Here is a 72,089-nt window from a genome sequence, read left to right as displayed (position 1 = left end):
ATTCTGTCTTCCTACTCTGTCTCTGTCTCTGTCTATCTCTGTGACATTCTGTCTTCCTACTCTGTCTTTGTCTGTCTATCTCTGTGACATTCTGTCTTCCTACTCTGTCCCTGTCTGTCTATCTCTGTGACATTCTGTCTTCCTACTCTGTCTCTGTCTGTCTATCTCTGTGACATTCTGTCTTCCTACTCTGTCCCTGTCTGTCTATCTCTGTGACATTCTGTCTTCCTACTCTGTCTGTCTATCTCTGTGACATTCTGTCTTCCTACTCTGTCTCTGTCTGTCTATCTCTGTGACATTCTGTCTTCCTGCTCTGTCTCTGTCTGTCTATCTCTGTGACATTCTGTCTTCCTACTCTGTCTGTCTATCTCTGTGACATTCTGTCTTCCTACTCTGTCTGTCTATCTCTGTGACATTCTGTCTTCCTACTCTGTCTGTCTATCTCTGTGACATTCTGTCTTCCTACTCTGTCTTTGTCTGTCTATCTCTGTGACATTCTGTCTTCCTACTCTGTCTTTGTCTGTCTATCTCTGTGACATTCTGTCTTCCTACTCTGTCTTTGTCTGTCTATCTCTGTGACATTCTGTCTTCCTACTCTGTCTCTGTCTATCTCTGTGACATTCTGTCTTCCTACTCTGTCTCTGTCTGTCTATCTCTGTGACATTCTGTCTTCCTGCTCTGTCTCTGTCTGTCTATCTCTGTGACATTCTGTCTTCCTACTCTGTCTGTCTATCTCTGTGACATTCTGTCTTCCTGCTCTGTCTCTGTCTGTCTATCTCTGTGACATTCTGTCTTCCTACTCTGTCTCTGTCTGTCTATCTCTGTGACATTCTGTCTTCCTACTCTGTCTCTGTCTGTCTATCTCTGTGACATTCTGTCTTCCTGCTCTGTCTGTCTATCTCTGTGACATTCTGTCTTCCTACTCTGTCTCTGTCTGTCTATCTCTGTGACATTCTGTCTTCCTGCTCTGTCTGTCTATCTCTGTGACATTCTGTCTTCCTACTCTGTCTGTCTATCTCTGTGACATTCTGTCTTCCTACTCTGTCTTTGTCTCTGTCTATCTCTGTGACATTCTGTCTTCCTACTCTGTCTCTGTCTCTGTCTATCTCTGTGACATTCTGTCTTCCTACTCTGTCTCTGTCTCTGTCTATCTCTGTGACATTCTGTCTTCCTACTCTGTCTTTGTCTGTCTATCTCTGTGACATTCTGTCTTCCTACTCTGTCTCTGTCTGTCTATCTCTGTGACATTCTGTCTTCCTACTCTGTCTCTGTCTGTCTATCTCTGTGACATTCTGTCTTCCTACTCTGTCTCTGTCTGTCTATCTCTGTGACATTCTGTCTTCCTACTCTGTCCCTGTCTGTCTATCTCTGTGACATTCTGTCTTCCTACTCTGTCTGTCTATCTCTGTGACATTCTGTCTTCCTGCTCTGTCTCTGTCTGTCTATCTCTGTGACATTCTGTCTTCCTACTCTGTCTCTGTCTGTCTATCTCTGTGACATTCTGTCTTCCTACTCTGTCTCTGTCTGTCTATCTCTGTGACATTCTGTCTTCCTGATCTGTCTCTGTCTGTCTATCTCTGTGACATTCTGTCTTCCTGATCTGTCTGTCTGTCTATCTCTGTGACATTCTGTCTTCCTACTCTGTCTCTGTCTGTCTATCTCTGTGACATTCTGTCTTCCTACTCTGTCTCTGTCTGTCTATCTCTGTGACATTCTGTCTTCCTACTCTGTCTCTGTCTGTCTATCTCTGTGACATTCTGTCTTCCTACTCTGTCTGTCTATCTCTGTGACATTCTGTCTTCCTACTCTGTCTGTCTATCTCTGTGACATTCTGTCTTCCTACTCTGTCTGTCTATCTCTGTGACATTCTGTCTTCCTACTCTGTCTCTGTCTATCTCTGTGACATTCTGTCTTCCTAATCTGTCTCTGTCTGTCTATCTCTGTGATAACTCCCAACACCATCTCTGTGATAACCCCCACACCATCTCTGTGATAACTCCCAACACCATCTCTGTGATAACCCCCACACCATCTCTGTGATAACTCCCACACCATCTCTGTGATAACCCCCACACCATCTCTGTGATAACCCCCACACCATCTCTGTGATAACCCCCACACCATCTCTGTGATAACTCCCAACACCATCTCTGTGATAACCCCCACACCATCTCTGTGATAACTCCCAACACCATCTCTGTGATAACCCCCACACCATCTCTGTGATAACTCCCAACACCATCTCTGTGATAACCCCCACACCATCTCTGTGATAACTCCCAACACCATCTCTGTGATAACCCCCACACCATCTCTGTGATAACCCCCACACCATCTCTGTGATAACTCCCAACACCATCTCTGTGATAACTCCCAACACCATCTCTGTGATAACTCCCAACACCATCTCTGTGATAACTCCCAACACCATCTCTGTGATAACTCCCAACACCATCTCTGTGATAACGCCCACACCATCTCTGTGATAACGCCCAACACCATCTCTGTGATAACTCCCAACACCATCTCTGTGATAACGCCCACACCATCTCTGTGATAACTCCCACACCATCTCTGTGATAACTCCCAACACCATCTCTGTGATAACTCCCCACACCATTTATTTTCCAACATGTCTATTTATCTCCCCCTCCTCCCCTGTCTCTGTTGACTTACCGTCAGTATTAACCCTCTATCTGTCAGTATTATTTGATGTTGTATTTATCAACAGAACTCGCTGTTCCCATGGTCTCACTGTCATCATTCTGTTTTTTGTTGTGTTCATAGATTTTTTTTTCATGTGTTTGCTGTAACTGTATCGAAGTTGAAATAAATGATTTGAATTATCATATTGCCCGTTTGTGTGGTAGTTTTCACTCAACACGCCGGAGCGCTCTCTCTCTCTCTCTCTCTCTCTCTCTCTCTCTCATTTAAATTTAGAGATATTGTATTGTCTTGATAATTTGATTCAAAATCAGTTTCGTTTGACGTGACCGTTGATATGTATTTATAATTATAACATTTTGGTATGGCTGTGATGTGCTTGTTTGTATGTACACCCCTTCATGAGGGGCTATGGCTTATAATGAATAAAGTATTCGCATTCGCATTCACATTCTCTCTCTCTCTCTCTCTCTCTCTCTCTCTCTCTCTCACACTCTCTCACACACACACACACACACACACACACGAGTGATTGAGACAGACAAACAGGTCTTAAAGACAAGGGAGATAATCACACAATCAAAACCACCACGAAAAGTCATGATAATGTCACATTTATTCATTTTTCAAGAAACAAGTTACACAGAAAATACGATTACACATAAACACAGCGCAAGAGTAATACTAAAAGACAAAAGAAACACGAAACATCTGTCGAAAAGTTATACAGAGAACGCTAAACAAAATTCAACAAGAGGTTGACAACAAATAGACGAAACGAAGAAACGGATTTTTGTTCGTCTGATTTTGTTCCTTTTTTTGTTTCAAAACAAGAGGCGAGGGGGAGCGGGAGGGTACAGGGGAGGGAGGCGTCTAGGATGATCCCTCGCTGTTCTCGCTGTTCCCCCATGGACTCTCGCTCTGGGAGCTTTCAGAGGAGGACCGCCCGCCCCGGGACCCCTCACTCTGGTCTGAGGACCACAATCCGTCCGTGGGCAGGGTCACCGCCAGATCGCCGAACGACCCGTTACTGGACGTCGACGAGTGACGTTGCTGGTCCACGGCATCCTGGAGATCATGGTCGAGGGCACTGAGCTCGGAGGTGGTGAGGAAGTCGTAGCCGTTTCCCCGATACGTGTCCTGGACCATGTCCTGGCACGTGGAAGGAGGGTCATCAAACACCTCGGAAGAGTTGTCCCTCTCGTAGCCGTCCCTCGGGGAAGCCTCGCTGTCTGAGGAGGAAGACCTGTTCCACCCCCCTCCCCATCCACCGGACCCGCCGCTACCCCAGGGGTTGGAGTCTGCAGTCCGGGTGTTGTCACGGCGGTCACGGTTACGGCTGCTGGTCCAGATGAACACATCGTCTGGCTCAGACCTCCCTGATCCCCACGAGGAGGGGGTGTGATCCCAGTCGCTGCCTCCTGAGCTGCCCCAAGTGCTGCCCCAGGACATTGTGCTGACAGACGTTGTGGTGCTCAGGTGGGTGGGGTGGGCGCGTCCTGTGCAGGAGGTTAGTCAGTGGGGGCCGGGTCCTTCAGGAGTCCGTGGACACGCCTGACAAGCTGGGGAAGCCTGAAAACAGTGGTGATGAGGTGGTGAGTTCTAGGCATCAATATGGAATGTTAGTGAGCTGCAGTAGAATAGAATGGAATAGAATCGGAGAACTGAACGATGGAATAAAATTTGTTTTAGATTGCAGACTTTATCATGTTCTTATAAAAGAAGGACAGTTTCCTTGCAAGGGCGTAAAACACACACACACACACACACACACACACATAATGAAACCAAAAGGTTTATACGATACGATGCACACACATCCAAATAAATAAGTATATCTATCGTCATGCCGTTGGTGAAGCATTAAATTTACTCAATACATTGAAAACAACAAACAACAACAACAACAAACAACAACAAAACAACAACAACTGCCATTTCTTGATATCGTCCAAAGCCTTTGTGAAACACGGACGTTGTCAACTATGACCCGGTAGCAGTGTGTGTAAGTGGAGTGATGGCCTAGAGGTAACGCGTCCGCCTAGGAAGCCGGCGAGAGAATCTGAGCGCGCTGGTTCGAATCACGGTTCAGCCGCCGATATTTTCTCGCCCTCCACTAGACCTTGGGTGGTGGTCTGGACGCTAGTCATTCGGATGAGACGATAAACCGAGATCCCGTGTGCAGCATGCACTTTGCGCACGTAAAAGAACCCACGGCAACAAAAGGGTTGTTCCTGGCAAAATTCTGTAGAAAAATCCGCATCGATAGGAAAAACAAATAAAACTGCATGCAGGAAAAAAATACCAAAAAATGGGTGGCGCTGTAGTGTAGCGACGCGCTCTCCCTGGGGAGAGCAGCCCGAATTTCACACAGAGAAATCTGTTGTGATAAAAAGAAATACAAATACAAATATCATAAGGGAGGTAATTCAGCCAGTCTGACTGAGTTCGTGTGAGGAGCAGACGACACGGACACAGCAACCACCAGCGGAAAGCGCAAGACGAACTGCATGAAGTCCTGCAAACACCGCCCAGCTGGGAAGCACTCGTGACTCAGAAGCGAGTGAAAATGGTTTGATGACGACTATTTCTACAACTTTTGGGAATAAGAGAGTATTGTCTCTTCGTGTTGTGAGAATGACTGTGCAAGGGAAGTAATTTATATCAGCATTCGCCTAAAATTTAGTCCGAACAAAACACGTTGGAGCCGTTGAAAATTATGCAAACGTCAAAACTGGTATCATATTCGCTTTTGTTCATATTCTAATTTGTAACCGAATCCTATATTTGTGATTGTAAACCGGAAAGTAAGCAGACTGGTTTAATCACATTTAAAGCATTTCTATTCCATAAAAACAGAAGAGAAAAAAACAGACGAACAGATCCACACACACACACACACACACACACACACACACACACCCCTCCCCAAACCCCAGGTATTATTACAAAAATCCGCTCGCAGAAAAAGCCTCCCGCTTTCGCATCCTTTTGTATCATTGTTTTTAGTTGACAAAAGCAACACATCTCTTCAAATGTTTCAGTTAACAAAAGCAACACATTTCAACAAATGTTTCAGTTAACAAATGCAACACATTTCAACAAATAACTTTTTGTGTGTGTGTGTGCTATTCATGTTGGCATTACATATTTATCTTGCTTGTGGGTTTTGACACAAAAACGGAAAAACCAAGGTTGTTAATATCATGTATCACCTTGTGAATAATCAGGTTGTTGTTTGTGTATTTATTACCCTCTAGTTTATATAACAAAAAGGTTTTCGGGAACTAGGTGATATATTTCTTTTGATAAATAGATACACAAAACGAAGTACCTCTTAATGATAACGTTCAGAGAATGAATATCTGAATATAAACACGCTGTTCATTTTTTTTCTTTAAAGGAAGGAAGAAAAATTAACAAGATTTTTCACAAAAATGAAATAGCTTAAAAAAAAATTTCACAAGGGAAAAAAGAAGAAGAAAGAGAGAGAGAGAGAGGAAAGAGAAAGGAGGAAAGAGAGGAAAGACGTACCTTCAGAATGTTTCTTCACGAACAGAGCACCACGTGTGTTTCAGTGGGTGAAGTCAAACACCTCTGTTTCTTCTCTCTGCACGCTCACGTTCCGAGGAAGGTAAGACAGTGAAGTTGGAAGCGGCAGGAGAGTTGATGTATCGGCCTGTTGGCTGACGGCCTCAAGGTTCAGTTGTTCAGGGCTGGGTATGTCTTGGTTCGGCGAAGGTTCCGTTGTTGGAGTGGCTGAGTTCTGAGGGGTTGCAGATTGGGGGCTCACTTTTATAGAAGGTCCAGGGCCTTTGTGAGCGGAGTCAGGTGTATCGGGGACTGTCACAAAGACTGGCTCTTGTTTGTGTGTGAAACGTTTTAGAGCCGGGCTGTTTAAACGAATGAACAGGCGTCTCCTACTTCAGGACCAGTCCGATGACTGGGCACACCACTTCACCACGCATTCACAAGGGACAGGAAAACAGTTTAGCAGAGACCCAGGTTTTGACGACACAACCGACAGACCTGGAGGAAACTGATGAACAGTTCTTTTGTGCGGCGCTCCGTTGACTCTTCACAGAGTGGAGAGAGGAGAGACTGCTGGAGTTCAACACCAGGTGGAATCAGAGCTCTGTTTGCATCAACGTGAGGACCGCCTTCATGAAGCACACCCAAGGCTTTCAGTGCAGTGTGAATGAACCAGTTCAATACCTTCACCTACCGACACCCAACAACCCTTTACCGACAGTTCTTCACTTCACTGACCACCCAGCCCCTTTACGTAAAGCCCCGAGTGACGTCACCCAGTCTGTTTGTCAAACCTTCACAGCGACCTCGCTCCAAGCAGTTGACACGCTGCAGGACAATGGTCACCCTCACTCGTGTGGTCAGCAAGTGCTGTCCAGCCTCAAGCTTCACCGGACACGCCAGTTTCCGCGAAGGAAGGAGAACCACGGAGTAGATCTTTAACCTGCGTAACCCAGTGAAGTGTTGCTGAGTGTAGAGAGAGGTGAAGGACTATACTGGTTCATTCACACTGCTCTGAGAGACTTGTGTCTGCTTCATCAAGGCGGTTCCCGGACTGCAGTGAAACCACAGCTCTGAATCAAACTGGTACTGGACTCAATGAGACAATTCTTCGTTTGTTCAAACATCTCTTTTTTTGGGGGGGAGGGGGAGGGCGCGGGGGAAGGGGGTGGAAGGGAAAGGGCGCGGGGGGGAGGAGAGAGACAGACAGACAGACAGACAGACGGAGGCAGAGAGAGAGAGAGAACTCAGAACTTTACTGCAAGGCCACCGGCCTGTTTAGAAAGGAGGTACTTCAAAATACAATTGAGACACACAAAATACAGAAAATAGAGGGGGGAAGGGGCCAACATCATTGGCGCAACATTTCTTGACTGAAAAAGTAGACAATATAGATTTCAGGGTGAGAGAGGCAGACTGACAGAGAGACAAGCCAAGGAATTTTTTTTTATTTCGAGAATAATAAATAAGCACTGGTGCGCTTTTTATGGCATTCAGTCCCCGCCGTGAAAAGGGTCTACACTACACAATACAAATTGAAAATTAAAGCATGGTGTAGTTGAAATACATAAGAGAGGGGGAAAAAAAAGTTAAACACACACACACTCACACACACACATACAAACACACACATGTACATACAGGCACAAGCATGGTGTTAGTAAAATGCATAGGATAAAATGAACAAAAAGAAACACACACACACACACACACACACACACACACACACACACACACACACACACACACACACACACATACAGCATACAGCACACCACAGACCAGAATGGGAGACGGAAGGTGAGGGAGGTTCTCAGCCAACCGTACACAGTGACAAACAGTATCACTAAAACGAGCAATTTGCATAACACTTTCTGGCATCAGGTGGGAAGGGTCATGGTTTTTTGTGTTTTTTAAAGGTTGTTGGGCACTGGTGTTGTTTGTTTCTGGGAGTGAGTTCCAGAGTGGCGTTTGAGTAAACCAGACTGGATTTGAACAAGTCTATTCTTGGGATATAGATATGGACTTTGGGAGAGTTCCTTGATGAATTTACAGAAAATTTGTTTATTGATGTTGGTGGTGCATTACCTGTCATAATCATGTGCATTGTTATTTCTTTGTTGTACTTTAATCTGCGGATTAGTGGGAGAATATTTGCTTGTTTGTTGTCTGAGTCCAAAAGGGAAGTATTTTTAAGGAGTACCAGCTTGAGCCCCCGTTTATGAAGATTCAGTTATGGCTTCATGGTGTTTGTGGAGTCTCATAGTGTTGATGTATAATCTATTGTAGACTGGATATATGCTTGAAAAAAACAATTTTCGTGAGTGAAGGACAAGGAAATGCTTGATTTGGGATAGTTGATGGGTTTTCTGGGTTGTCGTTTTGCAAAGGGAATTTATGTGAGGATTCCAAGTGAGATTGTTGTCGATTATGATTCCCAGAACTATATGATAACTGACCTGTTCAATAGGTTCACCTTTACGTTGGATGGAAGGAAAGTTATCTATAGTGTTTTTGCCTCTTTTGTCTAGTTGTGATCAACATGCATTTTGTTTTTTGTGGGTGAAGAGGCATGTGGTTTAGTTCTGTCTATCTATTGAGTTCATCAGTACTTTCTTGTAAGTCTTTTGCAAGAGCGTCAATATCAGTATGAGAAGTGTGGATTGTTGTATCACCCGCAAAAAGTTCGCAGACGGATTTCATATGGAGCAGCAGGTCGTTTATGAATATTGAGAATAGTAAAGGGCCTAGAATATACCCCTGAGGAATGCCATAATCAAGTGTTGTTAGTGCGGAGACTGATGTACTCATTGACACGCATTCTTGCCTGTTTGTGATTATATGATTTAAGTAAACTAAGACTATTGATTGACAGACCATATAGTTCAAGTTTTCTAAGTTGAAGGATGTGATCCATTACATCGAATGTTTTGGGGTTTTTTTAATCAACGAAATAAAACACCACAGTATTTATTGCCATTGATGTAGGTAAGTCCGACATCGATAAGGTTGACTAATGTTGTGTGGCAGGAATGTTTTTGTCTGAAACCAGACTGAGCTGGATGAAAAAGCTCATTGACATCAAAGTGATGTGAAATATGTTTGTTTGTGTGTTTTTCTTGTGGTTTTGAAAGAATAGAAATAATGGAAATTGGCCTGTAGTTTGAAGGATAGAAAGTGTTCCCTGATTTACGCTGCTGGTCAGGCATCTGCTTGGCAGATGTGGTGTAGCGTATATGGATTTGTCCGAACGCAGTGACGCCTCCTTGAGCTACTGAACTGATACTGATACTGATACTGCTGTCGATGCCATCCAGTCCGCGTGTTCCTGTCTGTTTTCAGTTGGATAAGGTAGTTATAGACTTCAAATACTGTTATGAGTGGAATATTTACTTTAACTTAGGTGTTTTTATCATGACAATACAAATTTAATTTTTCAAGGTCATGTAATTTTGTGTAATCTGTGGTGATAATTTTCTTGGCTATTGTGGAAAAGTGTGTATTTAGTTGATTCGCAGAAATGATCACAGATATTGATCACGGTTGATTTTGAGGGAGAGAGAGAGAGAGAGAGAGAGAGAGAGAGAGAGAGAGAGAAAGAACGAAGAGAGTAAGAGGGGGGTAGTAATGAAGAAACAAGAGGAAAGGGAGTATAATGAATCAAAACACTCCACAGGGGAATACGGTCGCGCAACTCTGTAGAAACGACAAAAAGGTAATGTCAGATTGTACGCACCAAAAATTCTCGGCACTTGAAGGCAGAGTTCAGCGACAATGGTCATACACACAAGTTCACGCATTCGCGCTACATTCACACTCGCTTACACGCAGTCATATTGGCACTCGTCCTTGTACACATACATTCACCTGCACACACATACTAATGCAGTCCTAGGTATTAACACATTGCGATGTGCTGTGCACACAGGAGGCAGGCTGCGGTCAAGGAACACTGGCGTTGCCTGGGTGACAGTCAGGAACGTCCCGCCCTGTGGCGTTCCCGTCTGTTGGCAGTGGAAGTGCCCCTCGTGGTGGATAATGGGGGTGGACAGAGGGAGGAAGAGGAAGGATGGGGGATTTGGGATTAGGGACCAAGGGGGGTAGTGGTACAGGGATGGTGGGGGTGGTTGGTGGTAAGTGGGTGGCGGGGGATTGGGGAAGGCAGGTCTCCTTTGCGGCCCCTGTCGACGGCGAGGTTGCCATGTGCGTGGACGCACATCACGATGGGGGATGTCTGGACGGTCACTGTCTGGCGACCAAGAGGCAGACATTCCAGACGACCGCTCGTTGTCAACACTCAAGCTGACAGCTAGTTTAGCTGTCCCTTTGGGGCTGGGCTGGTTGATGTCTTTGTACAGGTCCAGGCGAGGGGCTCCGGACCTGGCTGTGAAGGTGCTGTGGTTGTTGATGAACACAGCACCAAGTTTCTCACAGGCTGCTGCCAAGTGCCTGCTGGAGGGGAGGATGGTGTTGTTGAAGTTATGTCGACCCTGAGCCGGGATGATTGGGCTGTGGCGTACCAGCGCTGGGGGAAACACTTGTCGGCAAAGAGTGATCACGTCTGACCACTCCCTCTCTGTGACCTGGCCGTTGGGGCAGCTGTTGACTCCGACATGCACAGTGACCACGTGGATGGAGGGATGGGTTGGTGGATTGCGTAACCACTCCTGCATGTCACCAACAGTCATCCCTTGCACATGCACTTTTTGACACGAATGGCCTTTTGGGGACAGTCTGTGCATCAGTAGCCCGTATACTGGAGTCCCCAATCAGTATAGCGGATGCATTTTTGTTAATCTGTGTGTTACATAGCATTTCCCGGGTAGAGCGTTTGTTGGTGGTGGTTGGGCTGGGAGTAGTGGTTTTGGATTTTGTGTCTACTTTCGTATCTTTGTTGGAGTTGGTGGGTGTCTCCTCAGGCAGTGTGGCTTCCCCCAACACTGAGAAGCTGTTTGCTGTAGTGATGTTGTTATTGAGGAAAGTGTCTTGGATGTGGGCTGGAACTGGAGAGGGGTTTATCTGGCTGGTTTCTGTGGGTGGTTGGTGTGTATCTGTGGGGGTTGTAGGCGTGATATGGGTAGTGGGCTGTGTGTTTCCTTCACAATTTCATTTTCATTGCTTGTCTGCATTGTCTGAGAGGGCTTCGAGTGTGGTTTGACCTGTTGAGCTGTGGCTTCAATGGGGAGTGTCTGGGTGTCCGTGTTCGTGGTTGTTTTGGGTTTCATCTTTTTGATGGTTGCTTGCACTGTCCCCATTTGTGTTTTGAGTGACTGGTTTTCCTTCTGTAGCTGTGTATTTTGTTTTTCAACACTGGCTAACCGTGTTTCTAACGTTTCGATGTGCTGTTTTTCAACACTGGCTAACCGTGTTTCTAACGTTTCCATGTGCTGTTTTTCAACACTGGCTAACCGTGTTTCTAACGTTTCCATGTGCTGTTTTTCAACACTGGCTAACCGTGTTTCTAACGTTTCCATGTGCTGTTTTTCAACACTGGCTAACCGTGTTTCTAACGTTTCCATGTGCTCTTTCAGTTCTGCATATTCGTCGGTTATTATTGGCCGAAGTTGGTTTTTCATAGAAGTTTTTATATCCTCGCTGATGAACATGACCTGGCTCAGGAAGCTGGTTTGGGTAGTGGACAGTTCCTGCAGATCAGTTGTGACAGTCTGTTCAGTGCGGATGTAGCGACACAGACGGTTGACGTTGCACGTGTGCGGGTTCGGCCACTATCTGGGGAAGACACTGTGACTTGGCTGTTTGTTCTGTACTTCAGGTACAGCGTGAGTGTGATGTCCTTTCGTTCATTGAACAAGGCACGTGGTGTTGTTTTCTTGACGTTTTCTGAAAGAGACTGGGAATGCTACGTTCTGTCTTCTGCAGCGGGTTTCCTGGCTTTATCTGTTTGTGGGTCGTTTTGATCAAAGTATTTTTCTGTGATTATGTTTTTTATCTATGTTACCTAAGCACTGAAATTTATTCACTATGAGGTCTGACGATGCCAAATTTTCTACCAATGAGCAAGAATAAGTCTTCTGAATAAAGTCTGGCGTGGCGGTCATTTCAATCGGTGGAGATTCACCGGAGGAGGTGGCCTCTTCAGGGCCTTGATCCTCACTGAGATCTATGTCCTCTGGTGAAGTGGTGCTATGTACACATGGGGTGGGGGAGGTTTAACTGAGCCTTTGGCTTCGCTACGCACACTCACACAAACACACACTAACCCATTGTAAAGGCTCAGGACTGCCTGTCTGCCGAGGTTCAGACAGGCACACTACATGTTGAGCTCAGCTCTCTCAGGAAGTGTCTAGTGGTGGCTGATCCGCACTGTCTGTTGTCCTAGTAACCGTAAAACCGTAACACGCACGCACAGATGTATACATGTATATAGATAGATAGATAGATAGATAGATAGATAGATAGACAGAAAACGATAACGATCTTTTATTCAGAGAGAGAGAGAGAGAGATACAGATACAGAAGCACAAAAACAGAAATTAGAACCAATCACACAGAAAGACAGACAGAGAGACAGAGACAGAGAGGCTGAGGCAGAGATCGAGCGAAACCCAGAGACAGGCAAGATGTGAACAAAAAGGAAACGCACACACACACACACACACACACACACTCACACACACATACACACACACGCGCGCGCGCGCGCAGAGGTGTGTGTGTATGTGTGTGTGTGTTTACAGAGAGACAGACAGACAAGACAGTCATGAAAATAGGGAGGGGTCTGTGTGTGTGTCAAGTCAAAATGATCTTTATTGAGGGTAAAAGGATAAGGTTCTACAGCTTTTTTACACCCTGCCCTCAGAAAAAAGAGAAGAAAATTTTTTTAATGGGGGCGGGGGGGGGGGGTGGGTGAGGGGGGGGGAATGGGGGAAGTGGGGGTCGGGATAAGATAATATAGAAATAAACAATTACAGTGTGTGTGTGTGTGTGTGTGTGTGTGTGTGTCTGTGACAGACAGAGAGAGAGAGAGAGAGAGAGAGAGAGAGAGAGAGAGAAAGAGAGAGAGAGAGAAACTGGTACGCAAATCAAAACGGGAAGGTGTTGCTAAGTAATAGAGGTGAATGTCTGTGTACCGTTTTATTCACACCGCCATGACTGACATGGAACTGCTTCATCAAAGCTCCCGTCAGACTGCTACCTACAGCTCTGGTTCCATTTGGTAATAGACTCGTGTCAATTGCTGTTTCTTACTTCTCCCCATCAGCTGTGTGGAGAGTGATTGTGGTGCAGCACTGAAGAAATTCGCCAGCTACCTCCAGGTCTGTCGCCTGTGTGTCAAAAGGCAGGGTCTGTGAGACCTGTTTTCCTGTCCGTTGTGCGATGTGGTCACTCCATGGACTGCTGTGACAGGGAGGGGAGGGGTGGAGGGGTATAGACGTGTGGGGGGGGGGGGGGGGGGGAGCGGAAGTGGGGAACAATGAAGCGCCATCACCACAGGTCCACAAGGAACCGTGTTCACTTCACCCCTGTGACTGCTGGGGGAATGTGGTCTGACCGTTTGTCGGACTACTTCGAAGGGAGACAATGGTTCGTTTATGTAATCACTCTTTCTCTCCCTTGCTCGGTCTCTGTCGCCCACACCCCTTTCTCTCTGTGCTCTCTTTCCTCTGTTTGCTGTCTGTCTCTCTCTTTCGAAAGTCAGTCACCTTTCCATGTGAACACTTTGGCAGTTAGTTCTCTTCACGCACATTCAGTCTTCCAGCGTCACAATGGTGAGCACTGGACACACACACGCGCGCGCACACACACACACACACACACGCACGCGCGCGGCTCGCCCGTGCACAAGGACACGGTCACACACACACAAACTCTCTCTGTGTCATAGACACGCGCGAATGCACACACACACACACACACACACACACACACACACAACCTGCATGAAATACCGACTTCCAGCCCCTCCACCCCCACCTTATCAGGCTTCCATCCGGATTTGAACTTGAGACACGCACACGAACTGCAGTGAGACCTTGAAGTGTTCAGCGCAGTGTGAAGTGGATGACCATTACGCCACCACACCATTCGTTGTGCTGACAGCAGTTCACTGTCCCATTCATTGTGGCCGGCCTTCCCAAATACCTGTTAGACAGACTCCAACGAATTCAGAATAACGCTGCCAGACTCATTTGCAGAGCTTCTAAATTTGACCATGTTTCTCCTCTCCTTCAGTCTCTCCACTGGTTGCCTGTTTCTGATCGAATAGACTATAAGCTATGCACTCTGACCTTTTCTGCAGTCAACGGATCTGGCCCCAAGTATCTTTCTGAACTCATCCATATCTATACCCCGTCTCGCCAGCTCCGTTCTTCCTCTGATACTCGACTTCTCAGGATACCTCACGTCAGAAGTAAGACCTATGGACACAGATCGTTTTCTTTTCAATCGCCAAAGACGTGGAACAAGCTCCCTGATAACCTCCGTCATTCTGATTCCCTCGCATCTTTTAAATCTCGTCTCAAAACTCACCTTTTCCCTCAGCAATAAGTTCAATTGTGGCAGGTCCACAACTACATGCATGTATATGAATGTGTATTGTGTGTGCGTGTGTTTATGTAAGTTTGTGCCTGCCTATGTGTGCGTATTTGTTAGGGTAGCTGTTAGATACACATGTATGTTAAAATGTATGTATGCAGTGTGTGTGTGTGTGTGCGTGCGTGCGTGTGTGTGTGCGCGTGCGTGCGTGCGTGCGTGTGTGTGTGTGTGTGGTCACATTTTGGTGTGTGTATGTAACATAGATATAATGTTTTATGTTATCAAAAGCGTTTTTGTAAAGCACCTAGAGCAGATTTCTGGATAGTGTGCTATATAAGTATCCATTATTATTATTATTATTATTATTGTCCGAAGGCAGCACTGAACAACGGCCACCTCTCTCCCCCAAGTGGACACACCACGTTCACACAAAACACACGGCCACCTCTCTCCCCCAAGTGGACACACCACGCTCACACAAAACACACGGCCACCTCTCTCCCCCAAGTGGACACACCACGCTCACACAAAACACACGGCCACCTCTCTCCCCCAAGTGGACACACCACGCTCACACAAAACACACGGACACCTCTCTCCCCCAAGTGGACACACCACGCTCACACAAAACACACGGCCACCTCTCTCCCCAAAGTGGACACACCACGCTCACACAAAACACACGGCCACCTCTCTCCCCCAAGTGGACACACCACGCTCACACAAAACACACGCAGATACGAAGCACAATCACACACACACTCCCTCAACTCTCTTTTCACCGTCCCCCGTGTGTTGGATAATTACGTTTCTTTTCACATTGAGTGATAGGACACCCCGACCAGCCACAAGTCATGTGTTCTGACTGACTCTCTCTCTCTCTCTCACACACACACACACACACACACTTTCTCACACGTGCGCTCGCTCGCACACACACACACACACACACGGTAGTGGTCATTGGGGGTGGTGTTATGGGGAAGGGGAGGGGGGGGGGGAACTGAACTGAAGACCATCGTGTATCCCTTCCTGTCCGTTCCACCCCCCCCCCTTTGCTTACACACACACACACACACACACACATACAGAGGTGACCGTGAACAACAAGATCAGGAAGAGATGAATTAACACAACCGACAGATAATAGACATCTGCTTACAAAAGGTCGATAGGCAATATAAAGGTTGAAAAGGTTATAATTATATGGATATATACATACAAAATAAACAGATTGTCTGAAATACAAAGCTTAGCAAAAAGTAAAAGCGGTGCATCGAGTTTGCGTAAAAGTATTGTCCATAGTCAGTTGTCTTTGAAATCAGTTCAACACGGTGAGCCGTACACTTATCTCATCCAAGACAATCATCTGTGCAGTATACAAAATGCCCAATATCACATGTGTGTGTGTGTGTGTGTGTGTGTGTGTGTGTGTGTGTGTGTGTGTGTGTGTGTGTGTGTGTGTGATCTTCCTGATTTTGTATTTATTCACATGTTTACAAACGAACATGTATTCAAATAACTCATATTTTTTTATAGTTAGGATAATTACTGTTTATCTCTGTGGTTTATGTTTAAGCCATTTTGTAAGCTGTGTAAACTTGTTGCTGCTGCCTGAATCACGCATTATATGTACTTTGTGAGTTCTAATTAATGACAGTTACCTCCCCCCCCCTCCCCCGTCCAAGGAGACCGGAAAATGGGGTATTGTCACTTCTTTTCTTTATTATCATTATATCATTATTATCATTTTGTTTTAAAATTTATTTATGTATTTTTTTATTTTTTTATTTTTTTTATTATTAAATTATTATTAATATTTTCTCTCTTCACTTATTATTACTATATTTTTTAAATTTTTTATTTTAAAAAAATATTTATTGATTGATTGATTGTTATTTTTACTTTATTTATTTTAATTTCTTTCTTTTTTTTCTTCTTTTTTTTTCTCTCTCAAGGCCTGACTAAGCGCGTTGGGTTACGCTGCTGGTCAGGCATCTGCTTGGCAGATGTGGTGTAGCATATATGGATTTGACCGAACGCAGTGACGCATCCTTGAGCTACTGATACTGATACTGATACTTCTTTTTTGTGCCCGACATTTTACCCCTTCCCCCCTCTTAGAAGGAGCCCGGTTAAAAAAAAAAAAGAAAAAAAAAAGAAAAAAGAAAAAGAAGTTTCAGTCATTTTTTATCCTTGCTGTGCCTGCGCCGGGATATGTGCCCTCGGAAGGAGGCCTGGATCATCGTGGCCGCGCCCAGTACCGCGGGGTCGTTCAGGTCGATGTCAACCTCCTCCTCCGTTTCCGCTGCTGCTGTTGTTGTTTCTCCACTCTTCCCGTCGTCCGCTGCGGGCTGGGTCGTCTCTGTCTCGTTGTCGGAGGGCGGCGGCGCGTCTGTTGCCGGTGTCGCGTCTGTCTCTGTCTGCTCGACTTGGGGGGTGGGTTCTTCGGCAACTTCAATGGTGGCTTGACTGCTCTGTGGGTCGGTGGGGGGGAAAAAACGAGAGCAAAATTTCTTTAATCACGCGGAAGTGGTTTTATTATTACGGGTGAAAGTAAAATGGGTCGTGGAGGACGGACATGGTTGAAATGGGTGGGTAAGGTGGTGCTCTCTCTCTCGTCTCTCTCTCTCTCACACACACACACACAAACACACACACGTGCGCGCGCGAGTACACACACACACACGCATACACACTCATCTTTCTAAGTTTTTCTCTCATGGACACATGCATGCGCGTTTCAATTTTGTTTCTCCTCTCTCTCTCTCTCTCTCTCACTCTCTCGGGGCATGCGCAAGATGGCGACCAGTAAGCAGCTGACGGGAATGTTCTCCTTTTCAAAGAGGATTTCAAGGCGTTTTCCAAACATTACAGTGAAGTGCGTTGTTGGTGGGAAGTAACATTGTGTGTGGACACTGAAAAGACAACAAAATGATCGATGTGAACATGTGGAGGGCTAGAATTGGCCTTTTTCTCCGGTCAGTGAAAAGTGGGTCATCTGTCAGGCATGGGACAGTACAGGTGAGCGGCGACACAGTTGACGTGACACTCAGTGACATTCTCATAGCATGTGTTTTGCTTCTTGCATTGGTGAAGATTTTCTTCTGTGTGTCTTCGAACATATATATGATGAACAATGTACCTTTGCAATGGACAATCCTCGACCAAACAATAAATACAGGGACAATGCCATATGACGAGGAAGTGAGTCAGGAATATGTCAGGTCAAACCAGGTCAAGTTTGCCATGCACGTGCCGGTGGTGTTTTCCATGTGTGCTGTCAACGCTGTGCTGTCAGTGTGGAGAATCCTGCTGAGCAATGACGTAGAGGAGAATCCAGGGCCCCTTCACGGGCAGCACGGAAAAGACAGTCAGAAAAGTGGGTCAGAGGAGACACCAGTGGAGGGGGATACCACTTTCACTTCACAAGCTGTGTCGGAAATTCTGGCGGCTCTCCAACTCCAAAGTCAGCAGTTCAAAGCACAGTTTGAGGAACAGACTAGACAACTGAGACAACACAGAGAGGAACAAACAAAACAGCATCAAGCCATCAGAGAAGAACTGGGTGACATAAAACATGATTTAGGAAAAGTAGCTGAGAAGTGTGAAGAAATAAATCTGCGATGTGACAAACTGGAACACGAGAGCAGTCAGTTGCGGGGCAGGGTGGACGAAGTGTCTGCTGATCTCACTGACTTGTATGCGGAAAACAGGGAAGAGAGGGAGGAGGCTGCGAGGATGTCATCAACGGTAGAGGAAATGAAAGAAGAACTGGGCAAAATCAATGAAGAGATAGACAGATTAGAGGAGTTTTCGCGGAGAGACAACCTTAGATTGTTCGGCATTCCTCCCTTAAGTCCGAGTGAAAAAGAGGACTATGATTCATGTGCCAGAGCAGTATGTGAGGTGCTCAACAAGGTAGAAGAGAAGAGAGAGTGGATAGAAGAAGACATCGTGCGAGCACATCGAGTGGGACAGGCGAAGCCAGGAGAACCAAAGACAATGACAGTGAAGTTTAAGCGTTGGAGAGACAAAATGATGCTGATCAAAGACAGACAGTTGAGAACAAAGTTAGAGGATAGAGGGGTGAGAGTGGCAAACGACTTGACCAGGAGACAAGCAGGCATGGTAGCGGCAGCAAAGAGAGAAGGGAAGGTGGCGTTCTTTGTGAGGGGAAAGCTGACGATCGGACCTCGCAGACCAGATTCCAGGCATCATGCTGAAGGGACGGCTGGTTCCAGTGCTGTACCACAGAGCAACATCAGTCCCACCCCCACCCCTAGCCCCACCCGCACCCGCTATGGCCTTGATCACAGTCACCCCTCCCTTCTCCCCACCCAGGAATTCCCACCCATCGTCACTGGTGACGTCAGTCGAAAGGGTTCCCCGCCATGTGACCGGGCTGCAGCCAATGGCAGTGGCGTCTCAACAGGTCGGACTCGTGACGACAACACGGACCCCGCTCCACGTGCAGCTGACCGAAGTGACACCGGTGACAGCGCTCACTCCCGCAGTGACAGCAGCACGCGTGTTGGCAGGCAGGGCGTGGGGCGTCGTTCAGTTGGTCGTTCAAGCTTGACGGGCAGAGGTGGACAGCAAGCAGGTATCCATGGTTACTTGAGAGGGCAGCCCCGTCATCTGAACAAGTCACCTGCTGGGAGCAGTGGCCGGACTTTGCGGTCGAACAGTTGTAAATAGGACAGGCCTGATCATCAAGTGTCGGAATTAACATTTCTGAATTATAATGTAGAAAATTTGTACAGCAAACTTACAGACGTTTCTTTCGTGAATTTTATTACAAACTATGATTTCGTGTGTCTGACAGAGACGTTCGTGAATGATTCATTTGATTTTAGTTCAATCTTTATTGATTATATAAAATTCAGTGCCCCTGCGAAAAAATTATCAGCTCATGGAAGACATTCAGGAGGGGTTTTATTACTGATAAGAAAGCAATTTGCTCAGTTTGTTAAAGAAATTCAGTTAAATTGTGACAATGTGGTGGTTGTGCATATTGATAAATGTGTGTTTGGTGTTGATAAAGATGATGTTCTTGTTGCCTGCTATGTTGTGCCTGAGGGTGGGCCAGCTTACATTCACACACAATTAAAAGATGGAATTCTTATCTTAGAAGAAAATATTTTAGAATCAGTTCGTAATGATAATGTTTATTTTGTTGTCTGTGGAGATTTGAATGCCAGGACAGGTAATGAGCAACCCAAAGAGGAACAAATGGTTAGTTATATACAGAGTATGGATGATGATAATGATGATGATGATTATGTTTGTGGAAAGCGTTGTTCGAAAGATACAGTTATTAACAGTTTTGGCAAATCCTTGTTAGATTTTTGTTTTTTGTTTGATCTTTTCATCATGAATGGATCCTGTATTACTGATTCAGAGGGAGAATTTACTTTTGTATCTCCTCATGGATGCAGTGTTATTGATTATTTTCTGGTGTCTAGAGAAATTGTTTCAAACTGTGATTTAAAAATAAACGATTCTCTTTTTTCATGGCATCTGCCAGTTCAGCTCACATGGAAACAATGTATTGACAAAAAAGTTATACAATTTGTAGCACAATGTGGCGAGGAAAGGGTGGTGTGGTCAGAGGAAAATATACAGACTTTTAAAGATGAACTAACTTCTGATGAGTTTAAAATGTGCATGAATACAGTCATGGAGACTCTGGTTACAGATATCAACAAATCTATTGAGCTCTTTGTCAATGCATTTTATGGAGCTGCTGCATGCATGGTTAGGACAGTGGGCAGAAAAAAGAAAACAGTTAACGAATGGTTCGACAATGAATGTAGGCAAAAGAAAAGACAGGTTAGGAGATTGTTGCAAAAGTTTCAAAGAGCTAAAACAGTTGAAGGAAAAGCTGAAGTGAAAAACATTTATGTAGAAGAAAGAAAACAGTATATTAAGTTAAGGAAAGAGAAGAAAAAAGATTTTGATGAAAAGAAACTACAACAGTTAAAAGAATCAATAAAAGATTCAAAAATGTTTTGGGCAACTATTAGATCAGTCAATAGGAAATCAGTCATTTATAATGAAATCACTTCACAGCAATGGTATGATCATTTTTACCATGTATTTAATTCTTTTGATGGGGGGCAGGACACCGCAGATACAGGAGAAGAAGAAGAAGAAGAAATCTTTAATGAACCTTTGTTTAATGACCCTATAACTATAGATGAAATTAAGGCCAGTGTAAGAAGTCTGAAAAATGGAAAAAGTGCCGGCCCAGATAAGATAATCGGTGAGATGCTGAAGAATGTCGATGCAATTGTTATTGATTTTCTTGTGTCACTATTTAACAAATTGTTTGGTGATGGATTATTTCCGACAAATTGGTGTAAATCCATTATTGTACCAATTCATAAGAAAGGAGACACTAATAATCCAGACAACTATAGGGGTGTAGCTCTAACAAGCGTAATTAGTAAAGTATATACACATATTTTAAATAGAAGGCTTGTCCAGTGGGCCGAAAGAGAGGAAATAATTGTTGAAGAACAAGCAGGATTCAGAGTAGGATTTAGTACTGTAGATAATATTTTTACTTTATATGCTTTGGTTCAAAAATTTCTTATGAAGAATACTAAGTTATATGTTGCTTTTGTTGACTTTAAAAAGGCATTTGACTCCGTGAACAGAAATGTATTGTGGCATGTTTTGAGAAAAACTGGTGTTAATGGGAAATTGTACAATGCACTGCGAGGTATATACAATTCAGTCATGGCATGTGTGCGCGAAAAGGGAGTATATTCTGATTTCTTCAGTTGCCCCCGTGGGGTAAAACAAGGCTGTCTCTTAAGTCCTCAACTATTTGCATTCTTAATAAATGAATTAGCTATTGAAATGTCAGAGAAAGGTAGGCATGGTATTCAGTTAATCCCTGGTGCTGTGGAAATATTTTTGCTGATGTTTGCAGATGATGTGATTTTGCTCTCTAGCACTGTAGTTGGATTACAGAATCAGCTTAATGTATTAAAAAACGAAGCAGATAAATTACAGTTAACTGTTAATATGGATAAGACTAATATTATTGTTTTTCGTAACGGAGGTTATTTATCACAGTGGGAAAAATGGTTGTATGGTAATGTAGAAGTACGAGTCATTAACGTATACAAGTATTTAGGAATGATATTTACGACTAGGTTGAGTTTAAGAACGGGATGGTCAGAAATGTGTAGGAAAGGGAAAAGGGGAGTAACAGAAATTCTAAAATCTACTAAGAAACTGAGAACAATTGATCCAGCTTTATTTTGGAAGTTATTTGATACTCAAATACAACCAGTGATAACTTATGCAGCAGAAGTATGGGGCCTTGAAGAAAATCTTGAAATGGAAAAAGTTCACACCTTTGCCATAAAGAGATTCATGAATATTCCATTACACTCGTCTAATACGATGGCATACGGTGACTCTGGAAGGTATCCTCTTTATATTAAAACTTTTGTTAAATGTATCAAGTATTGGTTAAGACTTACTCAGCTCCCTACAAACAGGTTGTGCAGACAGGCATATGACATGTTACTTCAGCAGTTTGAGTTAGGTAATTGTAACTGGGTGGGTAAAGTTAAACGAGTTCTTTCAGTAAATGGATTTGGTATTGTATGGCTGAGTCAGGGAGTTGGGGATGAAAGAGGGTTTCTATCAGAATTTAAAGATCGCTTAGCGTCTTGTTATAAACAGAACTGGCATTCTAAAATGGAAGATGATGTGAAGTATTCTTGGTTCTATTCCTTTAAAACTATTTTACAACCGGAGAAATTTTTAGTGGTAGTCACCAATAAATGGCACAGAGATATGCTAGCAAGATTCAGAAATAGAACCTTAGGTTTAAAAGCTAATAAAAGATGGTTTGATCTCGAGGGTTTAGCTGATTGTATGTGTACAGTGTGTATGGAGGATGTGAGAGAGGATGAAGATCATTTTTTATTTCATTGTAATGCTTACGAAGACATTAGAGCCAAGACACGACTTTTTCGTATTGCTGCTGAGAAAAGACATGACGTGCGTAGTCTGTTATCCACTGAAAATGATGAAATTAGTATTTTGCTTGCCAAATACATAGCAGAAGCTGTTAATATCAGGAAAAGGAAAATAAATAGTAATAACACGTAACATCACTAGTTATATGATTAGCCTGGTACAGCTGTATACACTTGATGGTCACATTGAAATGTTTATAGTCTGTTGTATGTTTCACTACTATGGTGTGCGTACGTGTATTGGCACATACATAAATGTACGATTAAGTAATTTGTTTTGTTAATTCAGTTATTGACATTATTTGCTTTATTTATTGTTGTTTTCTTTCATTCAGTTCAAGGACGCTGCAACTTAGAATTGACCCCCTTGACATAAGGGCTGTAGCTAGGCCAATGTCAATAAAAAGCGTCTGAAGCGTCTGAAGCGTCTCTCACTCTCTCTCTCTCTCACTCTCTCATATATTATTAATTTTGCGCTCATTACAGGATCTTTAACGTGCGTGTTGATCTTCTGCGTGCATATACACAAGAAGGGGGTTCAGGCACTAGCAGCACATATGTTGACCTGGGAGATAGGAAAAAATATCCACCAGGTGGGACGGGAATCGAACTCAGGAAACGGGGGAGAACCCAGCAGTCTAACCAGCTGACCACAGCACCCACAATAACCTTCAAAATGAGTGAAAACCACCAGGTCACAACATCTATAAATGATAACATTGTTTCGCCTGTGCGTGAACATTGCCGTTAAAATAGGTTCCTGGATTTAGGATAGGACTTTACCCTTCAGGGTACTAAAAGAGGACTTCACCCTACCTCTTTCTGAAGCTCTTTGAAGGAGTAATAGTCACCCTACCTGTTCCTTGAAGGAGTAATTGTCACCCTACCTGTTCCTTGAAGGAGTAATTGTCACCCTACCTGTTTCTGAAGCTCCTTGAAGGAGTAATTGTCACCCTACCTGTTCCTTGAAGGAGTGATTGTCACCCTACCTGTTCCTTGAAGGAGTAATTGTCACCCTACCTGTTCCTTGAAGGAGTAATTGTCACCCTTCCTGTTCCTTGAAGGAGTAATTGTCACCATACCTGTTCCTTGAAGGAGTAACTTTCACCCTACCTGTTTCTGAAGCTCCTTGAAGGAGTAACTTTCACCCTACCTGTTTCTGAAGCTCCTTGAAGGAGTAGCTGTCACCCTACCTGTTTCTTGAAGGAGTAACTGTCACCCTACCTGTTTCTGAAGCTCCTTGAAGGAGTAATTGTCACCCTACCTGTTCCTTGAAGGAGTAATTGTCACCCTTCCTGTTCCTTGAAGGAGTAATTGTCACCCTACCTGTTCCTTGAAGGAGTAATTGCCACCCTTCCTGTTCCTTGAAGGAGTAATTGTCACCAGACCTGTTTCTGAAGCTCTTTGAAGGAATGATTGTCACCCTACCTGTTCCTTGAAGGAGTGATTGTCACCATACCTGTTTCTTGAAGGAGTAATTGTCACACGACCTGTTCCTTGAAGGAGTGATTGTCACCCTACCTGTTTCTTGAAGGAGTAATTGTCACCCTACCTGTTCCTTGAAGGAGTGATTGTCACCCTACCTGTTTCTTGAAGGAGTGATTGTCACACGACCTGTTTCTGAAGCTCTTTGAAGGAGTGATTGTCACCCTACCTGTTCCTTGAAGGAGTGATTGTCACCCTACCTGTTCCTTGAAGGAGTAATTGTCACCCTACCTGTTCCTTGAAGGAGTGATTGTCACACGACCTGTTTCTTGAAGGAGTGATTGTCACCCGACCTGTTCCTTGAAGGAGTGATTGTCACCCTACCTGTTTCTTGAAGGAGTGATTGTCACACGACCTGTTTCTGAAGTTCCTTGAAGGAGTAATTGTCACCCTACCTGTTCCTTGAAGGATTAATTGTCACCCTACCTGTTTCTGAAGCTCTTTAAAGGAGAAGTTGTTGTAGAAGCGGTCCTCGGAGTGGGCTCCATGCACGGCGGGGTCATGCCCTGTCTCCTCCCGGATCTTCAGCAGCCTCTGCATGAAGTCGTGGCTGTAGGTCACGATGTCCGCAGGGTCGTCCCGAATCACCTCCCTGCTCAGCACCCACATCACGTTGCTGAACCCCCTCGGGGCCCGCAGCTTGGTGTTGGAAAAGGGCACCGACATTGTGTTGTCTTCACAAGGAGATTTGGGCGTTCCGTGCAGAGAGTGTTCGCTCTTCTGTCAGTTTCGGCCTTTCTGTTTTGATCTATCTTCTTTATTACACAACTCTTATCTTTCTTTTTTTTTTTCATGTGTTTTTCATTTCCACTTGCTGGTTGAGTGTTTTCAGTTATCACCTGATCCTGATAACGAAATTACTGCTGTGATTTGTCGCAGGGTTCTTGTGTTATGATTATCTTATCTAACTGGAAAAGATTACGTTCTAATTTGACTTGGCTCTTTTTGTGTGCAAAACACAACACCACTGTCATGTCTGTTCACTAAGCTGGCGATACACGCTGCGTCCTTTCCTGCAGAAGTCCACTTCCTCGTCCAGACCAACTTTGAGTCAGGTTCCGGAGTTGTTTTAAAACGGTACGAGTCAAACACCCTGGAAAGCTGCGTTCAGCCAAACACCCTGGAAAGCTGCGTTCAGTCAAACACCCTGGAAAACACCCTGGAAAGCTGCGTTCAGTCAAACACCCTGGAAAACTGCGTGCAGTCAAACACCCTGGAAAGCTGCGTTCAGTCAAACACAATGGAAAGCTGCGTTCAGTCAAACACCCTGGAAAGTCGCGTTCAGTCAAACACCCTGGAAAGCTGCGTTCAGTCAAACACAGTGGAAAGCTGCGTTCAGTCAAACACCCTGGAAAGCTGCGTTCAGTCAAACACAATGGAAAGCTGCGTTCAAACACCCTGGAAAGCTGCGTTCAGATAGGTCTCACTTATGCGGAAAGCAGCGTAAAACCCTGTCCAGGGCAGTCCATTCCTGTCGGCAGTTATCCTACAAACCTGCAGGTAAGCTACGTCAGTGTCACGGTCAGTCGCTGCTTCCTTTGCAGCCCCACACACCCACACCGACACAAAAAGTGAACCGAGGCCGTCTAGTCGAACGTCATCGTGCTGTGACGCAATTAAATTTTTATCGCAACGCAACGTGGGCTTTCTCTCTTTTGTGACGTAATCGGAGAGCGCATTAATGACTGATTGTACGTCTGTGGGCGAAACTTGGAGAAGCTTTTTTCACCTGATAACGCGACACTAATCGTACAAAACATTTCTAAGCTACAATTTTACGACATGTCCGACGAAGACAACGAAGATGGAAGAAGGAAGAGGTAATAGCAATCTTTAAAAAAAGAAAAAAAGAAAGAAAAATTATATTAAAAAAAAAGGTTCCAAAGTGGATCCTGGAAATTACCGACCACAAAGTTTAAAAAAGAAAAATAAGCTGTATTAGTGCAAAGGTTTAAAATTAATCATTCGCGATGATATGATTAAGTACTTTACTATCAATAACTTGTACTTTGACTGTCAGAATGGTTTCAAAAATAAAAGATCGTGTGTAACGCAACTATCAGGAGTAATGGGAGATTTAACAGCAAGATTAGATAATGGAGACATAAGTAATCAAATATTAGATCTATATTATATATGTTTTATGAAGGCGTTTGATTTAGTTCTTCGAAAAAAAAAGTTGACTGAGCTGGAAGCATATCCTATAAAAGGTAAACTCCTTGTTGGATAAAGACCTTTTTAACACGTAGAATGCACAGAGTAAGACTTGGAAACTACTCTCAAGAAGCCGACGTTTTAATTGGCATTGCACAAAGCAGTATAGTATACATACATGGTCCTGTTGTTTTTACAATATTTATCAGTGATCTACCAGAGAATGTGAAAAGCACATGTAAAATCTTTACAGATGATATAAAGCCATACAATATCTCCTTTTATCATATTGATAAATACACATTTACAAAATTGTGCAAAAGCCCTGGTTGAGCCTCATACAGATTATGGAAAGTCAGTATAGTACCCATTCCTCAAAAGACACGCGGTTGCATTGGGAAAAGGGAAAATCTTATTTTTAGCGTCTTAAATTCAGGAACCTATTTTAGCGGCAACTTTTGTGCATGAATAAAACGATATTACCATTAGTAGATGTAACCCACTACCAGTGGATTTCTACTCTTATTGTGTACGTTATTTTACTCAGTTTTGGTGCAAGTCACAAAACCAACGTGCCTCTACTTTCTTTATCTTGCTCGCTCCCGGTTTTGGTCACACAAACCATGAAAATATAACCAATAGCTGCAATAATTTAGGACGTTAAAATAAGACATACAGCCACCAAAATAGTTGATTAAACAACAGTCAAGATACTTGCTATTGCCTTCATTGAAAGGAAGAAGATTAAGAGGAGATTTAACCCAGACATACAAAATATTGAAGAACATTGATAATATCAGTGCAAATAACATAATTGTTAACAGTTCCTCTGATAAAACAGGAAACAGTGGAGCGAAACTTTGTTGAAGATATTGTAACACTAACATCGGCAAGTTCACTTGTACTAACCGATCTCATACTGGAACAGTCTGAACAGTAACATGAAAACTGCACAAAATCTTAACAAGTTCAAACATGTGTTCGATTGTGACGCCAAAATACAGCAATGTTTTCAAGATTTTGATGGGTAGGACCTGGTCCCCACTGGTGATAAATGGATATCAGGGTAGGCATGATAAGCAAATCACCAAAGAAACTCTGTAAACAAGGTCGAAGGGCAGCGAGGTCCAAATAATTAGCCCCTACTACTACTGCTGCTACTAATTTGTATTCATATAGCGCTGAATCTTGAACAGAGATAAATTAAAGCGCTTTCACACCAGTCATTCACACACATGCATAACTCTAAGCTTGAGAAACTGAAGACCAAGAAAAGGCAGGGGAGGGAGGCTGTCTCGGGAAGAGGTGGGTTTTAAGGCCTTGACAGACTGCTGCTACTGCTACAGCTACTGCTGCTGTTGCTACCACCGTAAGAAATCGAAGAAAAAGAACTGAATAATTTTTTTTTTTTTAAAGTAATGACTTCTTTTTTTTAATGGCGTCCAGTACCTACAACGTGGAGCCTAAACAGCCGAGCGCCAGACTGCGTGTCCCCAAAGGGTTCTTCAGCGTGATGGAGGTGTTCGTCAGAGCGCTGCTAAAGAACAAGCCTATGGACGTGTTTGACTACGGCGCTAGGCTGTTCGAGAAGCTGCTCCAGATTCGCACGACCACGGGACACGACCCAGCCGTCCACGGGATGGCGACTGAAGACGGCTTCAACATACACACTCGGGTGATCACTGTCGTCATCATCGTCATCGTTATCATCATCATCATCGACGTCATTATCATCGTCATCAACATCATGATTGTGGTTGAGCTGTCCTCGTGAAGGCAGCGTACAGACACGATACAAATTTAGCGCATGCACACACACACACACACACACACACACACAAATGCCCTGTCTCTCGAACAAATCCAGTGTGATAAATAGAATTGTGCAGCCAACAACCATCTACTTGAATATCTAGTCATCAGCCCCATCCACATGTAATATGCAGCTTCTGTTCAAACGTGTGTGTGTGTGTGTGTGCAGTGCGTGCATGCGTGAGAATGCACAAGTTTTTATATTGATATGCACTTGTATGCATCTTATTTCTACTGTATCTGTGTTTGTGTATGATTTTCGATATATGTTCGTATCTTGTTATGTACTATCCCACCCAATATTCCTTGTGACCCCGGTACACTTGGTAATAAAGACATATTCTGTTCTATTCTGTTCTATTCTAAATAGATGTGAAACCATAGAATAGCGACCAACTGTGGAATGGATGTGCCATATATCTTATGAGGAAGAGAATGCTTAAAATGTGTTTTGTTTAAAAAAAGAATATTTTTATTCATAGGTTTGTTTTAAAGGATTTGAGAGGGGACCGTGAGGGACATAGAGAGAGCGAGAGAGAGAAAGGCAGTGACTTTCAGGCATGTACAGCTGAAGAATTGAACGCCACTTCCGGGTTTCTCTGCGTTTTCAGTGCGGGAAACCCAACTGCAAGAAGTGCAAGAAACGCAGGAACACCCTGCGCTTCAAGTCGTTCAGCATCCCGCGGGGCAGTATCGACGTGGGTCTCAAGCGAGCGTCTGAAGCTGGCTCCAAACTCCAGCTGGCGGAAGGGCTGGTGGAGAGTCGCGTGTAGAGAGAGAGAGAGAGAGAGACAGAGAGAGAGAGAGTCTTGGTGTCCGCTGGACTGTATGGGGCTTCGGATCTCTGTGCTAGACAGGGATCAGTGGACATTATGTGTGTGTGTGTGAAGGGAGGAGGGGGTTGGGGGGGGGCTGTATATCTGTAAGTGATGGTAAAAATATGTATGTGTATATTGGGGGGGGGGGGGGGGGGAGCAGTGAGTGTGTGTGTGTGTGTGTGCCTTCTAAAAACAGATTTAAAACTTGAGAAAATGGCCAGTGCTGTGTCAATGAATTTGATCTTTTTATGGCTTTTCTATCTCATTACTTTTTGTTGTTGTTGTTGTTTTTATTGGATTAGCTTTAATATATAATGTGGGGATTAGAGTGGTGGAGTTTAGCGTGGAGAAGTTTAGCATAGAAACCTGTGGGGAGAAGAGTGGTGAAGTTTAGCATAGAAATCTGTGGGGATTATAGTGGTGGAGTTTAGCATAGAAATCTGTGGGGAGAAGAGTGGTGGAGTTTAGCATAGAAATCTGTGGGGATTAGAGTGGTGGAGTTTAGCATAGAAATCTGTGGGGAGAAGAGTGGTGAAGTTTAGCATAGAAATCTGTGGGGATTATAGTGGTGAAGTTTAGCATAGAAATCTGTGGGGATTAGAGTGGAGAAGTTTAGCATAGAAATCTGTGGGGACAAAAGTGGTGGAGTTTAGCATAGAAATCTGTGGGGAGAAGAGTGCTGAAGTTGTGACTGGAATTCTATTAAAAATCGTAATCATCAAGATTGATTCGAGTGTGTTTCATTACAGTTGCACTGATGATTAACGGCAAGTAAAGACTGATTCATTTCACTGTTTGGCATGCATGTATGTGTGCATACAGTACTCAATCATACATCATTACAAGTGACATGCGTTGATAAGTCTTCTCAAGACTCACAGACATTCAGGCACACCAGTCTGGTACACACAATCAGCTGAGCTGTTTATCCAAAAATGCATTTGTCTGTTCCTTTATCAGGTTAAAATCTGTATTTCTTTTAGGGAAACCTGTAAGTTCCTTATATTTAACAACTGGCCAGAGGATTAACACACACATACCTGCTTTCTCTTTAGAAACTGGTAGTGCTGTAAATTCTTTATATAAGTATTTGCTTTTATTTACATTTGCATGCCCCCACCTCCGTCCCCTTTTTTTCAGCTTTTGTTTTTATTTTCCCATTTTATAACACATAGACAATTGACAAGATGACATAAAGTGAATAAGAACATATATTGGAAAAGGAGGGAAGACAAATTCGACAAAAACACAGTAACAGCTGAAAAAAGCAAGAAAAAAAAGCAAAGCCGACATAAGTGACATACGTATATAATAGTCTAAGCATAACAACTGTGAATGGTTGTAAAAGTCAGTTGAATAAATCTTCAAATATGATAAAAGATATCCATATCCCTCAAAGTATAATCATCAATTTATATATATAATATACACACATACATATAATTATATACATACATACATATCAACTTGCACTCTTTTTCAAACATCTACCTCAGTGAATTTTTCTTTTTAAAGACAACGACTATCTTTTCTTTTCTTTGTCCACTATCTCTGGGTAGCGTGCAAATGATAAAAAGTTTGGCATTTTCCTTCCAAGAAAGTCCATAGGCAAACCACCAAACATTCAGGGTTGGCAACCGCACAAATCACGAATTCTTGTTAACAAGGATGAGGGAAAGACAAATGTTTTCGAGCGCCTTTCAATCACGTTGATGCGGCAGGAAGGTGAGTGGGGGAGTGGTGAGAGTGTCATGTGTAAACGTCTGGTTTCCACCCGGTGAAGTAGGTTGCCGCCTCAGTACAGCTGCTGAGGAGATGGCGGTGAATTGAAGTGCCGCCTCAGTACAGGTGCTGAGCAGACGGCGGTGAATTGAAGCAGATTGCCGCCTCAGTACAGGTGCTGAGCAGACGGCGGTGAATTGAAGCAGATTGCCGCCTCAGTACAGCTGCTGAGTAGACGGCGGTGAATTGAAGCAGATTGCCGCCTCAGTACAGGAGCTGAGCAGACGGCGGTGAATTGAAGCAGATTGCCGCCTCAGTACAGGTGCTGAGCAGACGGCGGTGAAGCAGATTGCCGCCTCAGTACAGCTGCTGAGTAGACGGCGGTGAATTGAAGCAGATTGCCGCCTCAGTACAGGAGCTGAGCAGACGGCGGTGAATTGAAGCAGATTGCCGCCTCAGTACAGGTGCTGAGCAGACGGCGGTGAAGCAGATTGCCGCCTCAGTACAGCTGCTGAGTAGACGGCGGTGAATTGAAGCAGATTGCCGCCTCAGTACAGGAGCTGAGCAGACGGCGGTGAATTGAAGCAGATTGCCGCCTCAGTACAGGTGCTGAGCAGACGGCGGTGAATTGAAGCAGATTGCCGCCTCAGTACAGGTGCTGAGGAGACGGCGGTGAATTGAAGTAGGTTCCGCCTCTGTACAGGTGCTGACGGACTGCGAAGGCCACGAAGCGGACACATTATTACCATAGTTATGACCGAGGAGCCAGTCCTGTGGGAAACCAGAAATGCCTACGGGATTGTTTTGCTATAACCGAGTTGCTACTAACTGACGACTACTTAGGAATAAAACAGAAGACCTCTGACTGGGAACCAGTGCTTTCCTTTACTCTAACCGCCGAAATTGCTGATAACCAAGTACACTGACTGTAAGCGGGGTGTACTGTACCTGCTAACCTTATCAAACAAGTATACCCCTTTTTGTTTATCTACAGTTCAGTAAATGCAATATCCGGACAGAGAGAGTCGGTTAAAAACTGGCCCATCTTTGTGCAGTTTGCTTCAGATTTTCTGACCCAGCGTCGAAAGCTTACTTCCCAGTGGACTTGACCACTGCCTTCCAATCTAAGGGGAGTAACTCTTCAAAGTGTACATAAACAATATCCGTAGTTACTTCCCTTCTATTTCACTTGGTTTGCAATTGTCATTGTAGCAGTTGTTGCGTCACTAAATCTGGTCTTCCATTTTTCTCTCTCTCTCTTTTCCCGCAGTGCCAACGCGCGATGTTACATCTACACGTTCCCGTTCACACTGTGCTGTGTCGGATGTTGGATCTGGAACTCTCTATTCATAATATAACGAACCACAGCCTTTTTTATTTTAATAATTTATTTTTAAAGCAAAAACAAGCCATTTGAAAATTGCAGCACTGAGTTTGTATTCCGCAAGTTTTATTTTCACAAATGACAGTATATGATTCTGAACTGTTTAAACTTCAGGAAATGTAAAACTGGCTTTGGATAACCAGTCAAAACTAAATGCAGTTGTTCATTCGGTTCATGCACTTGTTTATCACGAATGTCACTTTTCTTTTATGGTTTGGTTTGGCTTCCAACAGCCAATAATTACTGCATTATGTAAAATTAAAATTAAAATTAAAAAAATTGCATGAAGTTATGCTTGATATGTTGACCTTACCGTATACAATAGAGGTTTCGCAAAAAAAGTGAAGGGCCTCTTCATAAAAGCAGGTATCACTTCATACAGTCCTGGGGATGGGTGTGGGGAAGGGTGGGGGTTGGAGGGGGGTGGTGGGTGAAGCAGATGATTTAAATCATGCAGCCTATGGTCTCTCACTGACTATGATGAATGGCAGCTTCAGGTATACAGACACCATGCACAGCTTGAAAAATTCATTTGGAAAATTAGTTTCAGCCAAACATTTTCTGTTAATTAATTCATTTATACATGATAGCTATGGATTTTCATTGGAAAAAACAAACAAAACAAACAAAAAATGAAGAAAGAATGTGTGCATTACACTGGCTACACACACCACTGTTTGCCGACAATTCAGCATTAATTCACATTGCCCCCAAGAGAACTGTTACACAGTTGTCCATCCATTACTTTTTGTGAGCCCTGTATCATGAGTTATCATTCTCCAAACAGATGTTTACGGTGGTATGTGTGTGTCTGTGTAAGACAAATTAATTACTATTTGTGTATTCATGCACTGTATGCACAGTGTATGTGGAGAGCGAGCAAATATGTCCATTGATTACAGTTTTGCGATTAATGGACCAGTTGGAAATGGAAAATAATGAGAGCCAAGTACAGCATATGCGCTTGTGTGAGTGCATGCATGTGAGTAAGACAGTTGTGTGTCAACACATGTTTATGCCTGTGTATTAGTCCAAGGAATACTTGGTGCTGGACAAAATACAACTGCCGTAGAGTTGTGATGAAGAAAGCGCACTCTGGAAACTTTGACAGATCACAATCATGATCATGACACTATGAAACAATCATCAATGTGGGCTGCTTAATGTAGAATAAAATTGACACATTTCCAGCACACAACTTTTAAGTTTGACAAACACCCATTTCTGGTGGTGAGCAAAAATATGTGAATTGAATGTACTGACAACCCCCTAATCCCATCTTCCCCGCTCTGTTCTAACTTTTGTTGTTGAACAGCAGGACTACTACTATACTTACTAATCATAATGTCAGTTTACATAGTGCCTATTTTAAAAAAAATAAGGCTCTAGGTGCTTTACAAAAAAAGGCGCGCGCACACACACATACACACACGTGAGCCATGAAGTCTTAGCCTCTTGTTTATCTATAAGTGTATTCAGTGCAAATCCAATCACAAATCAGTGGCAAAATCATGCCCAAAGTGCAAGTACTTCATTATGCAAGCTCAGAATACACAAAGCAAATGCAGGGATGAAAGGTTTGCTAAATTTCAGTGTTCATCATCATTTAATACTTCTGACAAGACTAGAAAAAAATTAGGAGACGCATGAAACAGTATTGAATCGCTCCGTAATTTTTAACTTAATGCCCATTTAGCGTTTGCTATGACTTTTTTTAAAAGTATGTAATCTTAAAATCAAAGTATTATCATAATTCCTAACTCTGAATGGATGCAGTTTGAAAATTATATCATGATAATACAAAGTTCATATCTCCCCTCTTTTTTTCTCTCTCTGTTTCACACATATGCACACACACACACATAATTATACACACTTATACAAGCATTAACACGCATACACTTTCAGAAATAGTTTGTTTTAACACACATGTAAACCATACATTCATGCCAGCATCAGGTTTTCCTTCACAGCTTCTCAATTTACACAGACAACACAGCTGACATTGTTGACAAAAACCAAATAAAACAAGAGAGGCAAGGCCTTCAAGACTCACTTGTGATAAATTAAGTCCCTTAGCATTAATTAAAGAGTAATTTCCCTTTTTTGCTATCTGCACCAAAACGTTTGCAAAATAAATAAAAATTTCATGCTTAGCAAAAGAAGTTCCTGTTTGAACAAAAAATGAAAATAATGACTCCTCTTGTTGTCGTGTCAGAATAAGAGGTCAAAGTGCCAAGTTTAGAGAATACAAAAAATATAAATATATCAGTAAATGCAGTTTGCATATAATTAGGCTTCTTTTTTTTTCTTTTTTCTTTTTTTTGTGCCCATCCCAGAGGTGCAATATTGTTTTAAACAAGATGACTGGAAAGAACTGAATTTTTCCTATTTTTATGCCAAATTTGGTGTCAACTGACAAAGTAGTTGCAGAGAAAATGTCAGTGTTAAAGTTTACCACGGACACACAGACACACGGACACACACACACAACCACACACACACAACCTAACACCAGGTTAAAACATAGACTCACTTTGTTTACACAAGTGAGTCAAAAATCATCATTCATCAAAAGAATAACAATCCTCAGCATTTTGCGTTATCCAGTGCAAGGTTTCAACAGTCTCCTCAAGACTCCTCAGGCAACCCAAGCTGCCAACACTGAAGTCTTAACTCTTCCATCCAAAAATCACAACTCCTGATGACCAAAAAAAATGTTTAGACATACCATGGATAAAGATTCCCTGATAATGTTTAGTTGTCTGGGGACAAGTTGACAGAAAACAAAACAAAACAAAACCTCTACTAGATAGGGGCAGGGGATAGGGGTGGTGCTGATAAAAACACTGGTCACAAGATTTTCCACAGAAAACGATTCTGGCCCTGGAGATCAACAGCTCCCACAAAAAAGGCCAGAGAAACCTTGCAGATTTTGCAGAAAAACTAAAGGACTGAACATCATATTTGAATCAACTTTTACATCTTGGGATGCAAAATAAAACCACCTTCCCTTTAATTTTTCATTTAAACCTTTTTCTAATTCAATTTTTCGCATGAACATAAATCACACACACACACACACACAAACAAAAAAACAACAAAAAAACACACACACAAGAAAAAAACCCCAAACAAACGCAAATGCAATCAAAGAAATGGATAAAAATATGCACCTTGATTGTGGAATTTATGTGTTAAACAAACACATGGAGATTAAGAAAAATAAAGTGCATGTCCTTGTCTACATCACATATTAAAGATATATGTGGACTGAAATGTGACAGAGGACGTATGCACATCATTATGCAGTGGGAAAAGATTCCTTCACACCCTCTCCTGTCTCCCTACACCCCAAGGAAAAGACAGGGGGAAAAGAGGAAGAAAAGAAGACAAGAGAAAAAGAGAGATAAAAGTCTTGCCTCTGAATGAAAGATCTGCCATACAGCTGGAATTTCCCCAGGTTGTGAGTGCTCTCACAGCTAAACATCAAGGATTTTTGCAGGTCGAAGCAATTTTATTGTCACCCCTGCTCTCACAGCTAAACGTCCAGGATTTTTGCAGGTTAAAGCAATTTTATTGTCACTCCAACTCTCACAGCTAAACGTCCTGGATTTTTGCAGGTTAAAGCAATTTTATTGTCACTCCAACTCTCACAGCTAAAAAACCCCCCCGATATTTTTGCAGGTTGAAGCAATTTTATTTCCATTCTCAGTCTCACAGCAAAACATCAAAAGATTTTTGCAGGTTAAAGCAATTTTGTTGTCATTCATCAAATTCAGCAATGCTGTTTTTTCTGTCTGGCGGTACAGGAGGGTGTCCAAACTGGTGTCCATCTGGAACCCCAGGAAGCAATGTCCTGATGGTGACCCCCTCACATTCACTGGGCCGGGGCATCCAGAAAGGCCGTCAGACAGCGCAGACACTGCTCGTACACCTTGTCAAAGGGGCCCATTCCCTGCAGCTGAAACAACAATGCTGTACATCTCAGGTATGTGACTTTTCTTCCTTTCATGTCTTTTGTACTGGAGTGATATTAGACAGGTACTCTCTCTCTCTCTCTCTCTCTCTCTCTCTGTGTACATGTGGGTTGGTGTGGATAAAAAAGGAATATGGAATGAAAAGGATGAATCAGAGCAGTGTAATCAACATCCCCTAAATATCAAAATAAAACATCACATGAGAGAGTTTGTGCGTATGTGGTGCCACTGTGTGTGCGCACATGTGCATGCATGTGTGTGTGTATGTGTGTGTGTGTGTGTGTGTGTGCATGCATGTGAGTGTGTGTGTGTGTGTGTGTGTGTGTGTGTGTGACTGAGAGAGACAGCTTGAGATACAGACGTAATCAAGTATGTTTCCACAAGAGTGCTCAAAGAAAAAACAAAAGTGTATGTACATGCACCAGTTCACAACAATATTATCTGCAGAGTTCTACACTTCCCAAAGTATGTAAAGATGAATGAATAAAAATGGGTAAGAATGGTATACCAGCTTCGTGAGCCTTAAGTCTCAGCAGACTGACACGTGTGACCATGGAAACATGAGGAGGGATGGGGGTGAGGTGGGGGGCGCTAAGAAACAACAGAAAACAACAACAACAACAACAAAAGAACCACCAGCAAGCTGTGCAGTGAGTGATGTAAGAAAGGATCAAGGCGAAGGGAAGCCTATCGTCTCACAAAATAGGGGTCCACAATGATTTTGTCTTTCTGTGGGTCCCAGTTTCCCAGCATCTGTAGTTTGGCTCGGCACGACTTGTCTGGCTTCAGGTGCTCCAGGTCACTGTCACACACACACACACACACACACACACACACACACATACACACACACACAGGCATGAGAACACACACACAAACACACACACACACACACACACACACGTGTAAAAAAAGCTGTATAAGCTTATTCTTTTACCCTCAATAAAGATCATTTTTACTTGACTTTACTTGACTTGACACACACATATACAACATATACATACACACACACATATATACACATATATTCATCAAAAAATCATACTATGCAGACATGCCTACCACAGAATCTATCAGTACTACAGTCTTCAAAGAGCAGCCTAAATCTAACACAGAGAAATCTATGGGACAAAAAGCAATACAACAAAATACACATTTGGCTAACTGTAAATCACATATCACTAAAAGAAGAAGAAAAAAAAGTTCAACATAATGTCAAATAATGATCTTTCAGATTTCATGGGTCAGTTATTTGGCACATCTCAGTTAATCAAACAATTCAAAACTCACAGTTTCATCACTAAATACCTGTGCACTAAACCAAACAAATGAAATTTGATGAAGATCATTGACCCATTCTGAAGGGACATGAACAAGTGTGTAACAGATGAAAATCATGTGCACAGAAAAAAAAATCTCATTTGGATGTATATTTCAAAAAGTCTTTTTCTAACTATAACAAAATATTTCATTTTGATGCATATTTCAAAACAGTATTATACTAACTATAAAAGATATCTCATTAGATGTATATTTCAAAACAGTATATTACTTATTGCATTGTATTGTATTACTCTTTTTTGTCACAACAGATTTTTCTGTGTGAAATTCAGGCTGCTCTCCCCATGGGGAGTGCGTCTCTACACTGAAAGCGCCACCCTTTTTTTGTATTTTTTTCCTGCCTGCAGTTTTTGGGTTTGTTTGTTTTTCCAATCTAAGTGGATTTTTTCCACAGAATTTTGCCAGGGACAACCCTTTTGTTGTTGTGGGTTCTTTTACGTGTGCTAAGTGCATGCTGCACACAGGACCTTGGTTTATCATCGAATCCGAATGACTAGCGTACAGACCACCACTCAAGGTCTAGTGGAAGGGGAGAAAATACTGGCGACTTTGCTCTGATTCGAACCAGTGCACTCAGATGCTCTCGCCTCCTAGGCGGATACATAACCTGTGGGCCATCGCTCCACAGCTAACTATAAAGTAAATATTTCATTACAATGTATATTTCCAAAAGGAAATTTTCTATCTAAAATTACGTTTAAATAACATACTTACTGTGACCCAACTAGTGCAGACTCCGGCAGGGGTCTGACATTCCGGTCCTGTTCAAACTACTATCCGCCTATGCAGAAAAAACGAAACTATGGCCGAAGTAGGTAACGTCCCCTTTGTCCCGCTGGCTAGCACCCTCTTTTGACGGCAATATGCCATCACCAGCGCAGCGAGCTGGGAGAACAGGAAGCGGGGAGGACGGGAGTGGATTGCGATCGCGCCTTAATTTTAGCATGATTCCCGAATCGAGCTACATAATTATGTGACCTGGTTGGAGACATAATTTGACAACAAACAAGAACGCCAGAGAATCGACAGACAGGCAGAAAATACAAAAAAACTTAGCCGTATGAAGAGCACAGGAACAGGAGTCATGATGGCTGCCGGAAAAAGAGGGCGCTAGCCAGCGGGACAAAGGGGAGGTTACCTACTTCCGGGAGGTTATCGGCCGTAGTTTCGTTTTCTCCACATAGGCGGATAGTAGTTTGCACAGGACAGGAATGTCAGACCCCTGCTGGAGTCTGCACTAGTTGGGTCACGGTTAAGTATGTGTAATGACTAACTAGTAGCAAGTGCATGTCTTTTTAATGAAAGCTTTATATAGATATAGTAACAAACACTCCATGGTATCTCTCTGTAGGCTGATGAAAACAGGATGACTGTGTGCTATTTTCTCAGAATAATTTCTTCTCCAAGCTCGCTGTTTGCAAGACAAGGAAACACAAAATGTAATTCATCCTCCCCCACGAAGGCAACACAATGCGTTAGACAGGAAGACAATTCAAGACTGGTTCCACTTACGACATGTTTTCCTCATCCATTCCAAAGATGATGTCAAACTTCCTGTAGTCTTCCTTCGTCAGCTGCACCATCATCGAACAATGAACAGATCATCAGTATCATCTATAGCTTCATCATCATCATCGTACAAAGGATCATCAGTATCATCTATAGCTTCATCATCATCGTACAAAGGATCATCAGTATCATCTATAGCTTCATCATCATCGTACAAAGGATCATCAGTATCATCTATAGCTTCATCATCATCGTACAAAGGATCATCAGTATCATCTATAGCTTCATCATCATTGTACAAAGGATCATCAGTATCATCTATAGCTTCATCATCATCGTACAAAGGATCATCAGTATCATCTATAGCTTCATCATCATCGTACAAAGGATCATCAGTATCATCTATAGCTTCATCATCATTGTACAAAGGATCATCAGTATCATCTATAGCTTCATCATCATCGTACAAAGAAAGGATCATCAGTATCATCTATAGCTTCATCATCATTGTACAAAGGATCATCAGTATCATCTATAGCTTCATCATCATCGTACAAAGAAAGGATCATCAGTATCATCTATAGCTTCATCATCATTGTACAAAGAAAGGATCATCAGTATCATCTATAGCTTCATCATTATCGTACAAAGGATCATCAGTATCATCTATAGCTTCATCATTATCGTACAAAGAAAGGATCACCAGTATCATCTATAGTTTCATCATCATCGTACAATGGATCATCAGTATCATGATCAATGCAGTTTCCTACCACCACAAACTGTCAGGGCCAAACTTAATACTGTTCTTTTTATTACAACAATAGTTGGTTCACCCCACTATTCGAAAAATATCAAGACAATGAAAAAATTAAAAAAAATAAATAAAGATAACAACAATAGTTCCAGAAGCATTTCCTCTTGGTCTAACATTACATACACATTCCCATCAAGGGTGCACAGCAACATCCATTTTCAGCAAGTCAGTCTGTGGGATATCAGGGCATCAGACTAGCACAGGTGTGACTAAAGAGTACACTCACACACAAGCACCTGCAGGTAAGCACACTGCATTAAAAAAACAGCAATAATAATTTAGGAAATATTTCCCGTTGACCATAAAAATAGAGATAATTGTTTGATACAGCAATGTCTTACAGTTACAGACTACAAACTGTGGTACACACATTCGGTCCAACACAACAGCAGACAACCAGAATTTGTCATATTTATCATGTTCTGTGCAACAGAGAAAGAGAGAGAGAGAGAGAAATCGAAATCGAAACTTTTTCTTTATTGAGGGAAAAGGAACTGGCACTTATCAGCCTGTTTTCATCCTACCCTCGTAAAGAAAACGTATAAACTAATCTAGGAACTACAAGAAGACAGAAAAAAAAAAGCTGGAAAAAACCATACACATCCCATGGCAACAACAACAAGAACAAATCAATGGCATAGAAAACACACAATTCTCCACAAAATAACATAGTATGCATATGCGTGAAGGAGAGAGGGAAGGAAGAAGCGAAGGAAGGAAGAGATGCAAAGAAAGAGAGGAAAAACTGTTGAGAGAGAGAGAGAGGAAGGGGGGGGGAGGGAAGGAGATAGACACATGGACAAGCATATTGAGAATACATCATTTGTTTTTCAGTCTCCGTAATCTCAAGGATTCATAGAACTTAGCTCTGACATTAGATGTTTATGATATACTGTATAGTCTTTTGAAGACACTGAGACTGGAGTTTATATCAAGTGCAGATGAAATAGAATTCCATAAATATCCACCAAAGTATGTGAGACTTGTTCTATAAAGATCAATTCTTGGCGTGTGACAGTGACTATTTACTGGAAAATTACTTACGAGAGAGGGTGGGGCATAACCTGATAATATTTTGGAGAGAGAGAGAGAGAGAAATCACACATCAATGAACGTCAATAGCACGTGGAGAAAGAAAACGCCCCAGAACAAAAGACTTACAAGTCTGGCCTTGTGCTTGTATCCTTTGATTCCATTTTTCTCCAGAGTGGCCATGGTACGTTTGTCTGGCGGACGTCCGATGTTGTAGTCAGCAGTAGCAGCGCTGTCGATGATCCACTGTTTGCCAGGAACAGAGAAACAGCAGTGCCTTGCTGTGTGTGTACCACAAACATTTCATCATCTGGCGGTAACAATGACATTTTTGCCTTGCTGTGTGTGTACCACAAACTTTTCATCATCTGGCGGTAACAATGACATTTTTGACTTGCTGTGAGTGTACCACAAACTTTTCATCATCTGGCGGTAACAATGACATTTTTGACTTGCTGTGTGTGTACCACAAACATTTCATCATCTGGCGGTAACAATGACATTTTTGCCTTGCTGTGTGTGTACCACAAACTTTTCATCATCTGGCGGTAACAATGACATTTTTGCCTTGCTGTGAGTGTACCACAAACTTTTCATCATCTGGCGGTAACAATGACATTTTTGACTTGCTGTGTGTGTACCAATAGCATTTCATCATCTGGCGGTAACAATGACATTTTTGACTTGCTGTGAGTGTACCACAAACTTTTCATCATCTGGAGGTAACAATGACAGTTTTGCCTTGCTGTGAGTGTACCACAAACTTTTCATCATCTGGAGGTAACAATGACAGTTTTGCCTTGCTGTGAGTGTACCACAATCTTTTCATCATCTAGCGGTAACAATGACATTTTTGACTTGCTGTGTGTGTACCACAAACTTTTCATCATCTGGCGGTAACAATGACATTTTTGCCTTGCTGTGAGTGTACCACAAACTTTTCATCATCTGGCGGTAACAATGACATTTTTGCCTTGCTGTGTGTGTACCACAAACATTTCATCATCTGGTGGTAACAATGACATTTTTGACTCACTTGTGTAAACAAAGTGAGTCTATGTTTTAACCCGGTGTTCGGTTGTGTGTGTGTGTGTGTGTGTGTGTGTGTGTCTGAGGTAAACTTTAACATTGACGTTTTCTCTGCAAATACTTTGTCAGTTGACACCAAATTAGGCATAAAAATAGGAAAAATTCAGTTCTTTCCAGTCATCTTGTTTAAAACAATATTGTACTTCTGGGATGGGCACCAAAAAAAAAAAAAAAAAAAAGAAGCCTAATTATATGCAAACTGCATTTACTGTTATATCTATATTTTTTTTTTCTCTAACTTGGCACTTTGATCTGATGTTCTGACCCAACAACAAGAGCAGTCATTATTATCATTTTTTGTTCAAACAGGAACTCCTTTTGCTAAGCATGGAAGTTTTATTTATTTTGGAAACGTTTTGGTGCAGATAGTAAAAAAGGGAAATTACTCTGTAATTAATGCTAGGGGACTTAATTTGCTTTAAACTGATCTTTCTCACCTTAAACATTACATTTTGAAATTATACTCAGTACATAAAAAGCTTGGATTTAAAAAAAAAAATTTTTTTTAAAGTGTATCAGAAGTGAGTCTTGAAGGCCTTGCTTCTCTTGTTTTTCTGGTCTTCCCTTATCCCTGTGAAGAGTCACCGGGGCACTGCACAGAACAACTGTTCAACAGATTCCTCCAGGTCTGTGGGTTGTAAAGTCTGGGTCTCTGTATATGGTTTTCCTTCCTGTCCTTTCTGCGATGTTGCCAGTCCGTCATTTTTTCCGTCTTACCCTCTGTCTCCCTCCCTCAACAGTTCCTTGGTGGATTTTTTTTACCTTGTTATGTGGCCTTACAAACAGTTTTCTTTTTTCTAACTGATGTCAGCAGATCTTGAGGTCCTTTTCTTCTTCAGCGTTCATGGGCTGCAACTTCCATGTTCACTTGTATGTTTACAAGTGGGCTTTTATGCGTATGACCATGTTTTTTTTTTTACCCTGCCATGTAGGCAGCCATACTCCACTTTCAGGAGTTTGCATGCTGGGTATCTTTTTGTTTCCATAATCCACCGAACACTGACATGGATTACAGGATCTTTAACGTGTGTATTTAATTTTCTGCTTGCGTATACACATGAAGGCACTAGCAGGTATGCACGTATGTTGACCTGGGGGATCAGAAAAATCTCCATCCTTGACCCACCAGGCGCCGTTACCAAGATTCCAACCCAGGACCATCAGATTGGAAGTCCAACACTTAAACCACTCGGCTGTTGCACCCGTCAAAAGTCCAATGTGGTGCTTGATAGTTGGGTGCCCTTGTCCACTGATGATATGATCAGTGTATCTTCTTCTTTCCGTTACACGACCAACTTCCACTTGCCGACCACTCTTTGTGGTTCATGCATGCTGGGTATTTTCGTGTCTCCATAACCCACTGAACACTGACATAGGTTACAATATCTTTAACGTACGTATTTGATCTTCTGCGTGCGTATACACATGAAGGGGATTCAGGCACTAGAAGATCTGCACATGTTGACCTGGGTGATAGGAAAAATCTCCGCCCTTTACCCACAAGGCGCCGTTACTGAGATTTGAACCCGGGACCATCAGATTGAAAGTCCAACACTTAAACCACCCGGCTATTGCGCCCGTCTGATGTTTAGTATCTTGCTAATTGCTGAAGGAGGGAGATGGAAGGGAAGACAGACAAAAATGATGGTCTGACGACACTGGAGAAATGAACAGGAAAACCAGTTACAGAACTCCAGGCTCTGACACACCACCAACAGACCTGGTCAACAGTTGTTCTGAGCGCTGCCCCAACGACTCGTCACACAGCGGAGGGAGAAGAACATGTGATAGCATCTCCTTTCCATCCAGGATGATCAGTGTTAAAACCATGCAGTCTTGTTTCATTTACCTTGTCTGTTTCACCTCTCTCAGCCACCAGGTGCTGAAAAATGGCCTCTGCTATGGTGGAGCGGCAGATGTTTCCTGCAAATGTATAAAACATCCATTGGATCAGCTGGGCCGACAGCAGAGTGAGAGCTGTATAATGATTGCTTTCTCCACTGCAGAACTTAGACTTCATTTTCATCTTCGTCTTTTGTGAAGGACTCAGGACTATGACTGCACTGACTCTTAGTGCTGCAGCCTTGGGGTCAACTTGGCCTTTTGGGAACCATCCCAACGCCGACTGTCCTGAAACCCTCTTGGCCGAGAGAGTGAGGATGTAACTTGGGCAAGACACTCTCCACTATAATGAAGTTCTCTGCAGTCCAGACAGTTGGGACAGCAGTTGCCACCTCTGCTGCTGTGAAGATCATAGTCAGACACGACTGACTATTATGCAGATTAGATCAGTAAAACATACAAGGCAATATCATCCCTTTTAATCATTACTGTTTTACTAACCTTTATGTATCTATCGAGACAATATTTCAAACCAGTACAGAAGACATTGAGCAGCAATATTGTCAGATATTGCCATACTGGTAAAAGATTCTTGTAAATGATTAAACTTCTTCCCCAGTATTAACTCAAATATTTCAATGGTGATTTTTCTTCACTTCTAAAATTAAAATATGAATTAAACTTTCATAAGATTGATTTTCTGGTCAATATGTAAAATATTTTCATCAAACTTGCACCTTTTTCTGAGTTTGAAGCTTTACAGTTTAAAATGATGTGTGTAAAATATGGACAGTGATTGTCTGTGTGTGTGTGTGTGTGTGTGTGTGTGTGTGTGTGTTTATGTATGCATGCAAAAACAACAAAATAAATGCTGATGTAGTTTTGTGTGTGTGTGTGTGTGTGTGTGTGTGCATGCATGTAAAAACAACAAAATAAATAATAAATTGCTGAGGTAGTTTGGAGTCTAAACATAGTTCAAAGAGAATCAACCCTCAATCCCTTGACTGCTTGTCAGTGAAGGAATGTCACCTGAGACCTTACCTGTCCTGATGTCAGTTACCATATTTTATTTCCAAGGGCTTCCTCGCTCAAGTCATTGCTTCACTGCTTGCAATGCTTTACTTTTGTTAGAAAAACAAAACACCCAAAACAACAGTGACAGCAGTCAATAATACACCTAACTTCAAAACTCTGAAAATTTGTTCCATGGAGTTTTATTTTACAAAGATTAAGCAGTCAAAGGGTTAAAGTTCATAATTTGAAACTATGATCTCCAAGCAAGTTGTTGCGGCTGAAAAACCGCGTGTCACTTTCACTTTAATTTGCCATCACATCCCAATCACAATCCTTGTCTATGAAAACTGAAAGTGCATGCGCACTTGGAACCAAATGACAGAATTTAACCATCTATCTATGTAACGTTACATGTTACAGAAGTGCGTTTTTCGTCATTGCTTTTTAGAAGCGTCTCACCTAAACAAATAAACAAGACCGATCGCTTATTTGCCCCGGACGCCGCCATCTTGATAAACGTGCCGGAAAATACCGGAAGTAGTAACATCGCACTTTGTTGTCGGCCAAGTTGTTTGAGTTCCAGGCATTCGTGGATTGGATAAAGGTATTTTAAATAAGATTTTCCTTTTCTTTCTGCAATGCAAATAGAGCTGAAAGACTGGCGGTGTTTTTCTGAGTGTTTTCAGGGGGTTGTCTGCTTATTTTTCACACTGAGCTGTGATGCAGGGTTTTATTTGTTAAAATGTTTCATGCCGTTGTTTCGTCTGCTTGTGGGAAAAACTCGAAAAGAAAGCCATTTGTCTTTGCTTCCGCATGGTCAGACTACTTTGTGTTTTGGTTTTGGATATTCAGTTATGATGTAGAAAAAATAATGAAATAAAGATGATAATATGAGAGAATTAGTGCAATATTTCCTCACTCCACCAATTCCCAGATCTACATTGTCACCCGGTCACTTGTATTTTGCTTGGCTTCGATCGAGTGTGCACATTCAGTATTCATGACTCATTCATTCATTGACGGTGTCAAGTTCCTCAATCCCTCCAAGTTTATTAACATATGAATTGTAAGCCCTGAGCAGGGGTGCAAATTTAAAGATTATCCACAGTTTCTTTGGACCATTTTTTTTTTGGGGGGGGGGGGTGATCCTTGAGCCTGGGGCCTGGGGGAGAATGATAAATAATACACTAATATACTATGTGTCAATCTGACATACTACTGACTTACTGCACAAACATTCTCACATAAGACAGGCACACATACATACTTGCTAGCGCGCACGCACGCATGCACGTGTATACACACACATGTATACATACACACACACACACACACACACAGAACTCAGAACTACAAAAAAATCATTTCTCTCTCTCTCACACAAACAAAACAAAACAAAAAACAACATGGTAAAGAGCATTAGGAAAACAATCTCTCTCCATACCTGCCCTCCGCCATTCCCCACAAAAAGGTAATTATACATAGCTAAGTTACTGTTCTGAGGTAGTTTTTTTTTAGATTGTGATTGTTATGATTGACACTTGATACCAGCTTCATTCCAGTATGATTACCAACCATAACATCTACAGCTAATACCCACTATGTTCGTTGCAGTGCATGGAATGCCTGTATGCCAGGCGACGACAACCTTGAGCAGCTAGTGTGGCTCCTTTCACAACACTCCGAGTCCCCAACCATGGCCACAGGAGGGGGAGGGGGTAAGCCGTCCCCCATAGGGCGAGGCGGCAAGCAGCCTCCCAAATCCCACCATTCCCAGAGTGCTGCTCACTCGCAGCTTGGGGGACGCAGCATGGCGACCTTGGCAGCCGATGCTGCCGCCAGCGTGGCCCAGTCCCATGCTCACCGGGGTCAAGGTCAGATGAACGAGGCACGTGCCAAGACTGTGCTGAAGGAGGCGGTGGATGCGGTGGTGAACAGCTTTGCCAAGCACACCCATGGATATGGGAGAGGTAAGGGGGCTTCTGGTCTGGGTTCGAATCCTGCTCTCACCCTTTCTCCCAAGTTTGACTGGAAAATCCAACTGAGCGTATGGTCATTTTGGTGGGATGATAAACTGAGGTCCTGTGTGCAGCATGCACTTAGTCCTACAGTACAACACAACACAACACAACACAACACTGTATCTCTGTAATGAACCATAACTCTGACACTGTGACCACCCCCTGTGTGCAGTGAACGTGGTGGAGTCCTACAGTACAACACAACACAACACAACACAGCACAGCACAGCACAGCACAGCACAGCACAGCACAGCACAGCACAGCACAGCACAGCACAACACAGCACAACACAGCACAACACAACACAACACTGTATCTCTGTAATGAACCATAACTCAACACTGTGACCACCCCCTGTGTGCAGTGAACGTGGTGGAGGCACTGCAGGAGTTCTGGCAGATGAAGCTGGAGAGAGGGGCGGACCTGAAGAATGGGGCGCTGGTGGTGTACGAGTCCCAGCCCACTACCACACCCCCCTACGTCTGCTACGTCAGTCTGCCTGGGGGCAGCTGCTTTGGAAGCTTCCAGGTACACCGGTGTGCAAGTGTGTGTGCAGGGCTGGGGATTCACAGGTGTACAACTAGTGTGTGTGCAGGGCTGGGAATTCACAGGTGTAAAGTGTGTGTGCAGGGCTGGGGATTCACAGGTGTAAAGTGCGTGTGCAGGGCTGGGAATTCACAGGTGTACAAGTGTGTGTACAGGGCTGGGGATTCACACGTGTACAAGTGTGTGTGCAGGGCTGGGAATTCACAGGTGTAAAGTGTGTGTGCAGGGCTGGGGATTCACAGGTGTAAAGTGCGTGTGCAGGGCTGGGAATTCACAGGTGTACAAGTGTGTGTACAGGGCTGGGGATTCACAGGTGTACAGTGTGTGTGCAGGGCTGGGAATTCACAGGTGTAAAGTGTGTGTGCAGGGCTGGGAATTCACAGGTGTAAAGTGTGTGTGCAGGGCTGGGAATTCACAGGTGTAAAGTGTGTGTGCAAGGCTGGGAATTCACAGGTGGCCAGGGGGACAAGTTGATAAAAGAGTACAACACAAATACATATACAGTTACATGTACATGTATTTCTATAGTATACATACACCCATATACACACATACATATGCACACATATATAAGTAAATTAACTGAAAGCATTAGTTTCAATTAAACATCATAAAAACCTCTATTTGTCCTCCATAATATCTACATCCCTTCCCTGACTCAAGAGGGTAAATGAAAGTAACTACCGGCAGAGCAGACATTCAGTATACAGGTTGTATGTCTTTCAGGAAAAGAGGATGTAGTTATTGTTTCACTGGCATCAAGATGTGATAAACAGTCTGGTGAGGTCTATGTGTTTGGCGTTGACATGTTTCATTCACAGAGCACACCTGGTCATTGTGGAAAAGGAGGGGTAGGGGGAAGTGTGATGGGTCTGCACTGACGCTGACAGCTCATTAACCCTTCATTGACAGTCAGACAGTGGTTGCCTAAGTGGGGAGGGCATTGCCGTTTGTCAGTTATCACGGACATTGAGACTGCTGGGTATTTTGAACCCTGATGCGTGTGAGAGAAGGGTGCGTTAAGTGATGCACGCTTGTGTGAGAGTGGTGGATTCATAGCAATACCTGTGTAGTCAGTGTCAGTCAGAGCATGGAAATGGGGTTAGGCTGATGCAGATAAAACAGAAAATACACCGTTTTCCAAATCATGTATTATGTGTATACATACACATGTATTGTCCTCTTTTCCTGCTGTTAGATGTGCGTATTGTTAGGTGTTACCTTGGAATTCATCCGCAGTGAGTTAACATGAAAGAGGGGTAACTGGGAGGGAAATCTGTGCTTTGTTCCGGAAAGTTATTGGCTGTAGTTACTTTCGTTTTCTCCGCACAGGCGGATAGTAGTTTGCACAGGACCGGAATGTCAGACCCCTGCCAGAGTCTGCACTAGTTGGGTCACGGTAAGTATGTTATTTAAACGTAATTTTAGATAGAAAATTTCCTTTTTGTGTGTTTGTTTTTAATCCAATGGAATGATGTTTTACTCACCAGGCCTTGTGCCCAAGCATTGCTACGGCCACAAAACTCATCTCATTTAAACACTTTTCACCTTCCTACATCTGCATAAACCACAAAGGAAGGGAAGTAACTTCTACAGTGTTTCCACTGTGTCCACACTTGATTTGGAAAACGGTGTATTTTCTGTTTTATCTGCATCAGCCTGCCGAGGTTGTAAACTCCCCAGTGTTGAACGGGTTAATACTGGAATCTTATCATTTGTGTTTGTGTGCACATTTGTCTGTGTGAGTGGATGTGCATAGTTTCACTGACTGAATCATTTTAATTCTTATTTTGTTTCAGTTATTAGCTTTCTAATTCTATGTGTCTTTCATTTTGTTGTATTTTGACAAATACACCTATCCACTTATTTGACTTACTTGTTTGATTTCATTTTGTTTTATGATATATACCTGTGGTAGGCTCTGAAGGCCCATACCAGTGTGTTGGTCAGGCGTCTGCTCCTTTGTTTATTTTTCATGTTTTTAGTTCTATTTTTTGTTTATTTTTCATGTTTTTAGTTCTATTTTTTGTTTATTTTTCATGTTTTTAGTTCTATTTTTAAATCAGATGTGGTGCAGTGTGTATAGATCAGTCTGTAGGCTTTGAAGTCTGATTGAAAGTGAAAGTGGACTCTTTCAGAACTGTGCCACCAAAGCCGAGGCCAGGAGAAGTGCAGCCAAGATTGCCCTGATGAACTCCGTGTTCAACGAACATCCCTCACGCAAAATATCTGACGACTTCATCGACAAAGCTGTTGGGGACGCCATCTCCAGTTTCAAGGTCAGGGGGGGTGTGGGTGTGGGTGTGCAGGGGAGGTGATGATGTTTTTGATGTGTAGGAGGGGTTCTGATTGGTTAAGAATCTTTGGGGTGCTAGGGACTCTTTTGCCTTAATAGACCATTGGAGAGTTCCGTGCTGACATGACTTTTAGAGGCGCGTCACATGATCTGTGCCCTCGAAGTTGATTGGCTCTCCAAAATTTCGAGCAGCAAGGCGATTGAGAGAGGAAGAATGTGCGAAACAGAACGCTTCTTTCTTCGATTTTTTGCTTCACATTTTGTTCTTTTTATTGTGCATATATTTTTCACAGTTTGGTTGTAGCAATGGAGGCTATCAACTGAAGAAATGGGGGACAGCGCATGTTTGCTGCTTTTGCCTATGACGATTACCTTTGGCATTGCTTGCGATTGTGAGTAAAAGTTAGATGCACATGCGCAAGATCCAAGATTGCCACGGAACTCTCCAGCGGTCTTCTAGGGTGTCCCAGACTACTTTCAAAGAGTCATTCTAATGCTGCACATTCTGATCAAGCCTGCATTGCTGCACACATACAAAGGTAGGCGTATCTTCCAGCAACCACTGTGTTGGTTTCTGGGTCAGCCAAGGGAAGCAACATTTTTGGTGTCCTGGAGCCCTTGATCCTGATGTCTGACTGAAGCTCTGATACAGGATGTTCACTGTTTGAAGTGTTTGTTGTAGGTTATTGTTGTAGATATTGGAACATGCCAGGGACCCACTTGATGAACACGCAGTGCGTCCTGTCTATTGTCAAGGATGCATGTTTATGCATTATTTTATTGTCAGTATCTCTGGTGTGCGTGTGTGTGTGTGTGTTTGTGACAGACAAAAAAGGTGTGTCTGATTCCTGTGTGTTGAAAAGTACTGTAGGAAAGAAAGGAGGGGGATTACCTGAGTTCTCGTCGACCTGTGCAAGCAGAAAGGGGGAGTGTTGAGTTGTTGTTGTTGTTGTGTTCCAACAGGGCAGACCTGTGCCAGCAGAAATGGGGAGTGTTGTTGTTGTTGTGTTCCAACAGGGCAGACCTGTGCCAGCAGAAAGGGGGAGTGTTGTTGTTGTTGTGTTCCAACAGGGCAGACCTGTTCCAGCAGAAAGGGGGAGTGTTGTTGTTGTTGTTGTGTTCCAACAGGGCAGACCTGTTCCAGCAGAAAGGGGGAGTGTTGAGTTGTTGTTGTTGTGTTCCAACAGGGCAGACCTGTGCCAGCAGAAAGGGGGAGTGTTGTTGTTGTTGTTGTTGTTGAGTTCCAACAGGGCAGACCTGTGCCAGCAGAAAGGGGGAGTGTTGTTGTTGTTGTTGTGTTCCAACAGGGCAGACCTGTGCCAGCAGAAAGGGGGAGTGTTGAGTTGTTGTCGTTGTTGTTGTGTTCCAACAGGGCAAGGTCCCATGTGCAGCACACACTTGGCGCACTAAAAAAAGAATCTGTGGCAACAAGAGTGTTGTCCTCTTGCAAAAATATGCAAAAACAAATCCATTCTGATAGGTACACAAATATATAAGCATGCACTCAAGGCCTGACAAGTGCATTGGTTAATGCTGCTGGTCAGGCATCCGGCTTCCAGATGTGGTGTAGCGTATATGGATTTGTCCAAACACAGTGATGCCTCCTTGAGAAAATGAAACTGACAGGGCAGACCTGTGACAGTGTTGAGTTTTTGTCATTGTGTCCTGACAGGGCAGCTCTGCGGACATCGAGGACCCCAGCACAGGGATTGGGGCCTTCAAGTTCATGCTGGAGGCCAACAGGGGCCGCTCCATGCTGGAGTTCCAGGAGCTAATGACCGTCTTCCAGCTGCTCCACTGGAACGGCAGCCTGAAGGCCATGAGGGAACGCAACTGCTCCAGGCAGGAGGTGGGTGGGGGGAGGGGGAGGGCTCTCTTTTCTTTGTATTGTGTTGGACAGGTGCTGTGGCTGCATGCTGGATTCACTCCAGACTTTCCTTGAGTTCCATCCCTAGTTTCGGCACACCTGGGTTAAGGGGGGATTTTTTTTTTTTTCCTGATCTCCAAGTTCATCAGAAGTTGCTAGTGTCTGAACTTTCTCTGTGTGTATACACATGCAGAAGATCAGATATGCACGTAAAGATCCTGCAATCCATGTCAGCATGGAGTGGGTTATGGAAGCGAGAACATACCCAGCATGCACACCCCTGAAAACAGAGCATGGTTACAACATGGGATCTGGGTTTGTCTGGTGGAGAGGGGAGTAAAGAACATACCCAGCATGCACACCCCTGAAAACAGTGTATGGCTACAGCATGGGACCTGGGTTTGTCTGGTGGAGAGGGGAGTAAAGAAGATAAGATAAGATAAGATAAGAATAACTTTATTATCTCCAACTGGAGAAATTTGGTCAGGTGCATTATCACAACATAGACAAGTAAACAACATGGGGACCATAACTGTAAAAGCCAACAACAGCCCCAACAAATATTACGAAGATACAAATGTAAAAAATATCACATACATCGTTTCATACATACATCCACACACTGCAGGTAATAACTAGTATTCTTAATGTAAAAACAGAAAGAATTAAGAAACATTATTTGAATATAATTATAAACATAGCCTACTATACTGCACATTGATTATAATAGACAGATAAGATAAGAATAAAGATGAATTGCGGAAAACCACAACCAGATAATCAGCACACACCCGCACCGCACCCCCACCCCCCCACCCCCCCACCCCACAGACGCGGACATACCCAGCATGCACACCCCTGAAAACAGAGCATGGTTACAGCATGGGACCTGGGTTTGTCTGGTGGAGAGGGGAGTAAAGAACATACCCAGCATGCACACCCCTGAAAACAGTGTATGGCTACGGCATGGGACCTGGGTTTGTCTGGTGGAGAGGGGTGTAAAGAACATACCCAGCATGCACAACCCTAAAAACAGTATGGCTATGGCATGCGACCTGGGTTTGTCTGGTGGAGAGGGGTGTAAAGAACATACCCAGCATGCACAACCCTGAAAACAGTATGGCTATGGCATGCGACCTGGGTTTGTCTGGTGGAGAGGGGAGTAAAGAACATACCCAGCATGCACACCCCTGAAAACAGTGTATGGCTTCGGCATGGGACCTGGGTTTGTCTGGTGGAGAGGGGAGTAAAAATCACAGTCTGTACAGGGGACACTGGCTTCCTGGTTCAGCACATTACATTAACCCTTCACTTTTTTAACCCCACGGCTGCTGAATGTTTGTGAGAGGAGATCAGTGTGGTGCCACTTGCCACTTTCTGTGTGCCTGTAAGTGGTGTCACTGACTCTGCTGAACAAAGTAATGCAGTCCCAAGAGGACAAGGTCCTGTTACAGAATGGTGACTGACATCCTGACCTGTAAGCTGTGTCTTACCTCAGTGAGGTGACAACCCTTCACTGACATCCTGACCTGTGAGCTCTGTCTGATCTCAGTGAGGTGACAGCCCTTCACTGACATCCTGACCTGTAAGGTGTGTCTTACCTCAGTCAGGTGACAGCCCTTCACTGACATCCTGACCTGTAAGGTGTGTCTTACCTCAGTCAGGTGACAGCCCTTCACTGACATCCTGACCTGTAAGCTGTGTCTTATCATCAGTGAGGTGACAGCCCTTCACTGACACCCTGACCTGTAAGCTCTGTCTTACCTCAGTCAGGTGACAGCCCTTCACTGACATCCTGACCTGTAAGCTGTGTCTTATCAGTGAGGTGACAGCCCTTCACTGACATACTGGCCTGTAAGCTGTGCCTTACCTCAGTGAGGTGACAGCCCTTCACTGACATCCTGACCTGTAAGCTGTGTCTGATCTCAGTGAGGTGACAGCCCTCCACTAACATCCTGACCTGTAAGCTGTGTCTTATCACAGTGAGGTGACAGCCCTTCACTGACATCCTGACCTGTAAGCTCTTCTCAGTGAGGTGACAGCCCATCACTGACATCCTGACCTGTAAGCTGTGTCTGATCTCAGTGAGGTGACAGCTCTTCACTGACATCCTGACCTGTAAGCTTTGTCCTATCACAGTGAGGTGACAGCCCTTCACTGACATCCTGACCTGTAAGCTCTGTCTGATCTCAGTGAGGTGACAGCCCTTCACTGACATCCTGACCTGTAAGCTGTGTCTGATCTCAGTGAGGTGACAGCCCTTCACTGACATCCTGACCTGTAAGCTCTGTCTGATCTCAGTGAGGTGACATCCCTTCACTGACATCCTGACCTGTAAGCTATGTCTGATCTCAGTGAGGTGACAGCCCTTCACTGACATCCTGACCTGTAAGGTGTGTCTGATCTCAGTGAGGTGACAGCCCTTCACTGACATCCTGACCTGTAAGGTGTGTCTGATCTCAGTGAGGTGACAACCCTTCACTGACGTCCTGACCTGTAAGGTGTGTCTGATCTCAGTGAGGCGACAGCCCTTCACTGACATCCTGACCTGTAAGCTCTGTCTGATCTCAGTGAGGTGACAGCCCTTCACTGACATCCTGACCTGTAAGCTCTGTCTTATCACAGTGAGGTGACAGCCCTTCACTGACATCCTGACCTGTAAGCTGTGTCTTACCTCAGTGAGGTGACAGCCCTTCACTGACATCCTGACTTGTCAGCTCTGTCTTATCACAGTGAGGTGACAGCCCTTCACTGACATCCTGACCTGTCAGCTCTGTCTGATCTCAGTGAGGTGACAGCCCTTCACTGATGACCATACCCTTCAGCAGCAGTCTTGGGTTTAGAATAATGATATATCGAGTTCTCTCTTCCGTTATATTCTGTCCTTTTCCATTGTATCCTTGATGTTCTTTTGTTGTTGTTGTTTTTCTTTATTTGGTTATGGTATGTTTTTGTATGTGTGTTAAAAACAAACAATCTTAAAATTTTTTTCTTTCTTTTTACTTGAGATGTTTTGATTCACAAGTGCTTGTGCAGCATGATGGAAACAGCCACTAACAGCATGATGTCCCAGTGATTTTACCTTGGTCAGGCAATGAGAGAGTAAACATCTGCATGTCACATGCATGGACAGCACATATACTGACATGCAAAACAAAGTATGATAACTGACTATTATTTCTGTCAAGCATGACAACTGACTAGTACTTACGCCAAGTATGGTCGCTCAGTTATAAATGGCAATTGAAAGTATGATTGCTTATTGATAAATAGCAAATAAGTAGGACTGTGTGTACTTGGGGACTCCAAATTACCTCTGGAAATGACTGAGTAAAGATGAATACTAGGAAGAGTTTTTCTATAGATTCCAGAAATGCAAGAGGGTTTAATCAGTTCATGCCGAATACACTTGCTTTGTACAGGCACACACACAATATATGTACCTCACTGCCAAGTAAAGATAACATTGTGTGAGTGTCAGATGTCGATCATTTTTCACTGCCAAGGAACATTGTATGAGTCTCAGCCTTAAACATGGTATGATTCTCAGAAGTTGATGGTTTTTCACTGCCAGTGAATGTTAAACATTGTGCAAGTCTCAGAAGTTGATGGTTTTTCACTGCCAGTGAATGTTAAACATTATGCAAGTCTCAGAAGTTGATGGTTTTTCACTGCCAGTGAATGTTAAACATTGTGCAAGTCTCAGAAGTTGATGGTTTTTCACTGCCAAGAAATGGTTAACATCATGTGGATCTCAGAAGTTAATGGTTTTTCACTGCCAGTGAATGTTTAACATCCTGTGATTCTCAGAAGTTGATGGTCTTTCACCTCCAAGGAAAGTTTATTATTGTGTGAGTCTAAGAAGCTGATGGACAGGTGCAATAGCCGAGTGGTTAAAGAGTTGGACTTTCCATCTGAGGGTCCCAGGTTCGAATCTTGGTAACAGCGCCTGGAGGGTAAAGGGTGGAGATTTTTCCAATCTCCCAGGCAGCATATTTGCTGACATACTTGTGCCTGAACCCCCTTCCTGTGTATACGCAAGCAGAAGATCAAATACGTACGTTAAAGATCCTGTAAACCATGTCAGCATTGGTGGGTTATGGAAACAAGAACATGCCCAGCATGCAAACCCCTGAAAACAGAGTATGGCTGCTTACATTGTGGGATAAAAACGGTCATAAACGTGAAAAGCCCACTCGTGTACATAAGAGTGAACGCAGGAGTTGCAGCCCATGAAAGAAGAAGAAGAAGATGATGGCTTTACATCGCCAAGGAACGGTTGACATTGCACAAGTCTCTCAGAAAAAGCTGACGGTTTTCCACCACCCCCCACCCCCCCTCCAGGTGCTGGCGCACTACTCTCACCGAGCACTGGACGACGACATGCGGTCCCAGATGGCGCTGGACTGGATCGCACGGGAGCAGGAGAGGGGCGGCATCATCAGCCAGGAGCTGCAGGTGGCCGAGCAGGAGCTAGAGAGTGCCAGGCTGGCAGGGAGAGAACTGCGCTTCTACAAGGAGAAACGCGACATCCTGGTGCTGGCCCTTAGTCAGATCAACCCCGTGGAGAGCGTGGCGTAGATCAGGGGGGGTGTGGGGGGGTCGATGGTGGGGGAGCTTGGGGGGGGGGGGGGGGGGGGGGGTATGTTTTGTGTTGGTGCTCATGTTTGTGTTGTTTATGTGTGGGGTTTTTTTTTACTGGAAGATTGGGTTTATTTTCCGACTAGGAAAGCATTATGTTTTGGGGGGTGTATGTTTTATGTGGGTACTCATGTTTGTTTTGTTTATATGTGTTTTTACAGGGAGACTGACTGTTTTTGTTTTTTTGTTTTTTTTTGGGGGGGGGGAGGGGGTTTGGATGAGGAAAGCAGCATGTTTTTTATTCTTTCTTGCAGGTAGAGCGTTCAGTTTTGTTTAGTTTTTTTGTTGTTGTTGGGTTGGGGTTTTTTGTCAGACGGGGATTGCTTTTGTTTTTTTGTTTTTACAGGGAGAGCGTTCTTTTCTTTTCTTTTCTTTTCTTTTCTTTTTCCAATCTGACAGGGAAAGCAGATTTTTTGGTCACAGGTGAGAATTTCATATTTTTCTCACAGGGAGAGCATTCTCTTTTTACTAACATGGAGAGCATTCAGTTTTTGTTTTTACAGGGAGAGCATTCAGTTTTGTTTTTTGTTGGGTTTTTTTTTTTAAGAGAGAGCATTCAATTTCGTTTTGGACAGGGAGAGTATTCTATTGTTGGGACAGGGAGAGCATACAGTTTTGTTTTTGACAGGGAGAACTTTCAGTTTTGTTTTTGACAGGGAGAGCATTCAGTTTTGTTTTTGACATGGAGAAACTTTCAGTTTTGTTTTTGACAGGGAGAACTTTCACGTTTTTTGGACAGGGAGAGCAGTCAATCATTTTTGACAGGCAGAGCATATAGTTTTGTTTTGGACAGGGAGAGCATTCAGTTTTGTTTTTTGAGAGGGATAGTTCTTTCTCCTGACAGGGAGAGTTCTTTTTTTCTGACAAGGAGTGCTTCTTCAAGGCGAGACAGGACATACTGGGCATGGTATGATTTTGGGCGGAAGGAGCTGTATGTTTTGTGTATGCCCTCACATTTGTGTCATCTGTATATTTACAGCGAGGGTGGTTCTGGGTTGTTTTTTTTCTTCTGACAGGATTTGTACGGTCATGGAAGTCTTTAAAATGAAAGATCCATTTCGTTAGCCAGAAGTCTTAGGAAAAATGTGTTTTGCCCCTAAGCGTCTGGAAAGGTTTTGATTTTGATTAAACTCTTGACCAGTACCATTTAACAAAAGAGCTAAATGCATTTAGAAAAATTAGTGCTTGAAGAAGCAATAACTTGATGAAAACTGAGCATTGGCAATGGGATATCATTGAGCATTGGTAATGGGGTATCTGCCATCCTTTTTTGTCAAGGGTTTGCAGTCACAGTTGTTGTTTTTTCCATGGAGTTTGGTTTTGTGTTTGGTATAGAACATTTCAGTCTGGTCTTGAAAAAGTCTGAAATTTTGTGTAGTCACATCTGAGGGAATCCTGTTTTATATGATTTAACTCTTTCACCACCATAGGTGACCTTAGTTAGTCGACATACAGGGGTCAGGCTAAAAGGACTATATTTCACATTATAACACAAGTTGTTGACATACAGGGGTCAGGCTAAAAGGACTATATTTCACATTATAACACAACTTGTTGACATACAGGTCAGAACACAAGTTGTTGACATACAGGGGTCAGGCTAAAAGGACTATATTTCACATTATAACACAAGTTGTTGACATACAGGGGTCAGGCTAAAAGGACTATATTTCACATTATAACACAAGTTGTTGACATACAGGGGTCAGGCTAAAAGGACTATATTTCACATTATAACACTACTTGTTGACATACAGGGGTCAGGCTAAAAGGACTATATTTCACATTATAACACAAGTTGTTGACATACAGGGGTCAGGCTAAAAGGACTATATTTCACATTATAACACAAGTTGTTGACATACAGGGGTCAGGCTAAAAGGACTATATTTCACATTATAACACAAGTTGGCAGCTGCAGCCTGTTTCCCACCACTACAACAGAGACTGAGAGCATTGTATCTAAAATACTCCGTGCTGGGGAGTGTTTTTTTTACATAGAAACTTGGCAGTGAAAGAGTTAACAGGGGGGGGGATGGAGATGTGGCATAGCTTTGGGTGCTATGCATTTGTGTGTCCTCACATTTGTTGTTGTTTTTTGTTCTTGTTTTGGGGTTGTTGGTGGTTGTTGTTTTTTTTTTTTTTGGGGGGGGGGATTGTTTGTTGTTGGTTGTTTTTTGTTGTTGTTCTTGTTTTATAATCTGTAAGATATTTGTATAGTTTTTTAATGAGTATTGTAAGACTTTTTGTTTTATGTCTGTGTTACTCATTTTTCTGATCCTGAGAATAAGAGAGGTTTGTAAGTTTGTAATATTTTGTAAAGGAAATGCCTGTGTTACTTTTTTTTTTTTTTTTTTTCTCATCAAGAGACTTCAGATTTGTAATATTTTGTTCCTAGTAATACACGACTTTTAAAAAGAAAATGTCTATGTTACTTATTTTTGTCATCAAGAGAGACTTTGAGTTGTGATATTTTGTTTTGAGTAATACAAGACATTAAAAAATGTCTATGTTACTGGGGTTTTTTTCTTATATGAGACTTAGTTTGTAATGTTATGCTTCAAGTAATAAAAGACATTTGTTTTTGTTTTTTTAAAATGAGTGTGCTGCTAATTTGTTTCTCATCAGGAGATTGAGCTGTAATAATATATTTTGTTTCAGATAAGACTCTTTTTTTTTTTAATGCATGTGTTACTTATTTTTCTTATCAAGAGACTTAAGAGTTGAAACATGTTGAGTTGTTTTTCAGGTAGAATCTCAAAGCCTGACCTTAAGGCTTGGATTATGGGTCAGTGTATGATCCCCTGTAGAATGTTTGGCATCAGTCGTCTTCTTTATACAGCACATTGTACACACACATTCCACAACATTCATTGCTTATGGTTTACTGAAGAAAAAAGGAGAAAGATTTTTCTCTTCTTTTTCTGTCTTTTTCTCTGGAGATTTATAAAACGTTAACCGTCCATGGTGGACACACATGCACACAGGCATGCACGTGCACATACAGACACATGCGCACATGCACAACACACAGATGCACGCACTCACTCAAGCACTCACTCGTTCACGCATGTTCACATGCACACACACACACACACACACACACACACACACACACACACACAGGGATACAGGGAGACAAATACAGTGTATGACACCTCCTCAGGTTGTGTTTTATTTTGTGTGTGTGTTTTTCTTTTTCCTTTTCACTTGGTTGCAATTGTAAAGACAAATTCGTATTGACAGGTTTCCATTGACAGATTGTTTTAAATATCACCAATATTAAAAAACCAAAAAAAACTACTCAAGATGGTATGTTAATTTGTACATAATCATTTGTCATTCCTTTTGTAGCTTTTGCAGGTTGGTTTAGTTATACTGTTGACAATGATTATAACCAGATTTATGTTGAGAAATCATTTTTCGTTTGTGGCTGTGCATTTTTTTGTTTGATTTGGTTTGGTTTGTTGTAAAACAAATAGTTACTTTGCTGTGGTTATATGTATTCAGAGGTTTATTTGTTATTATTAATGTTAAATGTGTTTTCCTGTAGATCAAATGCAATGCTTTACTCAGATCTACGTGTTTTTAATCTTTGATAATTTTGGTATGTAAACTGTAAGAAATATTTTTGGTAATGGAAGTGTATTATTGCTTGGCAAATGAACTAGCAAGAATTTTGTGATGTGGGTAAAACTTACCATGAACCCTATTTCAGAAGAGCTGATATTGTTTTTGTTTTAATTTTGTTAAATACCTATGTTTTAATTTTGTTAAATACCTATATTCAGCTGAATCTCCCTAGTGCTAGTGGCTGGGTACAGATAGTTCAGTGAATCTCATTTCTGCTGGTGGCCATGTGCGGATAGTTTGCTGGTATGCCGTATGTTGGATACCTGACGAAAAGAAAAAAAAGAGGCTGATAATTTTCCTTGGGAGAGGTGGTAAGACATAGTGGTAGTAGTAGGGATATTGTCTGTGAGTGTCACACATACATCCTGTACACTCCAGGTGATGTAATAAAGAGGATGTACATACAGAATAGATCACTGGAGAGGTCCACGGCCATCTTGGATGTTGCACACGTGCATCGCGAAATGGCGAGCAATGCCATAAGTGATCGACACAGACAGAAGCAGCAAACACATGCCGTCCTTCAGTTTTTTCAGTCAATAGCCTCCGTTGCTGCAACCTAACACTGTGTAATGAAATGCCATTGTATGCACAATAAGAAAACCAAAATATGAAGCAAAAAGGAAAAAAAAAAAAAAAAAGAAGAAGAAGCGTTTGGCTTCGCACATTCTGCCTCTCATGATCGCCTTTGTTGCTCACAATTTGGGAGAGCTAATCAACTTAAAGAGCACAGATTGTGTGATGCGCCTCTGTAAGTCAAGTAAGCACGGAAATCTCCATCGGTCTGCTATGGCAACTGAGCTGTTTTGGCTCAGTACAGGTGAATTGGTGTGTGTGTTAAACGACTACTTTTTGTTGGTAATGGGGCACAGGGTGATGAGGTGTTGATATTCAGTCATATCACGGGCACAGGTACTGTCATTGGAAACCTTTTCCTGGTTGTACTTGTAAGCTTGAGAAAGTCGTCACCAAGGACTGAATTGGTTCGCTTAAACTGGTTCACATCACTGAGAAGAAGAAATGCATTTCATTCCGGTACCAACAGAAGTCTTTTTCAGCAATTCAACTGACAAAAATCCAATATATGCTGATGATACAATCTTTTGTGTTCATGAATTAAAAGGTGTGTGGAGTGAGGGGGCGGGGGGCAGTGAGTGGGAGAGAGGGGTATGGGAGAGAAGGAAAAGTTCAGGGTAGTAGGGGGGTGGGGGGTGTACCTTCAAAGTTCGACTCTCCTCCATAGCCCCAAAAGCGGGGAAGGGGGGTAGAGGGGGGTGGGAGAAAGGATTTAACATCATTGATCAGTCTGTATCTGCCCCGGGCGTCATGTGTTTGTGTGTGCGTGCGTGCGTGTGTGTGTGTGTGTGTGCATGTGTGTGTGTGTGTGTGTGCATGTGTGTAAACACAGCAGGAGAACGTTGTGTTTTTGAGCTGTACAAAGCAGGAGTTCACTGCGTGTTTCAGTCTGTCACTGGCCCTCACTCACATCCCGTGGAACAAATCTAAAAACAGTCCTTTTCAGGTAGTCTTTACCTAATTCAGGCACTTCGTTCCATACCTGTGGTCCAAGGATCTGCTGTCATTTCTTCCATGTGTGTGTATGTGTGTGATGGTGTGTTGGGGTTTGTGTCCGACTGACATGTTATTGGAAAGTTCTTTGAACTGGTTGAAAGCGCTGTACAAATGTGTTTAGTATTATTCAATATTTTTTATACTTCAAATTAATCAGCAACAAAGCCAGCAAAGGAACAAAGAGGAATGACAACAGGTGGGGGGTGGGGGGGGGGCAAAATTTATGTCGTCAAAAGAGGGCGCTAGCCAGGGGGACAAAGGGGAGGTTACCTACTTCCAGGAGGTTATCGGCCGTAGTACTTGCATTTTCTCCACATAGGCGGATAGTAGTTTGCACAGGACAGGAATGTCAGACCCCTGCCGGAGTCTGCACTAGTTGGGTCACGGTAAGCATGTTATTTAAAGGTAATTTTAGATAGAAAATTTCCTTTACAACATCTCAAAGTATAGATATAACATAGAGATGCTGTTGTTCATGTCACTGTACCCTGACAGTGTGTGAGGCGGCTGCGTTCCTCCAGGACAGGTCTTCACTCACACATCAAGACCCACTCCTCTGTCAGATGATGTCCGCTTCGTCTGTTGATCTGTGCTGCTTCGTCTGTTGATCTGTGCTGCTGCTTCATCTGTTGGTCTGTGCTGCCCGCAAGAGACTCCTTCCTGTTACATGCACTTGGCTTATCATGGATTTGGAGTCCACATTTTTCTTGTTCTTTTTTTGCTGAGAAGGGAGTTGAAGGGGGTTGGGGAGGGGTGGGGGTGGGGGGCCTGGGGGACAGGAGAGTGAGTAGTTCAGGTGTTGTTTTTTGGGTTTTTTTTCAAATACAGGTGATTTACTTTTGAATTTTGATTCTGCTATATCGTTTTCCACACAGAGGTTGTGAGCAGATGTTTCTGCCTGTTTGTACATATTAGGTCAAAGAGTGTGAGAGAGTGAAAAATATTGAAATGCATTACAACTTGTTTGTATTGGTACATTTTAAGATACTGTTGCAATTTGTGTGTGTGTGTGTGGATATATGTGTTTTTATGATTTTTTTTTCTTTTACTGGTGTTTCAACTTTGAAAAAGTATATTTTCTGGTTTTGGAGGTCCAATGTTTTGTACCCGAAAACTATTTTTTAAAAAGGGTATGGTGTTCAATTGATGTCGAAATATATCCGCTTTTTTAGTGGGAAGTGTTTGGTTGTGATGAAGAGACCCTGAAGTGGATTTTTATTTGTTTTTTTTTATATATTTTAAAATTTTTGGTTTGTTGATGTTTGACACAACGAAGAACAGGCTCTCCAGGCCTGATCAGCGCACCAGAGTTAAGGCATCTGCTCTTTTGGACTTCTTTTAGGTTTCTTTTGTTTTTGTTTTTTTGAAAAACAGCAGATTTTGTGTGGCTTGTATGGATCAGCCCACACACCATAGCACCATCTTGAAAGTGAAAGGGAAACCAGTGGCCAGGTAGGCAAAGTGGAGAGATTTGGTGTCATATTCTGTACTCTGAAGCAAACCGGGCCTCTTGGTTAGCTGTGTTTGGCCACATTTCGCGGCCGACTCGGTGATAAGATGCCCAGTCATGTCCATTGTAGAAAAAAGTGTTGGACTTGATTCACATGTTAGAAAGAAGACTGGCAGAATGGTTAAGACGCTCAGCTGCCAAGACACAGAGTCCGTGAGGGTGTGGGTTCGAATTGTGCTCTCGCCCTTTCTCCCAAGTTTGACTGGAAAATCAAACTGAGCGTCTAGTCTTTTGGATGAGACGATAAACTGAACTTTCTTGTCCAGCACGCACTTGGCGCACTGAAAAAGAACCCATGGCAACGAGAACATTGTTCTCTGGCAAAATGATGTAAAAAGAAATCCACACAGATCTGTACACAAATATATAAACATGCACTCAAGGCCTGACAATCACATGGGGTTATGCTGCTGTCAGGCATCTGTCTAGCAGATGTGGTGTAGCGTATATGGATTTGTCTGAACGCAGTGACACCTCCTTGAGAAAGTGAAACTGAGATATCAGAAGGCAAGACTTGAACAGGCCTTGGAAACACAGGGAGTCCAGCCTCAGCTTGGATCAGCAGGGAACCCTGGTTGTGGAGCACAGGACCTGCTGCAGTGACCACCATGCTGAACGCTGCCTTGTCAGAGTGGGCCAGACAGTAAGACACAGAGAGAGAGATTTGAACACAGTTCTCTGGTGCAAAGACACAGTCTGATGTACATGTTTTGTCTTTCATGCTCACACTTTTTATTTCACATTTTGATTTTTTTTTTTCCATTGATGTGTGTCAGATTATTATCATTTTGATGATAGTTTGTAAGGTTACTATTGTGATTATTGATATTGTGGGTAGATAAGAAATGTCTTCCGGACCAGATATGTTCAGTACCTTTTAAAAAAACTTTTTTTTTTGCCCTTAGATGTGCCATGGTCTGGTGTTGGCTGAAGCAGCTGCAGTAAAATTGGTATTGACTGCGTCCTTGGTCTTTCCTGGTGTTGTGTCAATAAGTCTCTCTCGTATCATCCCTGTCTGTCTGTTTCTCACTCACTCATGTCTTTTTTTGTTTTGGTTTTTTTTAACAAAGAATTTAGGTTTACAGAAATCGCTACCCAGTAATACACCATACTGCACTGATATTTCATGTGATATATTTTTTTTTATTAAAACAAATGAATGTAACATGTATGTTTACCTCTTCGTTGGTGCTATGGCCTAATGAATGAATTATCCAGACCTGTAACCTTATCCCTCAATCATCTCTGTTTAACTCACTCAGTACGGCCAGTCCTCTCTTCTCCACTACACAGACCCCTCGGATGTCCAGTGGGTGTCTGAATGACCCAACCTTTAGCTTCCGTCGTCAGAATTGTGGTATTCTTTGTCAACATTCACCTCTTCAGTAAGAGCCTTCCGCTTGCAATATTTTGATGATGGTAATTGGGGTGAAACGCTGTTAACGGCGTCCCTTTCGCCGTTCATATGGAGAGAGTTAAGGAATGGTCACTAGAGCTGAAAGTTACAGTGAAGTATGTGGTTTGAAATTTGCATGCAATTTGAGTTTTTGTAAATGAATCTGGAGAAGAGAGTATGTTTTGAGTAATGTTTGTTGTCTGTCCTGATGTCGCCTTTGGTCAGTTGGATTATGAGCAACAAAAATGAGTATAAACAGATAACTGGCAGTTCACTGCTTAAGGTTTGCCACAAGCAGTCAAAGGTATTCACCATACAGTAAGACTAAAAGCTTGCTTCCATGACCAGGCTGGAATTCAGTCCACACAGCCATTAGAGGCCTTTTTTCCTTCTTTTTTTTTCTTCTCTCTTTTGCTCTCTCTCTTTTTTTTTTCTTTTTTCTTTTTTTCTTTTTTTAAGAGAGAGATAGTTTGCAAGTGATTGAAGGCCATTCCACAAACCAAACAAATAGACAGACCTGTACACCACAAGTCACTGTTGACATTGTTGACGTGCGTACCCAGGCCTTCAGTTTTGAGGATGTAGTGTTCAGTTTTGGCTTGTCCCCCTTCTCCCAGGTTTGACTGGAAAACCCAACTGAGCATCCAGTCATTTGGACGAGACAGTAAACCCAGGTCCCATGTGCAGCATGCGCTTGGCGCACTGTAAAAGAACCCATGGCAACAACAGTGTTGTCCTGTGGCAAAATTCTGCAGAAGAAACCAACTGTGATAGGTAATAATAAGAATAATAATAATAATAACGGTATTTATATAGCGCTGAATCTTGTGCAGAGACAAATCAAAGCGCTTTTCACACCAGTCATTCACACACATGCATAACTCTAAAACTGTAGAAACTAAAGACAAGGAAGGGCAGGCAAGGGAGGCTATTTTGGGAAGAGGTGGGTTTTAAAGCCAGACTTGAAAGAGCTGAGTGTGGAGACTTGACGAAGCGAAAGAGGAAGTTCATTCCAATCACAAGGTCCAGAGACAGAGAAAGAACAGCGGCCAACAGTCGAGTGTTTGAATCTGGGTATGCGTAAACAGAGTGGATCCGAAGCCGATCGTAGTGAGCGAGATGAAGTGTAGAGTTGAAGGCGGCAGAGATAGGAAGGGGCAGTTTTGTAAATACATCTATAACATAGAGGTACACAGATATACATGCATGCACTCAAGCTCTGACTAAGCACGTTGGGTTATGCTGCTGTCAGGCATCTGTCTTGCAGACGTAGTGTTGTGTATGTGGATTTGTCTGATGACAGCAACTTCTCCTTGAGAAACAGAAAGTGAAAACCTCAGGATGTCAGAAATCAGGGTTATCCCTCCCTTAGAAGGGCTGCCTTCCAATGCTGATGAGCGCAATCTACCTGAAATTATTATTTCTGTAATTACTATTGTTACTATAATAATAATACAGATTATTTTTATTATTGTCAATATCATCATTGCGTCTGAAATTTTAATGTACCATGACAACACCATATCATCTGTGAAACGTGCGCCATGTCTCTGAAATTGCACACTGCCAATCACTTCTATAGTCCTAACAAAATAATCAATAAGAAATCAGCCAGATCTATTAGACTTTGACTCCATGTCATAAACCTTACATGGACCACACACGTAGTTAGCAGACATGAAGGGATGGATAAATCAATGGAAAATAAAAGGAATACAAATAAAGGGAGAGATTATAAATTGCTGTCGTGGCATGCACTCCATTGTCACGAAGCCCGCCCGGTGTAACAGCTTCAAGCTACCCCCCCCCCCCCCCAACCCCACCCCCGATTGGATTTTAACACAGGGTCATTTGTGACCAGTCACCTGGTTGGAAATGACAAGCTGTGTACAGTTTGAATCAAGGCAAGGCAACAAGTGCATTTCTTGTGCTGTACAGTTTGAATCAAGGCAAGGCAAGGCAACAAGTGTATTTCTTGTGCTGTACAGTTTGAATCAAGGCAAGGCAACAAGTGTATTTCTTGTGCTGTACAGTTTGAATCAAGGCAAGGCAAGGCAACAAGTGTATTTCTTGTGCTGTACAGTTTGAATCAAGGCAAGGCAACAAGTGTATTTCTTGTGCTGTACAGTTTGAATCAAGGCAAGGCAAGGCAACAAGTGTATTTCTTGTGCTGTACAGTTTGAATCGAGGCAAGGCAAGGCAACAAGTGTATTTCTTGTGCTGTACAGTTTGAATCAAGGCAAGGCAAGGCAACAAGTGTATTTCTTGTGCTGTACAGTTTGAATCAAGGCAAGGCAAGGCAACAAGTGTATTTCTTGTGCTGTACAGTTTGAATCAAGGCAAGGCAACAAGTGTATTTCTTGTGCTGTACAGTTTGAATCAAGGCAAGGCAACAAGTGTATTTCTTGTGCTGTACAGTTTGAATCAAGGCAAGGCAAGGCAACAAGTGTATTTCTTGTGCTGTACAGTTTGAATCAAGGCAAGGCAAGGCAACAAGTGTATTTCTTGTGCTGTACAGTTTGAATCAAGGCAAGGCAAGGCAACAAGTGTATTTCTTGTGCTGTACAGTTTGAATCAAGGCAAGGCAAGGCAACAAGTGTATTTCTTGTGCTGTACAGTTTGAATCAAGGCAAGGCAAGACAGCAAGTGTATTTCTTGTGCTGTACAGTTTGAATCAAGGCAAGGCAAGGCAACAAGTGTATTTCTTGTGCTGTACAGTTTGAATCAAGGCAAGGCAAGGCAACAAGTGTATTTCTTGTGCTGTACAGTTTGAATCAAGGCAAGGCAAGGCAACAAGTGTATTTCTTGTGCTGTACAGTTTGAATCAAGGCAAGGCAAGGCAACAAGTGTATTTCTTGTGCTGTACAGTTTGAATCAAGGCAAGGCAAGGCAACAAGTGTATTTCTTGTGCTGTACAGTTTGAATCAAGGCAAGGCAAGGCAACAAGTGTATTTCTTGTGCTGTACAGTTTGAATCAAGGCAAGGCAAGGCAACAAGTGTATTTCTTGTGCTGTACAGTTTGAATCAAGGCAAGGCAAGGCAACAAGTGTATTTCTTGTGCTGTACAGTTTGAATCAAGGCAAGGCAAGGCAACAAGTGTATTTCTTGTGGCCCATGCATGGGGGCATTGAAACGTTTCATACATTCGTCTTTTTACACTAACAAAGAAAAAAAGAGTTGTGTCAAAATAAATCAATAAATGATTAAATGAATAAAGCTGTCGGAAAAGGAAGGGGGGCCGTACTGACCCTTCTTCCGCCCCCAACACACACACACACACACACACACACACACACACACACACACACACACACACACACACACACACACACACCATTATAGCTTAACGGAAGCAAATGTTGGGGTGTTTTGCTTTAAGTAGCCTGCATTGACTTAATCTACCCTAAACTTAATTGCTAATTTACTTTCCTGTATTGATTAACTGCCCATAATTTAACGAACCGACCTGTGTTGACTTAAACTGCACGAAATGTAACTAACTTAGAATGACCTTACACCTTTAACGAAATGAAGGGGGGCAGCGTCAAATCTAACCGAGAGGTCAGTCATGACGACTTGAAATAGGACATTTGCCCAGGGGAAGGTAGGGGAGGGGGGAGGTTGTTCCAGGCCAGTTTACATAGACTCCAGGCTTTATAACAGGACTATTGAAGAAACATGAACTCTCTACACTCCAGGAAAGACGACTCCAACTACGGCTAGGTTTCTTCTACAGGGTGGTAGAGGGTCTGGTGCCAGCATTCACTCCGAGTGACTTTATCACACCGCAGAAACCAGGACGACGCATCCGCTCCACGAGAGACAAGAGCACATACCTGTCGCCAAACCCTGTGGAGAACTATATTCCAAACAACGATGGATGCTACTGTGTCCCTGAAACAAACACCGACCGGTACCGATACTCCTACTTCCCAAAGACAATAAATGAGTGGAACCATCTAGACGATACCATCGTCCACAAAAAGTCAGTGGATAGCTTCAAATCGGCTCTGGCAGAAGCCAGAAGCCAGTAACACCAACGCGTTGCGCACCCCCACCGTCGCGACTATGCCAGTAAATGGGTGTAAGCGACGCATTGATCCAGATCCAGATCCAGATCCAGACTCCGGGGCTGATCTGGGTTAACCTGGTTTGGAGGGACCACGGCACTGTCAGGTATAGGACTTGTGATTCAGTGTTCACCAGAGATCAGGGTTGGAGGCCCTGTTTCGGCATGGCGTTGTGTCCTTGGGAAAGGGTACTTTACTCCGGTTTTCCCTCACTCCATCCTGATGTCAGTGCCTACCTGACCGTTTGTGGAACGTCCTAAAACGGCGGAAGGAGAGGGTTGGGCCCCGCCTTCCTATGCCGAGCGCTGGACACAGTGTATAGGAAATGACTGTCTATGACCATATGAGACGTTCACTGTTTTTTATTTTCATTTTTATTATTTGTTGTTTTTTTTGTTTCTTTGTTTTTTATAACGTTTAAGATTGGACCCCAGTGCAAAAAACACAGTGGGGATACAAAAAGGCTGCTGCACCGGCTTTGGGAAAGGCCTGAAGTGATGTATTGTCCGTGGGCCCGCAGTGTTGTTAGATACGATGTGGATATGTGCAAGGTTTGGGGGGGATTATGTCTGCACGCTAAGCCCCTGCTATTGCCTTAATCTCTCTTCGCTGGATTAACCACACACAGGTCGATCTGGCTGCAGCCAGGCATATGGGTTGGACAATTCTGTGTGTGTGTGTGTGTGTGTGTGTGTGTGTGCACCTCTGTTTGTCTGTCTGTCTGTCTGTTTCTGTGTATTTCTGTTTGTATGTCTTGTCTGCGTGTATGTCCGTCTATCTGAGACGGCAGTCAGAATTTCACACAAATAAATCTGATGTGACAAAAAGCCATTCAATAAAATACAATACGATACAATGCAATAGAACAGAATAGAATATGTCTTTATTACCAAGTGTACCGGGGTCACAAGGAATATTGGGGGTGATAGTACATAACAATGTGCGAACATAAATCGAAAATCATACACAAAGAAAGATACAGAAATTAGGATACATACAAGTGCATATCAATATAAAAACTTGTGCATACTCACACATGCACGCACTGCACACAGACACACACACATGCGCGCGCGCGCACGCACACACACACACACACACACGTTTGAACAGAAGCCGCATATTACATGTGGATGGGGCTGATGGCTAGATCTTCAGGTAGATGGTTGTTGATTGCACAATTCTAGTTATCAGACTGGATTTGTTCGAGAGACAGGGCATTAAGTGCTTTAGGGAAAAAGCTATTAGCGAAGCGATTGGTTTTCGTCCTAATACTTCTGTACCGTCGATCAGAGGGGAGCATCTCGAAAATCCCAAAAGCTGAATGTGATTCATCCTGGCTGATTGATTATGTTTTTTGAGTAGCTGCGTATAATATATGTCTTCTAGAGAAGGTAGATCAGCCCCGGTAATCTTGGTGGTAGTTTTTACGATTCTGTTGAGGGCTGCGACTTCTGCCTTGGAAATGTTTCCGTACCAAACAGTAATAGCGAAGGTTAACACGCTTTCAGTGACTGTTCGGCAGTACAAACACAAACACAACTTTCAAAGCGTCAGAGGTTCCACACCTAAATCCGATTAAAGCGACCTGATCGTGCAAACAGCTAACGTTCACGCAAACCAAGAGGTCAACGGAGAACACCAGAGATGCATGGGCGTGGAGAAAGGTGTGTGTGTGTGGAGTGGGGTGTGTGGGGGCAGTGAGTGGGAGAGAGGGGTATGGGAGAGAAGGAAAAGTTCAGGGTGGTAGGGGGGTGGGGGGTGTACCTTCAAAGTTTGACTCTCCTCCATAGCCCCAAAAGCGGGGAAGGGGGGTAGAGGTGTGGGAGAGAAAGGATTTAACGTCATTGATCAGTCTATGTCTGCCCCGGGCTTCGTGTGTGTGTGTGTGTGTGTGTGTGTGTGTGTGTGTGTGTGTGTGCGTGTGTGTGCGTGTGCGTGTGTGTGTGTGCATGTGTGTATGTGAGGGGGATACGGGTGGGGTGGAGGCGTGCTGGATGGGTGGGTGCGTGGGAGTGGTGTGTGTGTGTGTGTGCGTGCGTGCGTGCGTGCGTGCATGAGTGTGCGTGTTTTTTTTGTGTGTGTCTGACTAATGTGGACTGAAGCAATGAGTATTGAAAAGCACTTTCAGTTGTTTGATTGTGCATTATAGATATCATCACTATCATCATTTTTCTTCTTCTCAATAACATTTTCTTTTCTTTTCTTTTTTCTTGTGTGTGTGTGTGTGTGTGTGTGTGTGTGAATCAGAATCAGAATCAGAATCCTATTTATTTGTCATGAAAACCTAAACGAAAGGTTTACAGGCCCGTTCAGCAATGCAACACGACAAACACCAAAAAGCGCAACGCGATGTCACAGACATGGAGACCATGGCAATGTTTTGGTTGGTTTTCCATGTTCAGTCATATGACACAACAACCGTTATCGTCAATACCGAGAATGTCACTGAAAAGCGATTCTGTACGCAAGGCGGGGGAGGAGGGGGGGTGGGGGTGGGGGCCGGGGGAGGGGGGGGGGTTACAGCAGCGAACACATCAGCCCAGATAAAACTGGATCAGACCACGAAGAGAGAGAGAGAGAGAGAGAGACTGCTTATTCAACAAAGCAGAACAGCAAGCGGTGTGGAGTGGGGGGCCCTGGTGGTAACGTGTCCACCAAGGAAGCATGAGAATCTGAGCGTACAGGATCGAATCCCCCACCTCCCCCTCCACCACACCTTCAGCAGTGGCCTGGACGCTAGTCACTGTTCGGTTGAGACGATAAATCGAGGTCCCGTGTGCAGCATGCTCTTAGCGCACGTAAAAGATCTCACGACAACATAAGGGTTGTCCCTGGCAAAATTCAGCAGGCAAAAAACCCACTTTGATAGGAAAACAAATACACTTCCATGCAGAAAGAAAAGAAGAGAGAGAAAAAAAGACACACACCCCCCAAAAAAACAACAACAACAACAACAACAACAACAAAACAACAAAAAACAACCGTTGGTGTTGCACTGTAGCGACGCGCTCTCCCTGGGGAGAGCAGTGTGGATTTCACACAAAGTGTGTTGATAGTGATACGACGACACAGTACAGTGCAATACGATACAGTGCAGCACGATACGATACAGTACAATGCTGTTCGTCCTTCCGTTTCCAAGACTGATGACCATGGCTTCAGCATCAGGTGGAGGGTCTGAGACTGTGGGTCCATAGGTGACAGGTTAGGCCAAACTGGGCAATACAATACAAGGCAATACAAGGCAATACAAGGCAAAACGATACAACTGATTACAAGGCAAGGGAATGCATTACAATACAATGCAAGATAATACGATACAACTGAGTACAAGGCAAGGTAATGCAATACAATACAATTGATTATAAGGGGTAATGCAATACAATGCAGTACAGTTGATTACAAGGCAAGGTAGTGCAGTACAATTGATTCAGTACAAGGCAAGGTAATGCAATAAAATGCAATGCAATACAACTGATTACAAGGCAAGGTAATGCAATACACTGACTACAGTTGATCACAAGGCAAGGTAATGCAATACGATACAACTGATTGCAAGGCAAGGTAATGCAATACGATACAACTGATTACAAGGCAAGGTAATGCAATACGATACAACTGATTACAAGGCAAGGTAATGCAATACGATACAACTGATTACAAGGCAAGGTAATGCAATACAACACGAGGCACGACACGGCAATACAGTACAGTACAATACAATGCAGTACAAGGCAATGCAATACAATACAAGGCACACAGCACGGCAGTACAATCCGACACTTATGACACGACTCGACACGACACACTACCACACACTTCAACACAACACGAAAG

General features: G+C 43.1%; 3 protein-coding genes across 3 annotated transcripts in view; 2 read left to right on the top strand and 1 right to left on the bottom strand.

The window, feature by feature from the left end:
• LOC143301491 (protein SPMIP2-like) overlaps positions 1 to 1,038 on the top strand; it is an 8,162-nt gene extending 7,124 nt beyond the window's left edge. The window contains exon 3 of the mRNA XM_076615806.1: positions 1 to 1,038. This exon is cut by the window's left edge and continues 1,675 nt beyond it. The gene's annotated coding sequence lies outside the window, so the exon portion shown is untranslated.
• Positions 1,039 to 33,525: 32,487 nt separating this feature from the next.
• On the bottom strand, positions 33,526 to 45,242 carry LOC143301189 (low molecular weight phosphotyrosine protein phosphatase-like). The gene is made up of 6 exons (XM_076615294.1): positions 45,156 to 45,242; positions 43,690 to 43,763; positions 40,881 to 40,997; positions 38,906 to 38,967; positions 36,752 to 36,854; positions 33,526 to 36,036 (listed from the first exon to the last, which is right to left on the bottom strand). The coding sequence occupies exons 1-6, from the start codon at positions 45,202 to 45,204 to the stop codon at positions 35,953 to 35,955; spliced, it is 489 nt and encodes a 162-aa protein (XP_076471409.1). The 5' UTR covers positions 45,205 to 45,242; the 3' UTR covers positions 33,526 to 35,952.
• A 1-nt stretch (position 45,243) lies between these two features.
• LOC143301188 (protein limb expression 1 homolog) lies at positions 45,244 to 56,008 on the top strand. The gene is made up of 6 exons (XM_076615293.1): positions 45,244 to 45,300; positions 46,311 to 46,666; positions 47,083 to 47,246; positions 49,403 to 49,543; positions 51,233 to 51,409; positions 55,772 to 56,008. Exons 2-6 carry the CDS (start codon positions 46,327 to 46,329, stop codon positions 56,006 to 56,008), a joined length of 1,059 nt encoding a protein of 352 aa, XP_076471408.1. The 5' UTR covers positions 45,244 to 45,300; positions 46,311 to 46,326.
• The last annotated feature ends 16,081 nt before the right edge of the window (positions 56,009 to 72,089 follow it).

The sequence above is a fragment of the Babylonia areolata genome, chromosome 27 (assembly GCF_041734735.1).
Source record: "Babylonia areolata isolate BAREFJ2019XMU chromosome 27, ASM4173473v1, whole genome shotgun sequence".
Taxonomy (NCBI): Eukaryota; Metazoa; Mollusca; class Gastropoda; order Neogastropoda; family Buccinidae; genus Babylonia; species Babylonia areolata.
Note: the sequence above shows the minus strand (reverse complement) of the source record. Positions and strands in the feature narration are given on the sequence as shown.

What these genes read in the sequence shown, in the direction of transcription:
- LOC143301189 (XM_076615294.1), bottom strand. Translation starts at nt 45,204, where the DNA reads ATGGCGGCGTCCGGGGCAAATAAGCGATCGGTCTTGTTTATTTGTTTA. An exon ending in ACAAGCACAAGGCCAGACTT is followed by an intron (nt 38,968 to 40,880) that starts GTAAGTCTTTTG and finishes ATGATGGTGCAG; the next exon opens with CTGACGAAGGAAGACTACAG. An exon ending in TCATTGTGGACCCCTATTTT is followed by an intron (nt 36,037 to 36,751) that starts GTGAGACGATAG and finishes TTGTTGTTTCAG; the next exon opens with CTGCAGGGAATGGGCCCCTT.
- LOC143301188 (XM_076615293.1), top strand. Translation starts at nt 46,327, where the DNA reads ATGCCAGGCGACGACAACCTTGAGCAGCTAGTGTGGCTCCTTTCACAA. An exon ending in CACCCATGGATATGGGAGAG is followed by an intron (nt 46,667 to 47,082) that starts GTAAGGGGGCTT and finishes CCCTGTGTGCAG; the next exon opens with TGAACGTGGTGGAGGCACTG. An exon ending in GCAACTGCTCCAGGCAGGAG is followed by an intron (nt 51,410 to 55,771) that starts GTGGGTGGGGGG and finishes CCCCCCCTCCAG; the next exon opens with GTGCTGGCGCACTACTCTCA.